We start from the raw sequence: 72,089 nt of genomic DNA, 5'->3' as shown, positions 1-72,089 counted from the left end.
GACTATCTGGTACAAATTTAGACGAGTGTGAGTGAAAATAAAATTTTCTGAATTAAGTATTTACAAAAATATTGTATCCAAATAGAGTGATTTAATCAATGTAGATGTCTGTGGAAGTGGGAGGGAGGATGTTTGGAGGGAGGAAGGTACCAGGAAGAGGGGAGAGGAGGCATGAGAGAAGGAATGGGGGGCAAAAATTACAATGATAAATATGTATGGAAATATCACAATGAAACTCATTATTTTGTAGATTGAAAGAATGGATGTCCACTTATCTTTCACAGTTTAGCCTCAAGGAAGGCAGGGTTCCAGAATCATCCAGGAATACACATTTCTTCACTTGGACGTTCTGCCAGTACAACAGCATTGCTCATGACTACTTGTCTGAAACTGACATTATATCTCCATTCCAGCCTGTGGGAATTGGGAGACAGAGTTCTTAAAAACAGAGAGCTGGAATGTGCACATTTCATTCTTGCTTGTGTTCTATTTAATGAGGACTTAGTTATATGTAGCTGCAAGGGAGGCTGAGAGATGACCCGGGCCAGGCTGTGAGAACTAACGAGCAAACAACTGCACTTCTCACTTCATGGCTCTTATCTCTAATGGAGGGGGATGGTCCAGCACTTGTGTAGGATTCTAGTTTTAAAGAGAGGAAACAGTTCCCTGGGGACCAGAAACAACTTCTGTCTAGTTTCCAAAGTAGTAGCACAAACAATAATTTATTTATTTATTTTTATGAGTTTGAAGTTTTTAAAGTTAGTTGACAATGGGCATGTATGATTCTTCCCCTTATTTGTTTTTTTTTTTTTTCTTTTCTTTTCTTTTTTTTTCGGAGCTGGGGACCGAACCCAGGGCCTTGAGCTTGCTAGGCAAGCGCTCTACCCGCTAAGCTAAATCCTCAACCCCCTTCCCCTTATTTGTAATAAAACTATTTTGTCTTGGTTCTAATAAAGACAGTAAGAACAGTACCCAATCTCAAAGTAAGGTTTATAGTCTGAATTATTTAAAAACTGGAAGAGATTGTAGGCCATTGTTTTACTGCAAAAAGAACGATATACACTGTTGAGAGAATCTTTGCTATATGATTAAAGGACATTTGTGGCCATCTACTGCATAGAGCATCTGACTACAGGCTTATGGACATGTTATTGACATCGCTATCTTTTCTCTATTTGATTTGTGACATAAGATTGATGCGTATATAGACAGAACGAAAGAGGATTTAATAACAGGATTTGGCCTCATACAAAGTTGGCATTCTGATTTAAAACAAACAGCACACAGGCACAGATAATCTCGTCTAGAAGCCTCTTGTCTTGATTAGCGCCCTTGGGTGAATTGAGAATCCTCAACCCCCCTGTGGGGGCCCATGTAGAACAGCACAGTCATCTGAGCAGCCAGTGGCTCAGGGACAATGATGTCATTAAGCCTAATATGTGCATTTAGGTTCAGTTTTCATTTCCAAAGAATAACTGCTCTAGAAATTTCTATGCACAGGATTTGGCGCAAATCACCATGATCCCACACACCGTGCGATGCCACATGATTTTTAACGGATGTAGCCAGTCTTCAGGTGACTGCTGTTTGTCATTATCCAGTGGGTCATGGCTCCTGGAGTCAGAGCTTGTTTGTTTTGGTGAATGCACATTCTCTTTTGCTTGCATAGTTTTGCAGTCCTGCTGGCCTGGAGCGATCGTTAGCTTTAGTTTATGGACCAGGAAGGAGCTTCTCCAGGGATGGGTACTCAAATCGCAGAACATGAAGCTGTAAATGTCTCACACAGTACAGTCCAATGACCTTGACAGATGAAGGAATTGAGGCCCGGGGACTCTGTGGGGCTTCACCAGGGCTTCCACAGACTCAGGGCAGTTGTAGCCGGAACTTACATCTCTGGGCTCCCAGTACAGCGCTCTTTCTCATTGCCTTTCAGCTTTATTTGACTAGAGATGCTAAGCAATTTGAGAATTTACTCAGAGGGAACTAGGCATTTCTTGGCACAGTAGGGTGAATCCCAAGGTCCAGGAAGGTCTCAGTGAGAGTGCTTATTCAGACTTAGACATATTCAGTGTATCTAGATCGAGTCATTTGAGTTAGGTACACAGGTATCCAGGGCATTAATTTCTTAACTATAATGGTTTAAGAGTCACAGTTTGGGTAACTTCTTTCGTATGATATATTTTGTTTTGGTGAGATAGGGACCTTCATAGATGAAAGGCATGAAAACCCCAAGGTCTGAGAGATACTGAGAATGACGTCAGGTGGAGGTGGTCGGTAAAGTTTGAACTGATTTGAGTCTTTATCACAGAATGAAGCTTCTGCTGTGTCTTTGCTATTGGTTCCAATGCCTGTGCAATGAACAAAGTCTAGCAGAAGGTGGGCGTGGTCAGTCACATCCATTCCCCAAAGCCTTAGTTTTCTCCTCGGTGGTATGGCGTAAGATCGCTTGGGTCACGGCAAGGTGGTGTCCAGAATGAAACAAGAAGCGGTTTGGGAGCATCTGTCCAAACAAGCAGTGCCATTCAGACAGGGGACACGTGCTTTTTGTTTGGTGTAGTAGGTTTGTTACTGTCTTCTCAGTCAGAGATGGCTTCCAATTCAGCATGGTCCATGCTCTAGTAAGTTAAGGTGTTGCAAATTCATTGTGTATGCTCTTCTTGTGTCTCATTAAAATTTTGTGTGTTCAAATCCTAAACTGAAAGGTTAGGAGTTGGTATCTTCAGGAAGAGATTAGACCATGAAGTGGAGCCATCTGGAACAGGGTTAATTCTCTTACAGAAGAGGCCATTAAAAAGTTGCCGTGCCCCTTTCACAGTGTTTGAACATGGTGAGAAGGTGCTCTCTGTGAACCGGAAGTTTCTCACTAGGCTCAGACATGGCCAGTGCCTTGATCTGGAACTTCTAATTTCTACTGTTTATCAGTTACCCACTGTAACGGATACACTAGGATACAGTGATCTGGATAGACTAAGACAGTGGCTTGGCCCATTCATCGTTTATGTCGTGATCTAAGACCCTGGTACCCAGTAACAAACTACTAAATTGAGTTGACAAACTACTTTTGTCACTGATGGATACCTTCTTTGGATACTCCCACGATGTTACAGCTCTTTCTCAGCAGCTCCGGATCCAGTTGATAAACAGGAAATAAACAGGGAAGAGCTACCTCTATCCATAAGCACAGGAAACTTTCTGCCGAGATCTGTCATCTTCCTAGGTGCGTAGAGCTGTAGTAAGGTGGTCAGCAGGGCAAAAATGAGTCCCAGCTGGCACAGGGACCACTCTTCTCCACAATCATGCATGGAACTGGTAGCCTGAAACCCCATCTGGCTTTTTTCCTCCTCTTCCTCCTCCTCTTCCTCCTCCTCCTCCCTCTCTTCCTCTTCCTCTTCATCCTTCTCCCCCTCCTCCCCTCCTCTTCCTCTTCATCTTCCTCCTCTTCCTCCTCCCTCTCTTCCTCCTCCTCTTCTCTTCCTCTTCCTCTTCCTCCTCCTCCTCCTCTTCCTCTTCCTCTTCCTCCTCCTCCTCCTCTTCCTCCTCCTCTTCCTCCTCCTCCTTGTCCCCACCCCCCTTAGCCACTTTTTCCTTTTCGGGAATGTATTAGCTGGTTTTGTGTGTCAACTTGACACAAGCTGGAGTTATCACAGAGAAAGGAGTCTCCCTTGAGGAAATGCCTCCATGAGATCCAGCTGTAAGGCATTTTCTCAATTAGTGATCAAGGGTGGGAGGGCCCACTGTGGGTGGTGCCATCCCTAGATTGGTAGTCCTGGGTTCTATAAGAAAGCAAGTTGAGCAAGCCAGTGGAAGCAGTCTAGTAAGCAGCACCCCTCCATGGCCTCTGCATCAGTTCCTGCCTCCAGGTACCTACCCTGTGTGAGTTCCTGTCCTGACTTCCTTTTGTGATGAACAGTGCTGTGGAAGTGTAAACTTAATGAACCCTTTCCTTCCCGACTTGGTTGGTTACGATGCTTTGTGCAGGAATACAGACCGTGACTAAGACAAAACTCAGGGACATTTGTCTTAGACTTAGCATGCTGTCTCTGACAGCCACACTGCTCACCCTTTTCAGGGTGCTTATGCTGATGTGAAAAATGGGGAAATATTCCTAATAGAAGCATGGTAAGGAGCTACACATCCAATACCTTGAATGCCTTAGCCATCCAAGGCACTAGATGCTCCAGCAATAGAGGGATTCGTTGCGCCTGGCACTGAAGCTTGAAGGGGCCAAGGGATCGGCAGAATCAGGATGGACTTCGAAGCCTATTCGAGGGGTGTGCAGATGTTGCTGCTGGGCCACAGAAGTGTTCAAGCAGGAATGAGAAGGCCGTGTTTCCACAGAACTATTCTGCTCGTTCATTGATGTTTTGCTTGGAGGCCCACAGTGTTCCTGAGCCTTTGCTGGTGAGATTCAGAGGGGTGAAGTTCTGAAACTGTATGTTCTAGAACAGCCCAAGTGGGACAGAAGGGTGAGTGATGGATTCACACAGAACTGATGGTCAGATTGCTTTTGGTTTTACAGCAGTAGAAGAGATGACTGGCTTTGAATTAAGAAAGAGCTTGTGTTACCAGGGTCTAGTATGAGGGCTGGCTTAGAGGCCTTGTGGGAGCCAGGCCACAGTCATGCACTATGCGCGGTTCCCCCTGCTGGGCCACATGCTTCGAGGACACGTTTAATGCTCATCGGCTCTGACTTGGTCTTTGTTTTTCCTTAGAAGAAAGCTTTCACTATACCATCTCAACCCTGAAATAAAAAGAAACTACAACCAGGTATGTGATTCTTACAGATGCAGTGTATGACACGAAGGGGGCCCACATTGTGAAGCAACATTCTTGGCTCCTCAAGACAAACGGCTGTTGGCACTGAAATGACCTTTCTGGTTTGCATGTAGGCATCCTTACGGTCCTGTAAGCAGCCTGGACACAGAAGGGACAGTCTGCATTAATTGCTTTTATGATCAGTGTGACTAGACATGTAGCATGAAGTAGTTTGGAGGAGGGGGGGTTATTTTGGCCCACAGTTCGTGGAATTCAGTCTCTCACAGCTGGGGAGGCAGAGCAGGTGGGGGGCGTGAGACAGTTGCTTACATCAATCACGTTGGCCATCCAGAGAGCCTCGACCGGAAGCAGGGAAGGCTATAAACTCGACCGGAAGTATGACACAAGGTCCAACCCCAGAGTCCAAATGATGAATATATGTGGTACGAGATGGAGATACGGTGAAGGAAGGGAGAAGCTGGCTCTCCTTCTAACCGTAAATACTGCAAGTAATATTTAGCAAGATCATCATTTGAACTGTGTCTGTCCCTACGGTGATTTCCCTTTGCTCTGGTATTTCCCCTCCATTTCCTGTAAGTTTTACCCCTCTTCCTCTTGCTTCTCAGTCCCCTAGGGGAGTGGGGGGAGCCCAAAAAACTGGTAAGATTTTTTTTTTTCTTACCAGTACAAAGTTGCTGGGGAAAAAAACATATCAGGAGTTCAATCTGTTTTTGTTTGTTTGTTTAGTGTACATTGGTGTTTTGCCTGCATGTATGTCGGCTGCCCTGTAGGTGCTGGGAGGTGTTGAACCCAGGTCCCCTGGAAGAGCAGTCAGTGCTCTTAACCGCTAAGCCACCTCCAGTCTCTCCAGAGTTCATTTTATCTGAGGTGTTTTACAGATCCGGATGCTAGTCGGAACGTGGGAGTGTGTGTAGTAGGGCTGATGGTAAAATATAATGTTTGGCAAATACCTGAGACCTGGAGGTTCAGAGGAGGGATTTGGCTACGTAATGACTGTTGTCATGAGGAAACCTAAGCCATGAGACAGCCTCCCCTCGCCCCCCAGCTTAAAACGGATCCTACTGCCCCGGTTTAAAAACGATTCCTTCACAAATTGCACTTAAAAATAATTGGGAAAAAAATTTTAAAAAGCAAATCTAATTTTTCAATAAAAAAATCAACTTTTAAAATTCCTCCCTGGTGGTCCACTATTATTAAATATTCTTCTGGATTTTTTTTTTAATCTTGCTTTATTGGAAGGAGAAAAACAATTATCTGTAAACGTAATTTTTAATGCATGGTAATAAAAATAAATGGCACAGTTCTGCTACAGTTCACCTAAATCTTCTTCCCTGGTGGTCTCCTGGTATTAAATAATCAGTACCACATGTATTCATCATTCGCTGACAGCAGAAGAACAACTTTGGCATTTTATTGTCTGAAGAAGCAGGCTCGATGTTGTTCTGGCTTCTGGGGGCTCCTTTGCTGATGGGCTGTGAAGAAGGCTTCCTTCTCCTAGATGGTGGGGCTGTGCCTTTTTTTTCTTTTTTTGTTAATTTACATAGCAATTAGTTTACAACCAGAGTCGGGCACTCCTTCCAAGGTTGATTTGAGTTCCTCTTTGCAGGTTGCCCTGAGAATGATTTAGCTTTCTGCTTTGTTTTTCTGTAGTAATTGGGGCAGAGAGAATGTGTTATATATTGTTAACTCTCTGCTGGGTGGGAGATGTGCAACTGGGCAATGTAAGTAAAAAAAATTACTGAATTAGGGTCTCTCTCCCTCTCTCCCTCCCTCTCCCTCCTCCTCCTCCTTCTTCCCCTCTCCCTTCCCCTTCTCTCTTTTTCTCTTAGCAGTGTAGAAAACATAGTAAGGGCAACCTCTTGCTTCCTCGGACCCATCCCCTGGATTGATTACTCCACGGGTAAATAGAAAGCGGTGAGCGTTGGTTCACACTTCCCCTTATGTGTAACAGAAATGACTGTTTTCTTTGTGAAAACCCAAACGCTCACATAAGCTTTTGAGAGGAGGCTGAAGTTAGTGCTCCATTGACTCACTTCACAAAGGCAATCAATGCTTACCAGGAGCAGGAGGCTGCATTGACTGTCTGCGGTACACCTGTATGACAGACACGGTCAACGTCATATTTAAAAAAAAACAGACAAGGGCTGGAGAGATGGCTCAGCGGTTAAGAGCACTGACTGCTCTTCCAGAGGTCCTGAGTTCAAATCCCAGCAACCACATGGTGGCTCACAACCATCTGTAAAGAGATCCGATGCCCTCTTCTGGTGTGTCTGAAGACAGCTACAGTGTACTTATATATAATAAATGAATAAATATTTAAAAAAAAAAAACAGACAAGACAAAACACAAACGAACATATTCCTTCCAGATGGCTCTTGATGGGCCTTTTGAGAAAGTCAACGTAACTTCCGTTTCTGAAGAATTAGACAGCTCTCCCCATTAGCTAAGCTTGCCCGGCCAGAGCAGAACAAGTTACCATCAATAAGGACAAACATGGTGCCTTCCGTAACTGAGACTACGATGGCGCAGAGGTACATATGTGGTCAATGCTTGCGAGTCTGACTGTCTGTGGTTTGTTGACTCAGCAGCAGAGGGTGGAGAGGCACTGCAGGAAGGCATCTCCTGTTGCTGCTTTCCAAGGTGGCCCTTCGCCATAGCAATAAACTCCCAGATTGCAAGTCCTTCAACTACCCCTTATTAGCTGGCTGACACCGGGCATCTGTATGAAACAAGCTGAAGCTATGTTTCCTCACATAGAAGACAGGCGATAGTACCTGAGTGAGATCTTAATGCTGTCGCTGGCACAGACTAAGTGTTCATATGTACTAGGTTTTCACTAAAGGGGACTTAGAAAATAAACGAAAAATAAACTTTTGAGGTAACTGGTATTCTTGAACCTTAGGAATTCATCTCTAGATTGGCCTAGTCTTGTGTCATCCTGTAATTGTTTTTTCCTTCATTTTTTAAGATATAGCCCAGGCTGGCCTTGAGTTCATGATCTTTCTGTCCCAGCCTCCTGAGTTCTGGGATTACAGGTTGGTGCTATAGCCCTAAGCCTGAGCTAGCCACTCGGTCTGTCTTCAAGTTAAGAGCAGCCGTTTTCCTTTAACACCCTTCAGTTGCCTTCACCAGGCCTCAGATGATTAGACTTTGCTGTTCCAAAGAGTCAGTAAATAAGGAGGTGCCTATCACACTCTTAGGGGATTCAACTTTCATTCCATTGCTTCAAGTGTTTGCAGAATTTAAGATACGAAACAAACAAACAAACAAACAAACAAATGAAAACAACAACAACAACAAAAACAAATAAAAAACTATCCCAAGGAAGCAACAGAGAATCTTGCTGTTGTGGGCTGTGGATCTCTCTTCTACAGAGCTCAGAGGACTTGAGCCATGGACACTTTCTTATGTGAAAAATTTCTCCTGCCCTGGAAGACTCAGACTGGAGTCCTGAAGCCCAACAGGAACCTTCAGCTTGCAGTTGGAAAAGTGTGCACTGGTGTGGAGCTGGGCCACGGCCAGGCTGTGTGTGGCAGGAGCCAGTCTCTGCTGAGCTCCAAAGCAGTCTGCAGTTTATGGCTGATGAGTGTCTCCACTGGAGTCCGTTTTAATGGCCTTTATTTAGGTGGTGATTTTTCTTTTAAAGGGCGGGCTTAGGGAGAAGAGCTTTTTCTGAGAGCTCTGCAAAGCAGCACCGAAGCCCTGGAGGGAGCAGGTTTTGCTTTTGTGGTGTTTTGCCTTCTACTGAGAGCTTACGCTCTTTGGTTTCTCCTTTAAACATCTCCTCCCCACATTGCTTTGAGCAGCGTCGCTGGACTTGGGGGAAACTCCCTCACAATGGAGCTATTACTGATTTACGTTCCAGTGAGAAGAATGTGTTTTACTGTGCTCATAATACTTGTTCAATTTAACTACTATGTACTGTAAAGTATCGTAAAAGCTTCTCCTCTGATCAAACGTTATGAGACAGAGGATCATGAACTGCCCCCAATCTATGCACTCCGACTCCTATGGGATCTGTGGGCATGCCACCATGAAGAGAGGGCAGACAATGAAGCCTGTGCCCTCCCACTCCAATATAGGTCGTCGGAACCTTCCCGATGCATGCTTGTCATCAGCTGAGCCCCCGGGTTAAGGTTTACAAACCGTCTTCATTTCTCCTGGCTTCACCTCAATGTAGCACCAATCTGCCTCCTTTGGAGATCAGGAGTTTCACTTAGATTTGCCGTCAACCTTCCAACCTGGCTTGGGTTCATGTACTGTGATTCTACTTTTCCTTCTTTAATTTTCTATTTTGATCAGTTATTATAGATACTTTTTAAAGGCAGCAACCCCCCCCCCCCATTTTTTTGATAGGATCTCATGTAGTTCTGACTGACTTGGGACTCACTATGGAAACTAGGCTGACATTGAACTCACAAAGATCTGCCTGCCTCTGTCTCCCCAGTGCTAGGATTAAAGGCATGTGCCACCACACCCGCTATCGAATGCATCTTGATTATTTCCACTCCTATTTCCTCCTTCCATTCTCTCCCAGAGCTCCCAGCATGCCCTCTTCCTACCTTTATGTCTTTTCCATTCATTTCATAACCTACTGAGTCTCATTAGGGTTACCGCTGTTTGCCTGAGTGGGGTCATTCACAGGAGCATGGGCAGCTTATCAATAGTCACACCTTAGTGTGGCTTATCAACTGCCAACAGCTCCTGTGGGGCAGGGCTTCATGAGCTCTTCTTCCACCTCCGCTGGGGTATTGAGTGGTTGCTCAGGTAACCAGAGCTGCTGTGAGTTGATGATAGTCGGCCTGCAGTCCAGGAGTCAGCATATTTCACAGGACTCTTCCATTCTCCGGCTTTTACCTTCTTTCTGTTTTCTCTTCCTTGTCGTTCTCTGAACCCTGGAGAGGTTGATATGATTGTGTGATTTAAGGGCGAGCACTTAGTCTCTGTATTGACTGATGTCCACTGCGTCTCTGTCCCAGGTTGAGAGAAACACTGATGTATGACTATACACAAATATCTAGAAATCAATTTGACAGCATCTCATTTTTAGCAAAACAAAGCTGGCAGGTTTCCTCTTAAGGTCTGTGACCTCCCAAACCGTGGGTTTTTGACCAGGTTTACAGGTACCAGGAATGAATTCTCTCCTGTGAGACAGGCTGGGAAGCCAAGCTGATGTGCTTGGTTACTCCTCTAATAGTCATGACACTACTACACCAGTGGGCATACCTTGTCTGGCAGGTTGGTGTTGTGCTATGCAGGGTCCAGTGATGGGCGAGTCCATCGATGGCTTTTCTCTGTCTGTAGAGCACTAGGAAAGTTAACTAGTGGGAGGAATTTTCCAAGTCAATTCCAGCTTGATTTTTTTCTATCCTGCAACCAAAGAGGCCACCTTTTCTAAGTAATTTTTTTTTTTTTTTGGTTCTTTTTTTCGGAGCTGGGGACCAAACCCAGGGCCTTGCGCTTCCTAGGTAAGCGCTCTACCACTGAGCTAAATCCCCAGCCCCTTCTAAGTAATTTTTCAGCTCCCGCTTGCAACTAGCACGGAGTCAAGAAGATAGGAAAGAGCTCGGATTCTCTGCTGCAAGGCTCAGAGGTGGAGGTCTCTGCATCCTCCATTGTGCGTCTTCAGGAAGAGCTCGTGACCGTTCTTGTTCTGCGGTTTCCACAGCTGGCAGAAAGAACTCTCTCCATCTGTAGCAACTCATCTCCACCTTGTTTATAAAGAGTTTGTAAATGCAACCCTTTTAGGTGTTAAAGGCAGTTTTATTAAGTCCTAATGATTCGCATCTCAACATTGAATCATTGAACCTCTAATGGCTTAGTGTAGTTATTAGGCTAAATAGTTATAGTGGTATCAGAGAAAGGTACAGGGAAACTGAGGCAGGGAGGCACCACAGTTAACAAGTGGACTCTGAAGACCTGCTGTGTGGCTTTGGGCAAGTTGCTTAGCTCCTCTGTGCCTAAGTTTTCTCACCTGTAAAATGGGGGAATAGTAAATGTATTTATCTCACAGAGTTAGTATGAGGGATCCATGTATAAATTCATGTAAAGTACTTGTATTGGTGCCCAACACTTCTGTTTACTGAGTACTTCTTATGACATTTTGGCCACCTAAATTAAAAAATTATTTCTTTTATTTTTGAGCTTGTAATATAATTACACTATTTCCTTTATCTTTTCCTTTCCTCCAAACCCTTCCATATACCATCCCCTACTCCCTTTCATATTCATGGCCTTCCCATCCCCCATTCATTGCTATGACATGCACATATGTGTATGTGAATATATACCTGTATTTTCCTAAATATAACCTACTCAATGTGATTACATAATGTTACTTGTATGCATATATTTTCAAGACCAACCATCGAATACTGATAAACAATTGGTGTGCTTTTCTCTGGGTGTCTTAGTAACTGTTCTGTTGCTATGAGGAGGCACCACTTTGAAGGCAAATTTGTAAAATAAAGCATTTAACGTGGGGGACTCCCAGTTTCAGGGTTAGTACATTATCATCTTGTCAGGGAGTATGGCAGCACACTGGTTGACATGGTGCCAGGTCAGTAGGTGATTTGTGAGTTGCAGAGAGAGAGAGTGAGAGCGAGAGCGAGAGCGAGAGCGAGAGCGAGAGCGAGAGAGAGAGAGAGAGAGAGAGAGAGAGAGAGAGAGAGAACTGGGTCTAGTATGGGTTTTTTGCAACCTTAAAGCTCACTCTTAGTGACATAACTTCTCCAACAAGGCCATACCCCCTAATCCTTCCAAAACAATTCCACTAACTGGGGACCAAGCCTTCAAACATATGAGCCTATGGAGACCATTCTTGGTCAAACCATCACACTGGGGAAGACTATTCTCTCTCCCACCTATTCTCAACATCCCTTGGTTGCCTGTACTTCTTTGTGTAGGGTTGAGCTTTCTGGGTTTTCCTTGTCCAGTTTGCTGTGTCTTTTGCTGTTTCCCTTGTTCAGCTCACATGCTGGTCATGTTGGTGAGATGTTATGGTTGAAGCTTTGATATTACTCAGAGACACAATCTTAAAGCAAAATTCCCGGTCCTTACCTCTTAAGACCTTTCCCCAACTCTTCCCACAATGATCCTCGAACCTCGGACACCGGAGTTGTGTTGTAGATGCATACACTGGGACTAGACGTACTCCATATTTCTATATTTTTGATTGGTTATGAATTTCTGTAATGGCCTCTGTATGCTGAAGTTTCCCTGATGAGGGGTGATTCTGTAACCAACAACTTGGACGTTAGTTCTGCTCAACAAGAGGGCAATCACTCCTGGTGATTAAATATTTTTGAAATAGCAACTGCCATTTTTTTTAGTGCTTCTAAAGATATATTGGCCACACCTTTTTCTTTGAACTAGAAATGGCCTTTCTTTGAACTAGATTTCGAGTCCCTTTGGTCATCTTTGTGTCTCCAAGCACTTATTTGGCAGGAAACATCCAAAATTATTTCTTGCAAGAACTGAAGAGCAAATCACAGTACACGGCCATTCTCCCACCTCGGGTGCCCCCAGCACGGGAGGATGGGAACAGAGCTGGGACTCGTCCATGGTGCAAGCACCCTCTGGGGAGCTTCTGACCACAGCAATTAAGAATTCACAAAGATGATTAATCTTACACAGCTATGCTAGTAAAATAACTTTGATAGGCTCATTGCACTGGGATTTCCCTAAAGGGCCCTAGAAGCCCTCTTCTGGCTTTTAGGCAGGTGGTTCTAATATACTGTAGATGTTAGTCGTATACTATTTATAATAAATCTCCAAAGGAAGAATTCCGGATCTTCCTTGCTGCTAATACAGAATAATTTAGTGGCCAATATCTCTTTAGTGAGAACTTCATTGGTAGTTTTCAAGGCATTAAAGATTTAGAGGAAGTGTAATGAAGGAGAATGTCAGGCTGGAGTTCTCACTGGGGTAGCTGTTGCCCCTCCTGTAGAGCTTCTTTGAAACCAAAGCTAAGTGAATACCAGCCGTGTGTACCTTCATTGGAATTGTATCTCAGGAGATGTCTGACCAACTGATGTTTCTACACTGAGTGCTTATTGGGGACCTTCTGTGTCCTGGCATCATGCTACAGTCTGGATGCATCACATGGTGCTGTCATTGTTCCTTCCTATTGGGTCTTGTAGTGACATAGTAAAGCTGAGTGTGGAGATAGTGTGTGTGTGTGTGTGTGTGTGTGTGTGTGTGTGTGTGTGTGTGTGTGTGTGTGTAGATTGAATTACAACCTTGGGTGTCCTTTCTTAGGTGGCGACCCCCTACTCCTTTAAGACAGGCTTTCTTACTGACTTGGAATGTCACATGTGGACTAGGTATTTTGGCCAGTAGCTCCTGAGATCTGCCTGTCTCTGTTTCCCCAGTACTGAGATGGCAGGGTGTGCCTCTATGTGCTGCTTTTATTTTTAAAGATTCATTTTCTTATTTATTTATGTATATGTGGGTAGATCTTTCAGAGGCCGGAAGGAGGCATCAGATCTCCCTAGCTGGAGTGACAGGTGGTTTTGAGTCACTGGTTATGAGTGCTGGGAGCTAAACTCATCATATCTTCAAGAAGAGCAGCAAGCAGTCTTAACCACCAAGCTTTTTTTTTTTTTTTTTTTTGTCCCATGACAAGGTTTTTTTTACAACATGAATCCTGGGGAGAGCACTGGGTTCTAGTTTTTGCACTTTACCAACTGACCTACGTATGTCCCAAGCCCCTCAGTATTTTAGAGGAAATCTTGGATTTCTGAGGGAGTTTCTGAGGGAGTGGCCAAAGACATGCTACAGGGTTGGGATAGGGAAATAACCTTTATACGTTGTTGATGGGAATGCAGATTAGCCGGGTCTTGATGAAAGTCAGTATGGGGATTCCTCAAAATATTAAAAAGAGAGCCTCCATCTGATCTGGTTATGTCACTTCTAGCTATAGAACTAACTATAGAGTCAAAGCCAGTGTACTAGAGAGATACATGTACATTAGGCTTATTATGACAATATTCATAAGAGCCAATTATAAATGAGCTTAGCTAATGTCAACAGAGGGGTAGGCAAAGAAAGCATGGCATCTGTACACAATGGAGATTTCTCAAGAAATAAAAAATAACATTGTATATGATATACGAAATCATACTGAAATAACACACATTAATAAGGTAATTTTAAAAAAAGAATGTAAACGGGGTGGGGTGGGGAGGGCGGTGATAAAGCAGGGAAAAAGGCAGGACCTGACCACACCGGAATTTCTTAGCCATGTGTGCTAGCTTTGAGCTCTGCTGGTTAGTTCCGGGTTACTGTATACCTCAGGAGACATTTTATGGAGAAGCTGGATGGCAGACGCGAGTGAGGAGCTGCTCTATGGACGTTCTGAGCGCTGGTGGAGGACTCCGGGTCCTGGGACAGCTAGCGATGTGCCTGGGACCTGCTTATTCACTTTGTAGCTGTTGAATGACCCCCAGGTCTGTGGACCCCCCCAGCTTCCACCAGATCTCAGTTCTTTCAGGACGAGCTAAGTACGTTCGAACGCTACGGTCGAACCTGAAGCTAGAAAGAGACAGACTCATCCCATTTGTCCTGGGAGGCCCCGATTCGTTCTCACAGACTCGCCTGCATTTAGCTTGCCTTCCGCTCATCAGCCGAACGGACTTAACAAAATTTTAGGAGGGCAGCAGTTACCGTTTGTGGCTCCATCACAGTTGTGTGAAAGTCTGTCCTCTTTCATAACTCCTCTATCCTTTGGTGTCGTGGTCTTCTTCTCACTTCCGGCCCTAGCTGGTACACCATGAAAAGGATCCAATCAGCAGCGATGGCCACTGAAGGGCTCTAGGCGGGAGAGGAGCTCGCTCAGCACTTTCCCCCAGCCTGTCTGCAAGCGTGGAGAAAGGCTTCTTCGCAGGGGCCAGTCAGGTCAAGAGCAGATGAGAGGAGATTTATAGGCAAGAAGGCTGATGCCAAGCATAGCCAGGCTTCCGTTTTATTTTTGGCCCAGGAGTTAGATTAATTCTCTAGCCTAATAACAATTGGGAGAGGCAGCACAGCGGAGACCTGGCCAACAGTATGAGTGCTGACGTGATGTTTACAACTTCTGCCCGGCAAGCCTCCATGTTTTCTCATCTGCTAGATTGAGGCAGTGCATGTAGCGGGGGACTCCAAAGCCTCCCTAAGAAATGGCACCAGATAGAACGGCCAAGGTCTCTGAGCAACTGTTTGCCGTAGGAGTCTAGTCACCCACTCTCCTTGAACTCTGCTGGTTGGAGAAATAAATTGTTACTCTGTCAAATCATGTAGACTTTGGGCTTTAAGCAGTAACATATTATCTAATGCGGATAACATAGAATGTGAACCACGGGTAGTGGGAACCAGGAGAGAGAGAGAGAGAGAGAGAGAGAGAGAGAGAGAGAGAGAGAGAGAGAGAGAGAGAGAGAGAGAGAGAGAGAGAGAGAGAGGTTTGAAAGAAGAATCCGGGAAGGATGAATTAATGAACTAAGAATGAGACGAATTTTTGGTTTGATAACGGTGAAGACTAGCACCATTTCCGAGGATAACGGATGTTGATAGGAAAGCAGAGTTTTGCAAGAGAAGGAAGAATTCAGTCTTGTAAGTATGGGGTCAGAAGGCTCGATGCCCCAGTGTAGGGGAATGCCAGGGCAGGGAGGAGGAGGGAGTGGGTGTGTAGGTGGGGGAGCACCCTCATAGAAGCAGGGGATGGGGGATGGGATAGGTGGTTGCCTGAGGGGGACACCAGGAAAGGGGATAACATGTGAAATGTAGATAAAGAAAATATCCAATAAAAGAAAAATATTAAAAATAACAACGCCAGCAAAAACAAAAGTATGGAGTCAGAAAACTCGAAGTGGAGATGTTTCTGATCCTCACGGTATGCTTCCTTCTGGGAAATAGGTTTTAGCTCGGCCCAGTTGCCTTGCTATGCATCCCAGTCAGTCTGACATAGTCAGTGTTGTTTCCCTTCTACTTCTCTTTTTTTTTTTTTTTTTCTTTTTCTTTTTTTCCCCGGAGCTGGGGACCGAACCCCGGGCCTTGAAGCTTGCTAGGCGAGCGCTCTACCACTGAGCTAAATCCCCAACCCCTCCCTTCTACTTCTTAAAGCCTCTCCAAGATGATGATATACGGTCTCGTTGCCCCAATTTCTAGTTTATAGATACAGGGGCTACCCCGCCAAGAAAGCTCTGTGAGGCCTTGGTTAGGCTGCTCACCTCACTTTTGTCCCTACACTACACCCTTTCTAATTCAACCGTTGGCTGTTTTATTAGTTCATGCAGTGCGGGCACGCCGTCCCAGGACCCCCGCTTGCCCTTCCCTTCCCCACAGACCTTCTCCTTCCCACCGGTTCTCTCCTACTTTAGTGTTTTATTTTCTTGTGTGCAGCTCTTGTGCAGATAGACACACGTGCCAAGTGTTCATGGTTACATTAGCCAGGCCGTGTGCACAAAACCGAGTTCCACAGAGCTCCTGTTCACCCTTTAGTTCTTAGCAATTTTCTGCTCCCCCTTTCTGTGACGGGGAGGGGCAGGACAGATGTCCCGTTTAGGACTGAGCACTCGAGAGTCATTTACTCTCATCCTTTGACCGGTTGGATCTTTAGACTAGCTGCTGCCCACTGCAAATTGAGGCTCTTCTGGCCCGGGAGGATGGCTGTGTTGGTGTAAGCTTACCTGGGTGGAAGATAAAAGACAGCGAGGTCAAGCGTCCTGAGGCATCTGTCTGTTTGGGTCTCATCGATTGTTATCGCCAAGAGGGTCTTAGGCTATCTCTAGAGGAAGGGTGATTGTTAACTTGTATGGCCTGACTAATTCCTCATGTCTTTGAGGTTATTGATAATTAAAGTGGACAATAATGATTTCCCATTTATTCTAGCTTTGGATGCTGGCTCGTGGAAGTACACTAGTGTCCCTGGCCAAATTGGTATTAATTGATTTCAGTTTTTATAAGTGGCCTATCAAGTCTGGATGTAAACCAGAAATCCAGATATGGGAGATCTAAGACTCCATGGCCAACTTCCGGAGCCCTAATCCTCATTTGCTCTGCGTGCCTCCCCTTCCCCTCTCTGTGTGGCCTGAGCACACACATTCCTTTATATCCCCAGTTTGTTCCTACTGTGCTAGGGAAGGGAAAGGTGTCGAGCCCAGCCAGCAGGGGCTCCTTCCTGTGTTATAGAAACCTATGTTGTATGGAAAATTTAGAGAGACATGATCAAGCAGTAAGTGTTGTGAAACTGCACACAAGGCACACCTAAACGTAAGCTGTTGTCAAGGATGGTGGAGTACAGACAGACAGACTGAACAAGAGAACAGCTCGGGAAGGAGAGGAGGGTGAGCAGGCTTGTTCCAGAAATGGTGGGAGTAAAGGGGACTTTTTTCCCCCCTTAGACTAGGTGATCTTTGTGTGGCCTTGTCTCTTGTCTAGCCCATAGGTAGTGCTCCTCAGAGATACTCCACACGGACCACAGAGGACTCAATTGCCAGAGAACGGGGTTGGGTTGGGGCTGGAAATGTTAAGCCTCTCCTGTATTTGAGGTTCATTTCTTCTGGTGTTTTCAGTCTGTAAACACCATTTGTGGGCTGAAATTGACCATTTGTGGACTGAAATTGTCCTACTGTATCTCTCAACAGGTACGATTACTTTGCATCAGTTAACGCTAAGAAAAAAAAAACTTGAGTAAAATTTGTTTTGAGGTGTGTGTGTGTGTGCACCCAGCTTCATATTTCTTTTAAAATTTCTGTGCCCTAGTCCTAATGAATCGGAGAGGGTACTATGCTGGTGTCATAACTGAGTGTGCGTTATTTTCTTCCTTTACAAACCATCAAACCTGGCACATGGAAGAAAAGATTACAAGCACAGGCAAGCACGCCTGTACTTCTAAGCATAAACACAAGGCCAAGCATGCCGGAAACTGGTAGTTCACTAAACATGGCTCTGGCAGTGCATGGCAGCTGGGACTGGCAAGGACATGATAGAGATGTTTGTGTCAGAGTAAGGAGGGCAGTGACCTGGAAAAGACCTTGTATGAAATATCTCTAAGATTTCCAGGGAAATCCCAGCCGAGTCAGGTTCACGAAGCACAGATTTAAGAAACTGTTCTTAAAAAAAAAAAAGAAATCCACCCCATGGATTATTTTCTATTCTTTTGGCTTTCCCAGGGAAGTCATTTCCATACACGCTATAGGGAGAATACGCTTGCGGAGCTCACTCGGGGTGGTGAGAGATAATGAAATCTGAAGTGTCAGCAGTTTTCCAGAGGAAGTCCCCTCCTCCCACTTCCCAAGCTCCATTATTACCTTACTCAATTTGCACTTTATTTTGAAGCAGATGTATAGAAATAAGCAAATTATTAATTCAAGCTTGTCTTCAATTTTGTGCTTGGCCTGCAAACCTCTACCGTCTCTCCGTTCCCCTGGCAGACTGCTGAGGGCCTGGTGATAAGCAGAGGCGGGCGTATTCATTATTCAGTGCGAGCTGCGAGCGATTTGATATTTCACAAAAAGTATGTGGCAGAGCTGGGCTTGGGGGAGGTGTCACTCAAGGGAATGTAGGCTCGACTGCTCCCGTTGTCACGCTGAGCACTGACATTAACCGTGGTCATGTGCTTCCGACATGAGGCTTGTTCTGCTGAGAGTCCTGGTTTCACAGCTGTTTTGTCTCTGGGACTTACTCTGTTCTTTGTGTAGGTGAGCACTTCTTGAGCCAGGCCATATGCTCCGCACCACAGGGCTTCATGTGTTCCGTCTGGAGCCCTGGGAATAATGAGATCCCAAACCACAAAGGTCAGAGTCTCCCTGGATAGCAGCCATGTTGGGTGGAGGTGGGGTGTGCATGGGCCCAGCTCTTGAGGGCTCTGAACATTTTGAGTGAAAGAGTCTTTGGGGTTCATTTGTCTTCATGTCTTCCCTTTTCCTGAGTAGGCTCACACTGCTAGTTCGATGAAGCCTGGAGACTATATTGCAAATATCTATGTCTTCCAAGCGAGTATGGGTGCCCTTCCTGCTAGGATGGCCAACGCCTACGACAGACCTGGGACCTAGGGACTGCTCAGTTCAGAAATTGAAATGACAGTGGTTTGTGAACTGGAATATTTTTTCAAGGGATCAGTCTAAGACATATTTGTTCTTAATATTTCTTCTCTCATATCAGAGAAAGTCTGAGAAACACTTTCCCAACATGAGAGAATATATCTCATGTCTGCAGTGTGTGAAGTCTTGGGGTCTAAACTGCTCCATATATATAATTGTCTTCAGACACACCAGAAAAGGGCATCGGACCCCATTACAGATGGTTGTGAGCCACCATGTGGTTGCTGGGAATTGAACTCAGGACCTCTGGAAGAGCAGCCAGTTCTCTTAACCACTGAGCCATCTCTCCAGTCCCTCTATACTGTCTTTTGAGAGAATAACTTACTACATAGCACTGGTTAACCTGGAAATTGCTGTGTAGAACAGGCTGTCCTCAGACTTGCAGTCATCCCCCTGCCTCTACCTTCCAAGTATTAGGATTACAGACCCATGGCTAGCTAGGAGTGAAGATGTTTCAAAAGGAACATCTTGTGCCTCCCCTTCAGCTATTAGGGCTAAAAAGACAATGGACTCCAAGAAATTGGAATTTCCGCAGGAGTCTCATGTTGGGAGAAGAGAGAGTTGGGATTCTGGTGCCAGCCCATGGAGGAACTTGTCTCCAAGGAGGAGCTTTTGTGCACTGCCTTGTAGGAGACACTAGAGCTGAGATGATGGTGGTCAGAGGAGGCAGGACCTCGACCAGGACTGCTTAGGTATGTGCCCCCTTGCCTTCTCCTTAAATCTAACCTCATATTAGACACAACAGGATGCTGGCATTGGCCTTTTTATTTGTGCCTTTCCCCAGTGTGCCCATATTGAACAAATACCTTTCCTCTGGGCTTTATTATCACTTGTCTTTTGAATTGATATATTAGGGACAGGAGGATAAGCCTCCCTTGTAAGGGTTGCCAGGGCCCATGCTTTAGCCCAAATAACTGGTATCAACCCCACCAGCCTGCGTTGCTCTTGTGTTCTGTAAGACTCTATTCTCGTGGCCTGTTCCTACCGGGTAAGAGCTGAGGCCACTTCTGGCTGAGAACAGTCCACGTGAACAATGAACAAATTTGGGTGGGTCTAGCAGACAAAACACAAAACTCTGGGATGCCCTCCCCACCAGAACTCTGGGATATGCCAGACACCACCATCCTACATAGTGTCCTTCAGCAGCTGGGGCTGTCTGGGCTGCTGTGGCCCATTTTCCTGCCACAGACAGAAGTACTTAATCAGCAGACAAAGATATAGACAATTCCCAGGAGGGAATGGTAGATTTACTGGGCTGCAGGGGGATGTCAGCATACTGCCCTGGTAGGGCAGAAAAGGAAAGAAAATTAAGGGTGTGAAAACTGTGGTCCTCAGCCTAGCAGGTAGCACATCAGTCTCTCTCTCTCTCTCTCTCTCTCTCTCTTTTTTTTTTATTAACTTGAGTATTTCTTATTTACATTTTGAATGTTATTCCCTTTCCTGGTTTCCGGGCCAACATCCCCCTAATCCCTCCCCCTCCCCTTCTTTATGGGTGTTCCCCTCCCCATCCTCCCCCCATTGCCGCCCTCCCCCCAACAATCTAGTTCACTGGGGGTTCAGTCTTAGCAGGACCAAGGGCTTCCCCTTCCACTGGTGATCTTACTAGGATATTCATTGCTACCTATGAGGTCGGAGTCCAGGGTCAGTCCATGTATAGTCTTTAGGTAGTGGCTTAGTCCCTGGAAGCTCTGGTTGCTTGGCATTGTTGTCCATATGGGGTCTCGAGCCCCTTCAAGCTCTTCCAGTTCTTTCTCTGATTCCTTCAATGGGGGTCCTATTCTCAGTTCAGTGGTTTGCTGCTGGCATTCGCCTCTGTATTTGCTATATTCTGGCTGTGTCTCTCAGGAGAGATCTACTAATCTCAAGGAATGTGGAGACAACCCACTTCTCTGGGGCACCCACAGTCTCTTGCTGTTTTTGCTTTGGCTCTCAGTTTTTACACACACACACACACACACACACACACACACACACACACACACACGTTCTGTGCTTACTGTGCACGCTTGACTGTGATTCCAAGCAGTGTTCTCCCCAGTGTGGTAGGAGAGACCTTAGAGACTTCCAAGTCCATAGGAAGTCTGTCAGTTTGAATTATATTCACGACTACACCAAGATGTTTCTCCCTTTCCTTCTGTCATGGTGCACAGTCCATTCACATGTCATGTGATACGCAGCAGATTGGATGTTGAAGCAGGTGTGAGATTCAGCTAGTTTTTATTAAGACTCCCCCCCCTCCCCAGAATTAAAGTTTGCAAAGATAATGATGCTATTACTCTTGCTAAATTTTGTTTTGTTTTGTTTGGAAAATGTAGTTATTTTACATAAAATGTTACTTATATTAATATGTAGTTTATTATCGTTATTTTTAAATGAACCAACAAACATTTTGTATGTTTTTGTTTTAATTTCTAACTGGGTAAATATCAGTGGATGCAACTTCCATATGCAAAATAATTCCCAGCAGGTCCTCAGTATTTCAAAAATGTACTGAGGACAAATATATGTAAATAGAGAGTGTGTGTGTGTGTGTGTGTGTGCGTGTTCATATGTATGTCAGTGTTTATACATGTATATGCAGAGAGCTCACAGACCAACCATGAGTGGTATTCCTCAAGAGCTGTCCCCTGTGTTTCTCTGAGACAGAGTCTCTCCCTGGGATCTGGAGTTCACAGGTTCCAGGGGTCTGTTCATCCCCACCTTCCTATGTTTGGATGTAGCCACCAAGCCTGGCCCTTCACATGGGTTCTGAGACTAGATGCTTATGTGTTAGAGCATGTTATTAGCTGGGCTTTCTCCCTATCTCAAAATCATTCTAAATTAGTGAGATTTCTTTCTGTCCATCTTTGTTTCTCTTTCAGACCAATGCGGGGCATACACCAATGGAAGGTTTGCCCTCTCGTGGGAATCACATTGAAAGTATGTATTTCTGTTCTAGTAAGGTCATTATTCAGCCCTTCAAACATCTGTTCTATCAGAGCTGTCTACAGACCTCCCCCGAATTCTGTTTGATGGCTTTTATCTTCAAGCCCTGGTTTTGATCCACCAAGCTGGATTTCTACTAATAACCTACACTGTGACTCAACCCAGACTTCAACAATTTGGGTCTTTCTTCCTTCCTTCCTTCCTTCCTTCCTTCCTTCCTTCCTTCCTTCCTTTCTTTCTTTTTTGTTTAGCTTTTGGGGCAGTGTTTTCATTCCCTATCGTAGGTGTACCTCAGATCTGTAGTAGTCTTCCCACTCTCGTTTCCTGGGCCCAGGGTGAGCGACTGTGCCCAGTGATCCATCACTCAGAGGAATGAAATTTGTAACCCACAGCTTTGCAGTAGAACATTCCCGTGTCCAGAATATAGCTCTTAAGAGGGACTTAAAAATGAATTTTTGTAGCTGGTGAGATGGCTCAGTGGTTAAGAACAATGGCTGCTCTTCCAAAGGACCTGGGTTCAAGTCGCAGCACCCACAGGGCAGCTCACAACTGCCTGTCACACTTGGGGATCCTCATGGAGACATAAATAAAAATAAATACATCACTAAAAAAGATCGGAGCCAGGCAGAGGTGGTGACGCCATTAATCCCAGCATTTGGGAGGCAAAGGCAGGTGCGTCTCTGTGAGTTCAAGGACAGTCTGGTCTACAGAGTGAGTTCCAGGACAGCCAGAGCCACACAGTAAAACCATCTCAAAAAACAAACAAACAAAAACCCAAACAAACAAACAAAAAACCCCCAAACACAAAACCAAGATAATAAATAAAATAAAATTGAATTAAAAAGCTCTTGATTAAAAGGCACACTATGGGGAATAATGTGGCTTTCAAGATCCTTGCTTTGAGGGAGACACCGTCTTTTGGAGGTGTGTAAGGCCTGGTTCATGAAAAACAGCTCATTTTCTGCCTTTTTTTCCCCCCATCAAAACCACAGACCTCACACAGGTTGTGTTTTTAGCAGCATGCTTGTTTGTAAACTCTAACCTTGAGAGTTGCCAAGTATCTTTCTACTGGGGTAGTAACTTTATGCTGGTTTCTGTGCCCTGGGATGATCCTTAGCATCAGATATGTATGTACTAGCACTTGGGAATTCTTTTCTCCGGATCCTCCCAGAAACGCTGGGCTTGCTTTGGTTACCTTTGAAAATATGCGTTACATTTTCTGTGTTTACAGGAGCCTGCATGGTGATTAGATTTTAGAAGAATTTGTATTTTTCTGGGGGTTGCGGGGGGGGAGGGGAGGCAGAAGGCTTTAAAAATCTCTTAAGAAAGAACACTTACCACTCCCTGTTAGAACTCCAGGCTGTGAAGCAGCCTCTGCAGGAGAATTCCTGCTGGAATCCACATCAGGACTAAAGGAAAAATGCAACCATTGGTCCGAACAATGGAAGATTCCCTTTTCTGTCTTCTAGAGAGATTCCAGGTATTGATTCAGTCCTGCTGGAAGGCTCTTTGCTTTGCTCACCAATGAATTTTAGGCAGAAAATATCATGGTGATTCGAAGGCTGTGAATTACAAGGAGCCAGGCTTTGCACAAACATCAGGTGTAGGAAGGTCTCCAAGTTTGCCACACTGGGGCCAGCTCTTTCTGACTCTGGGCAGCTCTACATCGCCGTGTTATTCAATCTCAGGGTTTTCTTTAAATTGAATATCTGTGGGTAGATGTAGATCTCTTCTCCCATCTGTCCACCTGTCCTTCGATGTTGCTTCTGCTGCACAGGACAGTTGCCGAGAGGTGACAGTTCTGTGTGCTCACGGACATGCCAAGAATAAAAGAGAGTGGCTTGTCAATTTTCCCGGCGTTTGCTCTCTTGTAAATATTACACACATTGCAATTCTTACTTTCCATCTGCATATGACCGTATATTTTATATTTTGTGTAGTTATTATTTTACTACTAAATCCAATCAAGGATGATGAAGTAAAAGTGACTGGTGTGAAACTGGGATGGGAGGTAAATTTAAAGCTTAGCCTGGGCTACATAGTGAGACCATGTCTCAAACAACAACAACAACAACAACAACAACAACAACAACAACAACAGAGGAAAGGGGGAGGAGAGGAAGGGGGAGGGGAGGGGAGGGGGAGGGGAGGACCATTAGCTTGCTGTCAGTAATAAGGGCGTCTGAACCTGCTTGGTAGGTTACGGTTCCAATTAACTGTTTAAAACACTTGGCAATAATAATTCAGGCTGATTGGTGTCATTATTTGAGCAGTAATGATGGTGTTGGTTTGTTTGATCCTGTATTTTTGGGATATGCCAAGGACTTGGAAATTATGTAATGAAGATAAGCAAAGGATCTGCTGTTTTACTTATGGCTGTGAAAAACATATTGCTTGGGTGGGGTCACAAAAATCCTCTCTTCAATTTTCCCAGGGAATATAACTTTATGTTCTCATAAAGTTTAAACTTCTCTTCATCGTTCAAGTGTATACTTCTCGGAAAAAAAAAACCCAAATGTAGGTAAATGAGCTTTTTAGTTTTAATTCCACATCAATGAATATTCTTTTGGTTTCAAAGCAGTGGCATCTCCATTCCCTTAGAGAAGCAGGATCACAGTAATTGAAAATGAAGTATGATTCGGTTTGCTAGATTATAAATTTTCAGAATGCCTCCTTCAGCAAAAAAGAGATAGATTGTTATTAATAACACTTATAATAATGAGTAGTATTTAGGATGAGACACTAAGGTTGGAAGAGTCCTGGAGGGTATACGTCATAGCCACTCAATACGTGAATCCCCTCTTCTATGTCCAACCCCTCAAGGGTCGTCCAAGCTTAACCACCTTTGGCTATCTAGAAACTCAGTGACATTATTTCTTCAACAAATAACAGTTGTCATGGTTCAGATGATCAGAGTCTTAATTTATCATCATAATGTGTCTAATTGCATTATAATTATCTATTATTGAGATAGGAATTTACTATGATATAAAAAATACCCCCTTAAATCAATCACACTCGAACCATAGCATCCTCATTTGCATCAGACATCTTTAATTGGAGAGGACCGGCTGAATGGAGCCCAAGGTGTCGAAAGAGACCTTGAGACATCCAGGGGCCTACTGTGTCCCTTCAAGCGGGGTAGATGCCATGACAGTACCTTTGTAGACATTAAAGAGGCTCCCTTGAAAGGGAGAGCTGTGGAGGTGGAGTTGAGGAGATGGCTCAGTCAGTAAACTTCTTGCCACACAAGCCTGAAGACCTGAGTTCAGATCCTCAGAACCCACGTAAAGAGAGGAGAAAAACGCTGAGCATGATAGCTCCTCTGTGACCTCAGTACAAGTGTGGCAGGAAAAAAGTGGGTCCTGGGAGCTTGCTGGTCAGCCACTCTAGCCAAGTAGGTGGTTTAGGAGCCAACTGGGTGTAGATGGCCTGCGTTCACTCTCATTTCTGGGGAAGGAAAGCATTATGCACACCTATAAATCCTGCCTTTTACAATAATGAAGAAATTAAAAAGAGCCAATGCCATTTTCTTTCTTGATACAATTAGCTGATCAAACTTCTCAATTTGGAGGGCTCAGCTGATTGAGTTGCAGAGCACACGCTGTTTAGTGAAATCTATGGCCATGGCTAGTTCCACTGATCGTTTTTCTCTGTCATGAAGGTGTTATTATGGTTTCTACCTTTCCTGGTAAATTAACCCCTCCAGTTCCCATTCCAGGCATCAAACTTCCCGGTGTTTGGGAAGGATCTTACATGGGGGACTGTGGTATGACCCCAGAGGCCTTGACCATCCCTGGTTGGTGGTGACAAATCACAGGGGCAGATCTTTCTGCTCTCCAGGGAACCCACGGACCCTAGAGTTGGTATATGTCACAGGCTCCTAGATAATTCTGAAATTCTTTTAGGTTCAGGGATTAATCACCAAAGACTGTGTCTCCAGGAGCTTGAGATTCCAACAATAATCTTCTTTTCGGTCTCTAAGAGTTCTGGATGGGAAAGCCATGGTCCATTGAGCGGGGTGGTGGTGAGCAGGGGTTAGGGACAGCGTGGGAGATGGTGACAGAGGGGCCTGATATGGAGGGTGGAAGAATCAAAGAGAAACTTGGTGCATTTGATGATGGAGCTTGGAGCCAGCTCTGCTTGAGTGGACCTGGCCCGGAAGCCTGCCATCTCACTTCTCGGAGATGAAGATGATGAGAGTGCGCGTGGTAGGGGATTGTTAGGTTTCAAGAATTTATACGGTATGATGGTTTTTCTCCTCTTCCCAATCCAAGAAACAAAACAAAATCCAATGTAAACTAACTGTCAAGTCTGAGGGCTGAGTCTTTACTGGAATTTATTAGATGTGGAAATAGCGTGGCTTCGCATGAGGGGAAGCTGCATTGGTAATCTGATGCTGGAAAGGTGGATGTTCCAGTTGGGGAGGCTTATGCGAATGGACGCACAGCAGTCCTAAAGGGAACAGGATTCCAGAGTTGTACACGATATTGTTTGCGCACTCTCTGTCAGACCCAGGCTTCTTGGGGCTAAAGCTTCAGGGATGAAGGACAGGGCTCTTCCCTGGCACACGACCCACAGTCAGGAAACCCAGTAAAAACCAATTCAGTTAACTGCAAACACTTTATGAGAATGACTATGGATACTCTTTCTCTAGAATTAGAAGAAAGAAAAAAAGAGACTCCATTTTTTTAAAAACAAATATTTCAACAGCTCTTCAGTTAGATTTCTCCCAAGCTTAAGGCGTTAGCTTCTCCTTGAATTGTGCCTTGCTCCTTTTTCTTAAGATTATGACATGTTAAATGGTGATTTACTCATTTCTGTAATTAGATGTAGAGATTAGAATCCCCTTTATCTTACTCTGCAGTTTTCCTTTATGGGAAATTATGAAAGAATAATAGGTAAAAAGTTCAGAATGGGAGAAAGAATAAACAGAATGCTGAATGGATAATAAAATATTTAGTGCTTTTCAATTAACTGTTCTCACGATTAGTACACTAGTATATTATATCATAAAAATCATGTCTATTAATTTTTTGCAGCCATTATCTTGACTGTGATTTACTCCCTTCAAATCATTAACAATGCCATTAAAAAGGTGGATGGGGATGGATGTCCTGGAGAGAGTTCAGGGATGTAATAGGATTATTGTTCAGGGTCACATGGAGATTGAAAACGGGAGAGCGGAGGGGAAGCGGCGGGAGAGAGAAGTGCTGAGAGCAGGAAGAAGATGGAGGACGATGCCTGCCCACGGCCCCACGATACAGAGTCAAGTCGGTCCCTCCATGAGAATGCGGGGGAAGGGACCTTAGCTGAGGCAACGTTGCTTGGAGTGGAAGAAGATGCCGCGTGTAAAAGGCTTAGTGACTTGAGTGTGTGGGCTTTGCTCATGGTAGAATTTCATTGCTTGGGGAGGGGAAGAGAAATCTATGTATGGAGGAGAGTCCTTAGGGTTCCCCCAGGGCCAACGAGGCATTTATATTCCAAGGATGCTCAAGGCTCAAGGGCGGCACTTCTACCCAGCCAAAGAAGGAACCCCGACTCTTCATAAATAGTTCTCTTAGGGAAAGTGAGGTAAGCCACATAAACCGGGGAGTGTTAGCCAAGAGACTGGGGCACTCCGGGGTTGCAGCTGTGCTGTGTGCTGACAACCTGCAGACTCCATTTCTTTACTTTGTCTTCCTTTGGCTAATCAGCTAGTCAGCCTTCAAGGCTGATGCACCATGAACATATGTGTCTTGCCTATGCATGGCAAGCAAGGTTCTAGAGAACAGTGCTTTGGTGAGGTGTTCTTGTTCTTTAGTTTCCTGTTTTTCTCAGTAGGGACAACTCTACCAGTTTGGATTCCAGGTCTGCAGTCTTGATTTGCTGTCTTAGGGGCTGTGAGTACATCTGGAGATAACCAAGGGGTGCCCTCCTGTTTAAATACTGTGCAACTTGATGGCAGAATTCAGACTGAATTTCTAGCAGACTAGTTTGCTTGCGAGAATCACTTTTGGCTTGGACATTTTAACCAGGAAACATAACATTGCTCTATCCTATTAATACCAGCTGTGGGCAGTCGGTCAGCACTGATGTGCACTGCCAGATGTTAGCTGAAACCTCAAAAGAAAAAGACCAACCAAACAAAAAACGATAAAACAAAACAAAACAACAAAAAAACTCTTTTCAAAGAAGTTGTAATGCCAACATTTTATAAATCAGAGTCCATGTGCTTTTTTTAATTATTACTTTTTCTAGACTTCTGCATTCCAGATAATAATTTCAATGATGAAACCTTATGATATGGAGACACATATTTGTTTAGGCAGCTGGTAAGTGTACGTGGAAACATTACAGATAGTATCTAATATCCATACATCCCTTTAATTACTCTGAACTTAGCCGTGTAAGTGGATGGGTGATGGATGTCCTGACCACACCCAGTGCTACTAATTTCCTGATCATTTTGGATCCTTCCAATGGAATCAGATCACAGCCATTGCTTGGCTTTAGAATGAACAATGAATGACTTTGTATTTTGTAGTGTCATGTTTTGATTATTGGCACAACTCAGCTTAAATGATGGCGGCCCAAAGGCCCCTCTACCTTTTCTTATATACCTATATTTGTTGTTTGTTTTGAGACAGAGTTTCTCTGAGTAGCTCTGGCAGTCCTAGAACTTGTTCTGCCGACCAGGCTGGCCTTGAACTCAGAGATTAGCTTGCGTCTGCCTCCTAAGTCCTGGGAATAAAGGCATGGGTCATCTTTGCCCGGCTCTGTGCCTTTTCTTTTAAAACCATTTTAAAAACTAAAATATAATCATTTCACTTCCCCCTTCTTTTTTCTCCCTCCAACTCCTCTCTGTCTATCTTATTCTTAAAATGGTAAGAGATCTTTCTAGAAATCGGAAGTCTTGTTAGTGGAAATGGAGCAGGCTGTCATTAGACAAATGGTAAGACATGTTCACAGGAACAAATGCTTCAGGAAATCAGAGTCCCACTATGTCCAGAGAGAGGTTGTGTACAACAGAATTTCTCAAAAAACCTTTACTGCTGGAACCACTGGGCATTTGTGAAGTAACACTCGGCCTCAGTGGCTGCCACCAGGGGCTCCCACCTCAGCTGGGCATTCGGACTTTCAGTGAAGAACTGCTGATCCCCAACACTGAAGATTCTGACCTAGTCCTTTTGGGTTGGCATTCGAGCAGTAGCTTCTCTTGTTTTTAGTTTTTTATGTGAGGCGTGGTCTGGCTCTGTAGCTGAAGCTGGCCTTGAACTTGTGTTCTTCATGCATCAGCTTCTTGTGGTATTCCAGCCCATGCTATCACACACTGCTGCCTTGGCAGTTTTAAATGATTTGCAAGTGATTATTTTGGGATTTCGAGAGACTTAAGAATAATTGTCTGGTGTAGTTTGAAGGCAAGCTTAATAATAGAACCTTATTTGCATCAGCATAGGAGACTACAATGAGGGGGGCAGTCTGCATTGCTCAGACAAGCATAGAAGGGGACCTTTCTTCCCAGTTTGGTGTCCTACTTAGCCTCCTAATAATCTACCAGTGTCCAGCTGCCTTAGTCCGGAGACGGTCAGAATGTTTTCTAGTGTATGGTAACTTGTCAGAGCCCAGTGACAGGATTCAGGTGGTTAGCCCCATCCCAGGAAGGACCATGTGGGCTGAGGAGCCCTCTTAAGCTCCTTGATCTTTCTTTTTCTGCAGCTAAGAAAGGCCAAGTTCAGGGATCACACTCAATCCCAGGGACAAGGATTACCTCAGCGTGCTGGTGAGTTCTGAATCAACCGAACACACACTGGAGTAATTAGGTTTAAAAGGCCTGGAATTTGCTATGTAGGTGAGGCTGGCCTTGACACACACTAGAGTAATTTGGGAAGAGGAAACTTCAATTGAGAAAATGCACCTACTGCTCCTGCATGTGGGCAAGCCTGTGACTGATGGCGGAGGGCCCAGCCCATCATGAGTGGTGTGCCATCTCTGGCTGGTGGTCCTGGGTGCTCTAAGAGAGCAGCCTGAGCAAGCCATGGGGAGCAAGCCAGTAAGCAGCATTCTTCAATGGCCTCTGCATGAGCGCCTGCCTCCAGGTTTCTGCCCCACTGGAGTTTCTGTCCTGATTTCCTTCAAAGATGAATAGTGATAGGAACGGAAGCCAAATAAACCCTCTCCTCCTCAAGCTGCTTTTGGTCATGGTGTTTCCTCAGAACAGTAGATCCAAACTAAGACATCCAGTAAGGTACCTACCTGCCTTTAGATGAAAGAAACTCCCATCTAGGGGTTGAGCTGTGATCTGGTCAGGGGCTAGTTCCTGAGAAGCAGAGGGGATGTGATATTCTGCTCAAAGCATGATCTATTAAAAAAAAATAGGTCTATTTAATTCACCTTACCAATCCAATGAAATATCCAAAAAAATATTTGAGAGGACTTGGGGTCCAGCTGTAAGTGGGATTGCACTGGAAACTTCTGTGGCAATGTTTGGTCAGAAGTTGTTATCTAAATGTCAAGATTAAGCTAGTGGGAAAAAAATAAAGTGCCTTTCTAGCTTTCTTTGTTGAAGGATCCATCCTTTGGCCTTACTGGCCTACCCCAGACCCAGAAGTGTCCTTAGCTAAAGAACTTTCTAAGTGGTGTTGAAAAAACATGATACCCACAGGAAGGCAGGCAGTCCTGAGCTGACAGTATTTAGGCAAAAATGTCACCGGTCACTAGTGTAGGAGGAGGGCCTAGAACAAGATGACTTTTATTCAGACTGCTGGGTGGGGCTTCACAGCTTCAGCAACTGTGACTGTGGTATCCTGCTTTGAAGCAGCTTATTACTAACAGTCAGTCACTCCTGTGGTGTGCATGTAGCTGCAGTCCCACCTTACCATGCTGGTTGAAATGAGGGGGTTCAGGTTTTGTGTGTGGCCTGCATCATTCACAGAAATTAGGAAGGGAAACTGTCTTATTGCAAGACATACACAGGTTCTTTCTCTTGTTTACTTCTCTCTCTCTCTCTCTCTCTCTCTCTCTCTCTCTCTCTCTCTCTCTGAGGGAGGAGGTAGGGTCATATTGTATGTAGGTTTAAATGGCCTGGGATTTGCTGTGTAGATCAGGCTGGCCTCGAACTCTCAGAGATCCATCCACCTCTGCCTCCCGAGTGCTGGGATTAGAGGTGAACATTACCACTGCCAGTCTGTGGCTTTTTCCTTATCAGAAGCCTCCGGTTCCTCCCTGAATGATGTGAAAACACTATGTGGACCCTGTTTTCAGCATAGCCCAGGAAACCGCAGCATTCAATCCTGACCACCTCTAGGGCAGAGTCCCAGACCAAAAGCCACAGCGCTTCCCTTGAGAGACCGGTTCCTTTCTCTATAGGACACAGCTTTCAGCGAGGTGAAGAGATGTGGAGGCACAGAGAGGCAATAAAGGGGCGGTGGTGCAGAAATCAGCAACCGAGAACCAGACAGACTGATTCCCCCTTTCCGTTTCTGCAGCTCCCCACAACCACAGCTCTGAGCAGCGTGGGAAGACAAAGACAGCTGTGCCCGCTGGCGGCCTCAGATGTTCCCACAGCAGCGCTACACTGCAGGGTCCCCAGGGTCATCAAATATTCAGGAGGATGTCGGAGTCCTTTGTATCACAGCCAGAAATGCCACGTGCTCCGGGTTGGATCGCACTGGGCTCTTGTCGCTGCCAGTAGTGGATTGTGAGAAAGGGGAAATGGCTCTTTTATCAAACTGAATGCTGATAGCAGATTATGGGTATCTTTGTGTGAGATAGAATGACAGATTTTCCGGCTTCTTGTTCAAGAAAAAAATGGCTAAATGAGAACTGTGCTGGACTAAGAGTCCATCCATTCCTGAAGAAAATCACTGTCTTTAGTTCTTATTGTAATCCGTTTTTAAAGGCGGCGGCCTGTCCTTGGGAGGAGCCGGAATCAGGGCACACTGCAAAGCCTGTTGGGTAGTTAGCTGTTTTTAGTTGATAAGCACAGGAAAGCTAAAGCAGCCTTAAAACTCCCTGGTGGCTGGGGATGCCAGAAAATGCCACTGAGTGGACGAGCACATGGCCACACAGCAGATGCCTCCTCCATTTCCCCTCAGACGTGCGACTTCTTTCAGAGGGAGATAAACAGCCTTTGCAACAGAGAATTAGAATATCCATCTTGGTGACATTTTCTTCTTCTATTCAAACTGTTTTTCTTAACACAGTTAAGAGTACTGTGTTTTTTAGAGTTTTGTCTTTTCTGAATGACTGGAAAGATTCACAGTAGCTTAATATCATTTCTCTGGTCAGTCAGCCAATGGGAAGATTAAGTGGGTTTCCATACCAGCCCTCCTTGGTCCGGTTTTAGCAGACATTTTCTGACAGTGATGAGAGAATAGGAATTTGCTCATTAAATTGACCAAGGAAAACAGCAGGGTGTGGCGGTCTGCTTCTTATTAGAACTGGTATTAAACTGCATAAGTAAAAGAGGAGGAGGAAAAGAAGAAGGAATGAATAATAATAACAACAAAACAATAATAACAATAATAATAATGATAGTAACAATAACAGGTAAATGGAAACTGTAAAAATTTAGAAAGCTGGTTATATGTAGTACTAGGGAGAGAGCATCAAAACACAAGCCGGGACCTGTTGGTTACAACACACCTTAAGACGTAACAAATTGTGACCAAGATCCACATCTTGGAACCAGAAGGTTATCAGCTGTCTTTTTGACACTAGGTCAATGAAACATGTCCTCTGCACAGGAGGTGGTGAAAATGGAGTCCTTTGTGGTTCTGAGGTAGGCCCTGCTTTCATTAACTCTAGACTGTAGACTTGATAGTTGCTGGCCGGGAAGGTAGGCTGAGCACATATGTGGATTTAGACTGAGGAAATCCTCAAGGCTTCAGTCCCACAGAGAGATTCAAACTCTAACGAGCTGAGTGACCTTGACCCAGCCAGCCCTTCTGCATCCCAAGCCTTCCTTTGCTCAGCCAGGAAACAGATCTCCTCAGGGAGTAATGGGAAACTCAACTGTTCTCAGTGTCTGGGAAGATGTAAAGAAACCATGATAGTTTCTAACATAACTATTAAAAACAATAAAAATCATGTAGTGGGCAAAGTCCTTTCTCATGATTTCATTTTTATTAAAACGTTAGGTCTCTGAGTTGTGTACATCGGTAGGTGTCACTGGGACGTTCCTCTGTGTGTGTGTGTGTGTGTGTGTGTGTGTGTGTGTGTGTGTGTGTGTGTGCATGCGTGTGCACGTATATGCACACTATGTATGTGTGGTTTGCTCAGTCTCACCCATTGTTCTCCAATCTCTTCTTACTCTCCTTACCCTGTTCCCACGATGGCCATCCCACAAATGTTTCCACATATAAGAGACAACAAGCAATACTTATTGTTCTGTGTTTGGCCAGTTTTGCTCCAGATAATCCCTGGTTCCCCGTTTTCCTGCAAACAGGGTGATTTCATCCTGCATGGCTAAATAAATTCTGCTGCTGTGTGTATGGGATATTCTTCACCTGTTGTTGACACCTAGGGTGGTTTCCTATTTTGGCTATCATGAACTGTGTATGCAGTAAACATACTTTCTCTACAACTTCATAAGCATTGTTATTTTTAGTGTGCAGTTCTCTCTCTCTCTCTCTCTCTCTCTCTCTCTCTCAGATTTATTTAATGATTACACTGTAGCTATCTTCAGACACACCAGAAGAAGGCATCAGATCCTATTACAGATGGTTGTGAGCCACCATGTGGTTGCTGGGAATTGAACTCAGGACCTCTGGAAGAGCAGTCAGTGCTCTAACCACTGAGCCATCTCTCCAGCCCCAGGTATCTCTTTTATATCACAAGTTCATTCCCTTTACCTCCAATAGTGGTGCACCTGGGTTGTATGGGTTCTGTTTTTAGGTTTCTGAGGAACCTTTACCACAGTTTCCACAGTGGCGGCGCTAATATTCTTACCAGCAGTGTTTAGGAGGTTGTTTTTTCTCTACAACTTCATAAGCATTGTTATTTTTAGTGTGCAGAATCTTATAAGAACATAACACATAAGAAGAAAATACTTTTTAGTCAAAAGATGGGAAATGCTTCAGACTCTAGATTAAGCCTCAACATGGCCCTGAGCTCCAAATAAAACGGAGAAACACCAAACGGCTGTTAGTTCTGAACAGGGAGTGGGGAACACCTGCCTTCAGACAGGCTTCAGCCTCAAGGAAGTGGGATTCTCACTATAGTTCTTCTCCAGCTGCTATAAACGCATTGACTTATCTACTCCTCAACACACTGTACAAGGTGGTGGGTAGGTGGTCAATATCCACCTTAGGGACGAGGAATCTGAAACACAAAGGTAACACTGATTAAACTCATTATGCGGTGGGGCATGACTAATGGTCTGGGTTATAATGATTTGGATTCCCAGCATTAGGTGCCCATTGATTCCACAGTAATGAGAAAGGTAGATAAGCAGAGAAACTCTAGGCTTCTTTGATTCTCCAAGGATGAGATCAAGGGCTCCGGACTAGGGAGCCTAGTTCCAGGAAGCCTTCTAGAAACGAGCACCTATGTGACCTTGCTTAAGTCATTCCATCTTGCTTTTAAATATGTATTTTACTTTTGACTGTGTGAACGTGTGTATCTGTGTGCGGGGCATATGTGCATGAGTGCAGGTGTCTGTGGATGCTGGAGGTGTCGGATCCTCTGGGAGCTCTAGTGACAGGTGGTTGTGAGAGGCTTGATGTGGATGCTTGGAATCAAGCTCTGGTCCTCTGCAAGATCAATGCGTGCTATTAACCCTTGAGTTGTCTCTCTAGCCTCTTCTTTTTTGAGTGATGACCCCCACATCTGTAAAATGAGGTCGTATTCCTTCTCCTTATAGAACAGCAAGGGTACTGGATAATGAGTGTATCTGCAAGTGCTAGAGTCACATTGAAGATTGAAGGAGGGGGTGTCACCTTGGTGAGGCTGCTCCTCAGTGACAACAGCTATCTGCTTAATGAGCATTCATTGTGTAGAGGTGAAGGGACATAAAAGTCCTGTGTTAACCCTTGTGATTTGTACTGAGATGAAAGAATGGCTATGGCTTGCTTACTCTGTTCTTTGCTCAGGTGTTCCTGACAAATAATAATATCTCTAAAAGATTAACTTATTGTCTGTGGTCTTACACATGTGTATGTGTGCCTGCGCACAAACATGGAGGCTAGAAAAACAGCATTGGATATTTTATGTTTTTCCTATCATTCTCTGCCTATTCCTTTGGAGAGAGAGAGAGAGAGAGAGAGAGAGAGAGAGAGAGAGAGAGAGAGAGAGAGATCTTCCCTGAAACTAGGGTTTGCATTTTCTCAGCTATGCTAGAAGCAAGCTCTAGAGATCCTTCAGTCTGTGCTTCACACCGAGAGCTGGAGTTACAGGCATGTGCTGGATGCCTGTCTTGTCACGTGGGTACTAGGATATGAACTCGGTCCTCATGACTGTATAACAGTGCTCTTAACTGCTGCGCAATCTCGATAACCCCACCACCACCACCACCACCACCATCATCATCACCACCACCACCACCATCACCATCACCACCACTACCTCCACCACCACCACCACCATCACCATCACCACCACCACCACCACCATCATCACCACCACCATCATCATCATCACCACCACCACCACTACCACCATCACCATCATCATGTCAACAATAATCTCTTATCTCTACCTTACTTCTCCCCATTTTTCAGGCCAAGTGTCTCCATCTTCTTGCCTCTAGTCCATTATCTCATGATGGCTATAGTTTCATTGTTGTTCAGTCCCTTGCACAGCGTGGTGATCTGTGATTGCTTTTGGTGACCAGTATGAACCCTGGCCAAAGGTCTTCACCGCCTAGTGGGCAGAGCCAGGAGCCTCTTGTGCAGGAGCTTTCTCGATTGTGCAAAACTCTGGGGCAGGCTGTGAAAGGCCCATGCTTGTTGTAATCGTTGGGTGTATTCTGATCGTGTGAGGTGAGGCCAGCAGAATGGGAAGGTGGACAGTTTCTTATTCTTACATACAGAGAACATGGTCCTGTTTCAAGAGCCATGCCCTCAGCTTTCTGTGTGATGAATTATATCTACACGAAACCTGGCATCTGAGGTCATAGGTGAAAAACCAATTAATGCCAACCCAGTATTAGAAAATTTACATTGAATGTGAAAGACAGAGTCCCTTGCTTGATGTATAAAATATCCTTAGTGCTTCGTTTCTAGACTAGGTCAGTAACAAATGATACATCACACCAGGCTGGTACATCAAAGCACAGCTGAGGAAGAGCCAGGAGGTGCTGGGATGTAGAGGGGTAGAGTACATGTCTCTATGTGGATGAAAGATGCTTAAGGAGGGGTGATCAAAATCCAACAACTCAGAACATGGATCTCTTTCAAATGAACACACATAGGAAAAGAAAAATTCAGAAATTTATCTATTTAAAGACACAACATTAAGTAGTTTTAAAAGGGTATGCTGTGTGGATGCAATAGGAGAGCATTTACCCAGGTTGCCCAAAGCCCTGGGTCTCATTTCTAGCACCATACTGACCCACCCACCCACCCACCCACCCAGTAAGGTACACTATAACAGGTGGCCTGGAGGGAGCCTGTGACTCATAATACAACATTTCTTTCATAGTAAGTGTAATTTAGTGATGGTATTTTGTGTCTCTATTTAGATACATATTTTGTTGCAGATCTTAAGAAATTCTTGACTTGTTTGCTATTGTCTGTCAGTGTCTGTGAATCTAGAAAACACTGTCACATTCTCCATCTTTGCATGTCTTTAATATTGTGTGTCTATACAGTTTGAATCATTCATAACAATTTCTACACTTGTCATGTTATTAGGAGAAAACTTATCTTTATACTCAGTTCAAGCATTTCAGATCTACAGAAAAATTCAGTTTTAAATGGTTCTGGCATTTGCAGGATGTGGAATTTTGGAGTCCAGCTTTGTCCAGTCTGGTTCTTGGGAAAATGAAGTTTGTGTACAGAGGGCACTAGCCTCTGATGGAGAGAAGATTCTAAAGAAATATCCAGATGGGTCCTGGTGATAGTAGAAAAAGCTCCAAAGCTGGAAGAGAAGACCCAGGCAAAACTCAACCCAACCCAACCCAACCCAACCCAGACCAACCCAGACCAACCCAATCCAACCCAGACCAACCCAACCCAACCCAGACCAATCCAGACCAACCCAGACCAACCCAGACCAACCCAACCCAACCCAGACCAATCCAGACCAACCCAACCCAACCCAGACCAATCCAGACCAACCCAACCCAGACCAGACCAGACCAAACCAACAAAATCACTGGATGCTTCTGATACCACATTGATCAGTTCTCCTTGATTAGAAAGTGAATTAATCTTCATGCTGAGGATAGCTTGTAGCACCTTTATTCCACACACCTTGGCTCCATGAAGACTTCTTTTTCCACATCCCTTTCAGAGGATGATGACATCCACAGTCTGGGAAGCTGCTATCCTGGAGTTGTGTATGGGTTCCCTTCTTCAAGGACAGGTGGCACCCCTCCTTACCTCCACCACCTCCTCCAAGCTCAACCATCTCTTTCCTTGAGAACCTGCACTTCTTAAATGTTTGAGGCTGTCTCTCCAGCCGCTCAGCGAGAGGGGTGATAGCAGACAGCGTCTGGTGTACTTTCTTCCTCTTCTTTCTTCCCCTTGTTTGCTCTCTTGATTGACAACCTCTGTCACATCCAAAGATGGTTTTGTTTTCTATTGTTTTTCTAACTGCCCAAAGGGCTCCTGTCTTCAGCAATCCCTCTCTTTTTACTGCTTTCTTTGGGGGGAGGCGGATGAAAGCAATTAAAATTGTGTGTGTATTGAGGGGGAGATGAGAATCACATCAATAACGAGGAGACCACCAAGCTGAAAAAAAAGTGAGATATTTGGAAAGTTACTTTCTTCCCCCGCAAGCCTGTTTCTTCTGAGGTGAGCTGAGTAAATATTTGTATACAAACAGGTGGAAAAATAGATTAATGCAGTGTGCATAAAAGTACCCGGCACTACAGCACCTCTCAACTGTTTCTTTTTATGTCTGTTTTTCTTAGCGTTGCGAGGTCTAGAGCCAAGCATTGTGTTTCCTGTAACTCATAATGGAATATTTATTGAGCACTCAAAAAATACTACTGAATGAGAGAATCTATTCTATGTTAATACCACAGACATAAAAATAGCACTTTCTTTCTTTTGACTTTACCTTTATTCTGGGGGCACTAGATTATTTTATTCACCCTTGATAATTCTATTTTACAGCTTCCATTTCTCTTATATCGCATAAAAGTAATATCTGGTAGGAATTGCTGTAATTGAAGGTTAGTTGCTCATCCAGTTATGGACCTCATTTAAATATACACTGACTTGTTACTCTGGCTCAAACCAGTTTCATATCAGTGTAGTAAAAGCAATGCTGCATGTGTGTCTTTAAAGAGGGCCAAAATATGTTCCTCACACTGATTGCCCTCTCACTAGAAAGACAGAGGCAAAAGCATCTGGGGAGTTAGTACCAGAGAGGTACCAGCCAGTTAGGGAGGATGTTGTGATAGCCTGATTCTGTCTGAACCTTTGTAATTTTGCCCACACTACAGCCATCCAAGCCAGTTGGGAAAACCCAACAGTGGTGAGCATGATATTAGTTATGCCCAAGGATGTCTACAGCCAATCTCTGGAAACTGAGAACATGCTGCTTACCTGAAAAAGGAGACTTTGTAGATGTGATCAAGTCCTTACAATGATAATGTTTATCCTGGAACTTGCAGGCGGTCCAGCCTAGTCTCACGAGTCCTTGATAGTGGAACCAGCCTCTGTCGCAGAGAAGCAGACACACAGCAGCGTGAGGAAGACTTGGTGCTACAGTCTTGGTAGTTGGAGGGACGGGGCCATGACTGTGAGGGGCCTCTTGAAGCTGGGAAACCTAGAAGCTCCATATCTGGCTGTGCAGAAAGAAGTACGGCTTTGTAAATATTTTGATCTTAGGTCATGGAGTTTATGCTCTGTTTATGAAACACACAACAGGAGAACCACTATACAAGGCAACTAGGAGGCGAAATTAAAGACAGCTCTGGGTTAGTTTAAATTTATATTTGCACATAAAGAAGTTTATTATTTTCACCAATACTCTCCTTCTCTGTCCCTTTTCCTTCTGCTTTTTTAACCAAAAGGATTTTTTTCTTTTTTTTTTTTTTCTGGAGCTGGGGACCGAACCCAGGGCCTTGTGCTTGCTAGGCAAGCGCTCTACCACTGAGCTAAATCCCCAGCCAAAAGGATTTTTTTAAATTCGCATTTGTGCTTGTGTGCCTTCATGTTTGTGTGCTACACTTGTAAGTCTCCATAGAAGCCAGGAGAGGGTGTCAGAGCCCCTGGACCTGAAGCATGGGCAGTTCGGAACCACCTCTCTTGGGTACTGGGAACGGAACAGAACTCAGGTCTTCTGGAAGAGCAGCAAATGTTCTTAACCTGGAGCTCTTTCCACTCCCACCCCCATTTTCTTTGCTCTTTTTCTTTTCTACAGAGTCTCACTATATAGCCCAAGATAATCTCAAACTTGAGACACTCCGCCAGCCTCCCGAGTGCTGGGATTACAGGCATGCATCTGTTTGCTTGATCCCACCGAACAAATAAAAACCAGTATTTAAAGAGCGCCTGCTTGAGAGATGCCAAATGCAAGCTTACATGGGTCTTAGCCTGGACACACGGAAAAGTTTACCTAAGGTCGAGCCAAACGAATGTAGCCAATATTGAATGAGTTCTTTCTCCTAGGGGTGCTTCTGAAATTGACGATGGTTCCTGGTAGCTAATTCATAAGATGTCTGTGGGCGTGAAGCGGGTGTACAAGCTCAGAGTTCCTCGGAGATTCCAGGCGGAGGGGTGGTGCCATGGCCGGTGGATGTCAGGTGTGTGGTTCACAAGGATGAGTGGGTGGAGCTGGAGAAGAGCGGAGCAGAGGAAGTGCAGACTGGTGTGGGCCTGAGGAAGCCTGGGCAGAATTTCAGAGTTCCAGCAGTGGCTTCTGTCACCTGGGGTGCTCTCCTCACTTTGTGCTGTCATAGTTGTGTAGAGTTAGGGAGTGGGGAAAAGTTGTCTTTGAAGAGAGCTTTCTTTGGTTCTTTGAGTTTTCTATCTAACCCCATATGCTGGTCTCTTCCAAACACCCAGAGAAACATATAGATACAAAGAAAATAATTTTGCATTGTTCTGTCCAGTTCCTGGGTTTCTCTAGGACAAATGTGTATTTAAGCAGGAAGGGGATCAGTGTGCTCAACGGGATGTGAAATAATTCCCGAGACAAATCTTTGAATGTCGTTAGGATGTTATCACTGTGGCCTGGAAATATGCGTGGGCTAGAATATCTGGTGTGTATTAAGGCAGGTATTCAATGAGAATTACCAGACACTTAAAACAGCCGGAGGCAAAATCGTGCATAAGCTTCATACAGCCAGTAACTAAGTCTCAGAGAAGCAGGAGAGCCGCAGGATGGTTGTCCTGAGTTTCTGCTGCAAAGCACTTGTCTGCAATATTTTAAAGACTTAATAGAATTTTATTTTAAAGCCATGACATTAGCACAGTTAAGCCAATCAATGTTTTTTAATAGCCTTTTAAAGGTGCCGTTTTAATTGTGCTCGGTGGGAGGGAGAGGCACAGAAAAGACTGGAAAACATCTAAAAATGGCTTAGTCAGATCTTTGAAAAATATTTGCAAGTGCAGATTTCTGCCTGGGTTTGATTGCTGTAGAACTGGGGTTAAAGGGTAAGATCAGAAGGGCTTATTCCCCAGTGTAGAAAACAAAGACTTAACTCCTATGTAGATCCACTCAGCTCACGGCCTGGCAAAATGTTTTCCTTGAGGAGGGCATGAGATGTGTAACCCCTTTTTAACAGATAAATACCTTTATGCAGAACTTTCTCTGCCCTATCTGGCACTCAGGAGACTCAGAGAATGCACATCACAACTCCTGCTAACATTCTTTGCCTGAAGGTTTGCCAGGGGCTATTTTGGTTTTAATACTGAGAATCTGCCCAGACATCTGGATGAATAGCTAAAAGTACCATTAACTTTTCAACTGGTTGTTGGCACAAAGTCCTCGCCACAGTGCTGTTACCATGGCCCAGTTCCCTTTCTTCATAACTTACTTTTGCATGGTGCTTTATTGCTTAAAGGATGATTTCATATATATTACGCTGTTGGGAGCCCCACGATAGCCATGTGGGATGAGGAAGTTATTATTAGTTTCTGTTTTATAGATATAGAAAGTGAAGCTTGGAAATACAGAAGGGTTTACCCAGGGTCAGCTCAACAAATTCAACTAACATTTCCCAAGTACTGGAGAATGTTTTACACATCCCGGGGGGCTTTCAAAACTCATTCCCTTACAACGTTGCTAAGAACCCAGTAAGCCTTACATCTACCAAAGCCTCCCACTTCTTCAGCACTATTTCCTTAAAACCGTGCTGTCTTTCGCACGGCATATGGAATTACCTGAGGAATTTACTTCTTGAAAACCTTATTTGTGCTAGTTTGTATGGAGTTACAACTTAGAGATGTTGTAATGGACAGATAATTTCGGAGGACGGCATTAACCACATGGACATTTGGTCTCGCTTTAGGCTTTATTTCTTTAAAGGGAAGTAATTCAGGTGCTTTCGTTTTGTTTTTAAATCAAGTATTTCACTGTAGTGTTTGATCACACTACTGTGTAGTTGGGGTATTGATCGGATGTCTTCCATTCTGGCCAGAGGTTATCGGTGTACACACACCATGACACAGACTGAACAAGACGAAGAGAGAGGCTGGACACGAGGGCAAGTGACTGAGTTGCTGTGGGTGCTGGTGGCTATACTGGGACCACAATTGGAGGTTTTGATGTTTTGTTTTTTTTTATTTAACTAGTTAGTGAGTGACATGTTTGCCAGTTTATTGTTTTAGTTTGTAATTTTCTAGAGAAAAAAATTTTTTTTGGAAACGATAAACTTCCCAAACTAAAGTAAGAGGTACAGTTCTCCTCTTTATACTTCAGTGTTGATTTCTTGTCCTTAAGAAAGAAGACTGAAGGGGGCTCAGCAGTTAGGAGTCTTGCTACTTACAGAGGACATGGATCCTATCCCCTGAAACCACACGACAGCTCATAACCACCCAGAGCTCCAGCTCCAGGGCCCTGGTTCTCTCTTCTGGCCTCCATGGGCACCAGGCAGGCAGGTGGTGCACACACACAAACACGCATGCACATAAAACAAAATGAATACTTGGAAACAATACAGAATGACCAGGAAGCCATATTGACTGCCAAGGACAGGATGGTACAGAAACCAAGGGAACAAGCTACGTTCAGCAGTAGAGTGGGGTGTAGCCGCATAGAACCAACCTGGGAGAGTAGGTGCAGCCTCACGGAAATGACCTTGCTCCTTATCTCTGCTGCGTGCTTCTTGGGTGTTTAGCTTCTTGGGGACTCAGTTTCTACATGGTAAAACTGAGCTGATGATGTCTATTTTAATTAATTGCTAAAAAAATTCAATGTGTGCACATGTGCGTGCATGTGTGGAAGCCAGGAAACAACTAATAGATGTTGGCTCTATCTTTCTATCACGTAGGTCCTGGGCTGGAACTCAGGAAGTCAGGATTGTCAGCAAGTGCCTTCATCTGCTGAGCCACCACACTGCTCTCACAACTCTGAGTCAGATGTCTTTTACAATTACACAAAAAGATGTTATGTGAAGGGATGAGTAGAGAAAAAGAAAGGTGTGCAGAAGTCGCTCAGCATTGGTGACAGCTGCTGTTACTGTTACTGAAGTTCTTAGCGTCCCAGCAATTAGGGGTGGCAGGAAAGGAGACGTTATCTCTGGATCGCCACCATCTTCATCCTAGGGCGTCCTGTTGTGAACAACCTTGGTCAACAAACCCCACGAGGACCTCGAGTTTCAGTTACTTTAGCTTGAAAGCATGGCGGGGCTCCATTATTGACATCCTTAGATTGGTTTCTCCTGGAGCTTGGGTTCCAGATAAGGTTTTCGGTCACTGTGGGGAAATCTTTTAGTTTCTTAAACTTCATTTTGCCTGTGCTAATGGAGAGTTGAACTAAGTGGCAATGAAGTCTAACCATTTGAATCTCTGAATGACCCCCTCTGGTGGCTCCTCTCTTTCCTTGCATCCACCCCTGATGAACAGGCACCGCCTTCTCTGTGCTCTTTGTGTAATTAATAGCTCGATGAGGGGACGACACAAGTAGGAAGTCATTGCTTTTCTTTCTTCCCGTATCCAGAGGACTTATCTTGAGTGCCCCTTGCATATTAGGAGGAGACCAAGTGCTAGGGCTCCCCAAAGCTTTGCAGGGGATAGCAATGAATCATGGGTCCATGCAGGATCTGGCAGTATATGAACTTTGTAAGTGGAAACAGCAGGTTGGGGGCAAAGAGGCAACGTCTGTCCTCATGTGATGAGAGGTCCCGAGCCTGGAAGGTTGCGCCTCGGTCTGCAAACATCATTATTAGCAGGTTGAAGACATACTGGAGAATGTTCAGAGAAAAGCAACAAGGATGATAAACGGGCGGAAAGACTGATTTATGAAGACTCACACAACAAAATATGTATTCTTGGATCAACAAAGACTTCACAAGAAATGTGATCACTATCATGGAGTCTCTGAAGGCTTCGAATACCCTGGAGGATGGCAGGGTTCCGTCTGATATTTGAAATGGTGACAGAGAATCAGCAGCTGGCAGGTTCTACCTGCAGATCAGAGAGTATGGAGCCAGCAAATCCATCTCTGTCTCGCTGACAGAAAGCGGCTTCAAAGGACAGCATCCTTCAGCTGTTCTCCCTCCTATCTCTTCTTCTGCGCTTGTAATTACATAGGACCACTTGTTTTCTGCTTATGCTCAGTGATTTTAATGTGTGTTTCCTATTTATATAGACTTTCCCTCAAGATGTCAAGAGTGAAATATTTCATTTCTTTTTTAAACCATCCACTTCAAAGGCTGGCAGATGAAAGCACTTGCGTTCTGAACAAACTTAAAAAAAAAAGAATCAGTTTGCCTGCTTAACCCTTGCCGAAGGTCACTGTCATCATGAAGGGTGCTATTCCTAGGAAAAGCCAAATGGGTGAGATAAATCTATAAAACTATCCTTCCGTGCCATATTTAATGAGAGTTTTATAAACACACACTACTCGCAGATGATATAATACAAAGCTTTCAAAGGGTAAAAGCTGAAGCTCAGGTCAAATGCAAGCCCCGGCTGTTTAGTGTGGTCTGTCTTCTCTGTGGGGTCAGCGCAGAACGAATAACTCCTATGGGTCTGGATATGGAATTTGGTTCCTATGGGTCTATGGGACCAGCAAGACTTTGCTCACTTCCAGCTCTAGCCCTTGTAAGTGCTGAGAGAAGCCACAGGGCCTGATGGTGGCCTGTGAGATGCATATTCCCTATATTCCTTTCTTTAAGTGGTACTTGGGCAAGGATATCAGTTCTGGATTATAAATGCCATCGAGGAGGGATCAAAGGTGCAAAGGCTGTGGGACTTGGCCCATCTTCCGGCCTCAGTGGGACTTGGGGCTTGTTTATTGTGATAACTAGGGCCTGGGTCTTCTGCTATTAGGTGTGGCTACCGATAAAGAAGGTGAGAGTGCTGGGGACTTTTACTGCCATGATGAGAACCAGCCTGAAGGTGGGGCCTATACATGACAAGGAGAACCACAGGAGCCCTAATGACATTGAAATAGGCAGACTTAGCTTATATGGAAGAGACTTTGCCTGTGTTAGTTATTGGAAAAACCATATCTATTATACATACATACATACATACATACATACATACATATGAATATACACACACACATATATAGATATATGTATAATTTATATATATAACAATGTATAACATACATATGTATGTACATATACATGTATATATCACACATAAATGGTAACATATATATGATATATATACATACAACACACACATATATATCTCAATATCTATGTCTGTCTATCTATATGTATGTCTGTCTGTCTGTCCGCCCATCCATCTATCCATCCATCCATCCATCCATCCATCCATCCATCCATCCGTGTGTGTGTGTGTGTGTGTGTGTGTGTGTGTGTGTGTATTTTAGCTGGGCCCTGGTCCTTACATGACATAAAGAATCTTAGGTAATATTCGAATAAGAACCAAGTTGAAGGGGGGCAATTAGGGGGAAGAAAGAGAACATTTGACTGGAGAAAGTAGTAGGGGAAGAATATAATCAAGTTATAATTATATCTGTCTGTTTGTCTGTATATATGTCTATATGTATGTATGTGTGTGTAAACTATCATAACAAAACTCACTATGGACAAAACAAAATAGAAGAGCCAAATTGGGTACTAGGTATTACATGTTCCAAGTGTGGAACAGAGAAGACTATGGGGGCTAGAGAGTAGTGAGGGTGGTGGGGGTGGCATGGAGGGTGGGAGGGGAGAGAAGGTGGGTGGTGACAACACTGGTGCCCATTAGGTGCTGGGAACTGGGATGGGCTCCATGTATCCTCTCTGTCGAGTGCTGCACAAATGAGGAAGCTAAGACTCAGACTAGTTAAGCACCTTGTCGTAGCCGTGCCAGGGGTGGAGGAAGCCCTCAGAATCAGAGCCCATGCTCTTGCCGTAACTCCAACCATCTTCAGCAGCTTTAGGGTTAGAGCTCCTGGGCGCCAGTGGCGGGTGTTCCATTTTGCACAAGTCACTTATGTCCTAGTGGCCAAGTGATGACAATGGCCATCCTCCAGAGCCACCTTTAAGACTAATGACCAGGAGGCATCTTGTAGATTGGGGTGGGCAAGGTGAATCCTAGGTATTGCTCTGATGGGAGGGAGACTTCAGAGAGGTAGTGACACTTGTGTTTTTCTGGGGATTTAGCTGGCTTAGGGGGACTGCTGAGATCAACTGTTGTTGGGCTGTCACGATGGTTTATCTGGGAGAGGTGCTTGCTATGCACCTCATGGCTTGAGGTTGACCCTTGGGTGCCAGCACAGAATGAGAGAACTGGTTCTGGAAGTTGTTTTTTGAACCTGGACTTGTGCATACATCTAACAAGCACACATATCCAATAACAAATTAAGTAAAAATTTACAAAGAGACCCATTGTTGCATCATGTTTGATTTTTCAGTGTATTAAATTTTCTAACTTTCTCATGTATTTCTTTTCCTTCTTAACACACACACACACACACAGACAGACACACACACACACAGACATACATACACACACGCACATGCACATGCACATTCTTTTTTTTTAATTTTTGGAAACAGGGTCTCGTTATAGAGCCTTGGCTGACCTGGAGCTAGCTAATGTAGACCAGGATGGCCCTGAACTCACAGAAACCCTCCTACCCCTGCCTAAGTGCTGAGATGAAAGGCACCACTTGGCTTTTCTGTGTTCTGAGATATGGTCCTGCTACTGTGCCAGCGCTGAGCTCAAATCTGTGATCCCGTAGTTCCGGCATCTAGAGTGTTGGCTCTATCATGATCTATGTATTTTTACATTTTACTTTTACAGTTCATCTTTTTATCTCTACTGTAATAGAAGCTCCAGGGAATGTTTGCAGTTGTATCTTAACACTTGGAATGGTGTCTACTCCAAACATGGCATATGCTGAGCAAATGATTATGTAACTAAAAAGCAAATCCCCTATGTGCTTATAACATATGGGCCCTGCCATGCATGGCTGCTGTCAGAGGGAACTCTATGTCTTGGTTATGACTGCACACAAAGAGCTCAGACATTGTCCCTTCTCTCCTTACACATCAGCCCAACCAGCCTCATCTAAGAAGAGGACCTGGGCATGGATGCTCTCTTTGGACTCTTAAATTCTCCATCTTTCTGCTGTCTTCCTGGGTTGATAATTTCATCTCAGAAGGACTCTGACAGTTAGTCCTGTCTGCTACTTAGAGAAATCTGCTGCCTTTTCTGTTTTGAGGATGAAAATCTGTAAGATGAACATCTCTTACCAACGTCTATTTTCTCATGAAGTCTACCCATCACGGTTCCCAAGACTGACTCTCTCCCCACCTTCCAAAGACAGCTCAAATTCCAGAAGAAGCAGGGAAATCAGAGGAAAGAAGGAAAGAACTTTATCCTGCTGAACATGGATTCACAACTACTCGAATAAAAGAAAGGGTATGTATATATTGAACTCTTGGTTTTTGAAAAAGCTCATTGTCAACATTTGGCTGATATTGAGTCATTAATTTTCTTTTTACTTTAACTTTTTGTGGGAGCATGATTTAGTGACTTAAATAAGACTTAAAGACACGTTGAAAAAAATTTAAGTGTTTAATCCTAGAATATTATACAAAACAAACACCACATAGCTATTTATATCTTCCTCTGGTAACTTAATATCACCTCATCAGTAAGGGATTCTGATGGTCAAATTACATCCCTCCTGCTTTTTGACACAGGTTCGTGCTGTGTAGCCCAGGGTAGCGTCATTTCACAATCTCACGATCGTCCTGCCTTAGCCTTCCAAGTTGCATGATTACAGGCCTGTACCATAGCCCAGCCTGACTCACTTCCACATTAAAGTATTTATTGTGATCAGAGGGAACCATAAAACTAAGAAGGTGATGTTAGCTGAAAGATACCTGGAAATGATCAAATTATAAAGTCACAGACTCAATGGACTTTCCATTGCAATTTCAAAAACCACAGAGTAAGTGATAGCGGGCAGCGCCATTAGATCCCAGTGTGTGTCTTTTCCTTTCATAGCTTAAGCCTGGTAGTAGCCTTTTCAGTTCGGCCTATACACTCGGTAGGTAACAGCGTCAATGGTTTCTTACTTAGCTCTTTCTGGTTGTGGAAAGCACCCGCTCCTGTAACATCCTCTGTGTGGGTGGCACTGTGACTTGGTCTTCCTGTGAAGCCAGGGCTCAGAGCTTCCTGGTGTCAGGCATGATCAGGAGTGAGGAGTGAAGAACCCATGGCAAGCAAGGACCGTCGGTTCAGTTGCTCGGCACTAACCGAGGCTGCTGCAAGTGAGGAAATCGCACCCATGTGGGTTTGCCTGGAAGCTTTCCGTGCTTCCTGCTCCGGGCTGGAAAGAAACCTGGAAGATCTAGACATGACAGAGAAGGTGCCGAAAGTTGTCTGTTAATGTGTGTTGGCAGTGTTTAGTGGAGGAAATTTCATTTGGTAGTTGATTTGAGTTTTAAACTGACCATTAATCTTGCTTTATGACTTTTGGGAGGGGGGAGAAATTCTTTTCAATCACATTTTATTCAATGTGTGCCCAGGCCACAGTACTAATTTCCAGGTGGAAGATTGACTTTCAAGGACATCCCTTTTCCCCCCTCACTCGACAGATTGAGTTAGTTTTAATTCCAAAATCCTAGGACAAACCAGTGCCACAAGAGAAACCTGGATTCAGATGAGAATCAGGGCCTTTGAAGATTAACTGGAACACAGAAGTTCAAATGCATATTTGCTCTTATTTTTTATTTCAGGAGAATCAAATACTGAGCAGCCTGTAGGTCAAGAAGGTCAATATCATATATGGGAGCTCATCAGAGGCTACACTGACGGTGGGATTACCAAGTTTTACAGACAGAAGCACTAGCCAGCCATATTTTCCTCACTAATGCCTGAAAATATCCTCCACCTGTACCTCTCTGTACCCTTTAACTTGTGTCTTTGTGATATTGCACATAACACCCTCCACCTCTAGAAACAAGTGATTCCATTGAATATTAAGACATTTCTAGCTAGGTGGTAACTTAGAAGATGAGAGACTTGCTTTATTGTTTATTGTTATATTTATTATAGCAATGAAACTAATGTTAGATAAAAGTACCTGGGGGGTGGTGGTTGCAGAAGAATCAATGATTTGTATAAGTCTAAAAGGCATAAGTAGGAAAGACAAGTCATATATATATATATACACACACATATATACATATATATATGAACATACAGACACACACACAGACACACAGACACAGACACACACACACACACACACACACACACACACACACACACACACGTCCTCTGCTTGCATGTATGCCTGCACTCCAGAAGATGACATCGGATCCCATTATAGACAGTTGTGAGATGCCATGGGGTTACTGGGAATTGAACTCAGATCCTCTGCAAGAGCAGCCAGTGCTCGTCTCTGCTGAGCCATTTATTCAGCTGGACAAGACTGTCTACACATCACGCAGAGAGATTCCTAGCTGGACAAGACTTTCTACACACCACGCAGAGAGATTCCTAGCAGCTGGGGAACAAGAAACACTTAGATCTCAGAGTTTGGCCAGTCGGACCTGGAGGGTTGGTTGTCAGTCAGGGCTATCCATTGAAATAAGGTTGATGACATTAAGGAAATGGGTGAATGAATTTATCAAAGGGGAGAAGTGTGTGTGTGTGTGTGTGTGTGTGTGTGTGTGTGTGTGTGTGTGTGTCTTGGGCCTGTAAGTGTCTTATAAACGGAACTAGGAAAAAGGTGGCTGGTATATGACAGGGACTGTATGTGCCACCTCCTACTTTGTCAGTGGGGAAGGGGCGTGTATGCTCCTCCCACATTTTTGCTTTCTTTGGGGGGAGGGGCTAGAGAAGAATGGATTCTTCCTTAAGAATCTATGAAAGTCCACATTTTCCTGATGAGTTTGCAAACCCACAAACTCGCAAGACCTCTGTTCCTCATTTCTGAGATTGTCCTCTGGATGCTACCTGCAGGTAAAGGTATTTGTAGCTCCATTGACCTTGTCTCAGTCTTGGAAATTTTCCGATGTCTTTAAATATAGACACCAGAGCTGACAACAGCGGACGCTAAAGCTGCAACAGTGTGATTTATCATGGGGCCTAGTTATCAGAAGAGACAAAGCCAGCATCGATGGAGAGCGGTCACAGAAGACCCACCGTTGCCTCAGAGGCAGCAGGAGGCTGACGTCACATAAACGGCCACAGAAAAGCAGTTAAATGATTTTCTGTGTGTTCTTCAGGGAGGCTGTATCTAATCTGATGCAGTTGCTCCACGGGAGCCCTGCTAATGACATCTCCACCAAATATCAGCTCAATAAATTGCTTCCCTTCATTAATCTGAGTGTCAGTGTCTGCATTAATGGTGTTTACCCAGCAGAAGGGCTAAGGGAGATAATATAGACCGATTTTTAGTGACATATGAGGGCAGAGTGGACAGAGTGGCTACAGTGGTCCTCTTGGTTCTGGTGGATCAAAGACTCTTTCTTTACTTCCTTTCACTCTACAATTGTTCTCTGAGTGGCCACTACCTGCCTGGTTTTGTGTTACAGCTCATATTCCAACCAACACAAGGCTTCTAGGCAACCGAAGTGGGACACAAGTTATCATCCACATGCATAACTGATCGTGATAAAATGTCTGAAGGAAATGATGCAGCTCTCTGGAAGAATATAATGAGGGATCAAATTTGGGTGAAGATGAACCATTTTTTTTTCCCAGAAAATTGAGACTTTTGGCGTCAAAGTCTTCACCTAAAATAGGATGACTTAGAAGTCACAGGAGGCAAGGCAGAGAGGAGGGGGAGCAGGATGCAGAGCGCACGGGGTGGGGGTGCATTTTAAAGCAAGCAAACCTACAGGGCCTTTGCACCAGCTGCTGGGCCACTTTCTCTACTGCTCCTTGCTTCAACTTTGCAAGTTGAGTGGAGCTCAAACTCACAGTGGAGTGCAAGTGAAGCACACAGTGGTGAGTATTAAGAGAGAGCCAACAGTTTAACTCCAGTGTGGCAGATGTGCCCAGAAGGGAAGGGGAACAGTGTTGCAAGGAAAGCCTACCCAAAGGATGCAGAGCAGTGGGTACCAGAGCTTGAGGGCCAGGAAAGAGCATCCTGGAGCCCCAGTGCTTGCTGCTTAAGAAGAGTGGTATAATTTGTTTACTTGTCACCGTAACTCCCTGTATAGCCCAGACTGGCCCCAAGCTTGCTAGATTCCTGACTCCATTCCACCGCACCTGGTCCGTTAATCTGTTCTTGATGCTTCAGGTATTAAAGCCATTTCATATGGAGACTTGCGTCACTGACTTTTTACATGTAAACATGCTCTGGACGGCAAAAGCCACGTCGACAGTGCAATCCATTTTGTTCAGTGCACTATGTAGAAGCCTAGCAACACCCCTCACACAAGACCTACAGTGAGGTTTAGCTAAGATTTGAGCATCTCTTGGTCCAGTCGAGTTGACAGAACACCTCTCATCCCATTTGTCTCCCTTCCCCAGATAGCCACAATGTGGGCCCACTTTCACATGAGGATATTGGGTCCTATGTCCCATAATAAGCTTTCCTTGTCACTTTTTCAGTGAAGATTGGAAGACTTAGACCAACCATAAAGTGTTTCCTGATTCCCCCGGTTAGATGTGTATGGGTAATGTGTGGATAGTCACGGCTTTCTTTTAGTGCTGAGGTAACTGAACACTACCTCTGCTGACTGTGAAATGTGCATGTGACCATCTCACAAGAACAGAAGTCTCCTCTCCCAGCTGTTGAGCCAGCATTCTGACTAGGTGCTCGTCAGTGACAGCAGAGACCACTTGTGTAATCGTCATGGGGGCATGTTAGGTATTTCACCTCCATTCCCAATCACACAGCCCTGTGAGGAGTTATATGTGTCTCTTCGGGCATAACCGGGAGCCCTCACTAGGTGGGTATTTTTCTCTTGTTCTGTACTTAAATCTTCTGGCTCATCTAATCCGGAGGCCTGGAACCTCTTTGGCCCTCTTGTCCACAACATGAAACCCCCCCAAACTGACTGGTTATAGGGTCCAAAAGACAGAAACATCTGGTACCCAGCATCTCGCTTGGTTCCAGCAGCAGCAATGTTAATCCGGGGCAGAAATGGAACGTTCAAGAACAAACAGCTCACTGGAGGGAACACTGCCTTTGCTGTTTCTGCCTCCAATTCATTGAGTGTGGGGGTAGATGTAATGGGCAACCGAATATATCATCATTAACATTCTTCTCCTCAGAAGTCACAGTTATTCTAATTTTTTGTGTGTCAGGCACTAGGTCTGTCCAAAACCTCATTTAATTTTCACAACTGGCCCCCTGAATGGAACAGCTCAAAATATGGATTTGGCCGATTCATCTTCACGGTAGATGGGAAAATATGATATATTCAAATTTTCAAACAGAAAGTGGTAATGCTTTTTTCTTTTAAATACTGACTTAAGTCATCCATCTTGTTTTTCCTCCCCCTCCTTTAAGATTTTATTTATTTATTTATTTATTTGATGTGAGTACATCGTTGTCCTCAGACACACCAGAGGAGAGCATTAGATCTCATTACAGATGGTTGTGAGCCACCATGTGGTTGCTGGGAATTGAACTCAGGACCTCTGGAAGAGCAGTCAGTGCTCTTAACCACTGAGCCACCTCTCCAGCCCAGTGATAATGAATGCTTATAAGGAGAAGTTAAAGCTCTCTTCTACTTTCCACCTGTCTCATCTGATACCCCTATTTACACTGTGGCTGCTGTGGCTGCCAGCACAGTCTGGGGTTGTGACAGGCACGTTACACAGTCTTAGGTTTACAGTGGTCTGAAAATGCGTTCATGCAGCCTTTTTGCTCTTATGATACATCTGGTAAAGTGCATGGTATGTACAAGAATTTATTGTAAAACCGGCTTCCCAGCGCCAGGGAGATGACCCATGGGATAGAGCACTTACCTTGCAACTTCAAGGACTGGAATTTAGATCCCCAAAACTCAGGAGGCAGAGTCGGGGTCCCTGGAGCAAGCTGGCCAGCGAGACTGGCTGTCATCTCTGTGCTCTGAGACTTTATTTCAGTAAATAAACTAGGGAGTGGTCTTCCAGAAAGGCACCCAGCATCAACTTCAGCTCCTACACACTTATGTACATACTCCTGCACACACATGAACGTGCATACACAAACATGTACCACTCGTGCAAAGATAAGTGAACAACAACAACAACAACAACAACAACAGCACCCCCCTAAGCGTTTGTTAAATGGGTTTCCCTCACTGTGTAGTAGAATTGTGAGCATGTTTAAGGGAGGCTAGGCTAAGCTGTGATCTTTAGTGTAAATTTGTATATATTAAATGCGTTTTTGGTTTGGGATGAGTTTATTGTGGTTTAATCCCATTATAAGTTGAAAAGAATCTATACATCTCCCAAACATTTTCTGGGGTCAACAAGGGCTCTTAGCTGTGAAAGGATAAACATGTCTTCCATGTTTTAAGTTCATCAGAAACACATACACACACACACACACTCACACACACTCACACACACATTCACAGACACACACACTCACACACACTCACACACACACACTCACAGACACACACACACAAACTCACACACACACACGCTCACACACACTCACACACACTCACACACATTCACACATTCACAGACACACACACGCTCACACACATTCACAGACACACACACACATTCACAGACACACACACACATATTCACAGACACACACACTCTCATACACACTCACACACAGTCACACACACAAGTGTGTATACACACATGTATCTTAGTATTTGCTGACTAAAGAAAAGTATTTGATCGAATAGGAGATAGAGAACTTGAAATTTTCTGACACTGCTTTTAAGTCTCTGTATCTATTAGCCAGTAATCTACTGTTTCTACTTTACTGTGCTTGGTTTGCTTATACAAGAAACAGTGATCAAATACTTCATAAAGCGGAGAGAGTAAATGGTGTCCCTCGGGTCTAAGTATTTGTATTTCTCACCGGTTCATCGAAGGTGAATAAAGCAAAAGTCACTAAGTGACCTCACCATCCTGCCGTGTGTTCAACTGTGCTCTACCACAATGGATGCCCCCTGCAAGTCTGCGCACACTAAATCTGCCTGCACTGTGCACTCACATTGGTGATGACGAAGCCGGTAAATGTCACCGAGGGACTCTGAACATACTTGGTGTCTCTCAGCCCAGGAGAAGTGGCTTAGAGTCCTCAGTGCCAGCAAACTGTCACCCGCCCCTAATGTTTTATGGGCCTTTTAAAAGGGTGAGTATCCAGGAATGATACTGGAGCGGCTGTCAGTACCTCCAGGAGCTACTTCTTGGACTGAAATCAAATTGCGATGGCTGGACGCAGCCCGTGGAGGCTTTAATATCAGCCCAGCCCATCGCCCACCAAGAGCACTATTAATAACCAGGTAAAAGCCTTTGTGTATAAGCCGATTCCATTTACAGTTATATCATGTCAGACAGATGTCAGGGCTCTATCTTGTCTTAGTCATAATGATGGTTACTATGATCCACACAGGATAATAGATGGGGAGGGAAGAATTACGGAGTTAAAAATCAATCAATGCTTTCTCATACATATCTGTGCTTTTGTGGCTGGTTAAATCATCAAAGACTCAAGATTGATTTTTTTTTTTTAGCTTTTCACAGTGTGCTACCCTTCCCCTCCTCTTCCCTTTCTAGACTAACACCCCACCCCCGCCCCTTAAACATGTAGACAAGAATCGAATTGTTCCTCTGGATAAATACAGAGTGCATCACTCTGCCCCAGAGGGAAGATTTATCACGTGATGGCAGGGCTGAAAAGTTGTGCGTGCTACTGTACGGGACAGGCAAGATAGAGCGGATGATAAGCTGGAAGTGGTTTGTATTTTTTTCAGAAATAAAGTCATTTTTACTTGATACTTTGTATTTTACTTTCATCAGCTGACACGGAGTTATCTCTCCAGAGAAGACCTGCCTGTTCTGTACATGCAGAGGTGTCCCTCAGCAGGTGTCAACGTACACATTAGCAGGTCCTGTCTGTGGCACTGAGATGGATACGCCGAAGATGTGACTGCATATTCTCCAAGGCTCTAAGACATTGCAGTAATCTAACACAGATCTGTCTGTTCACTGTTCCTGAGACTTTAGATCGCTCCAGAAAAATACCATTGAAAAGCAGGTAATTAGCTTTGAGCAGGTTGACATCAGTAAGGGGGTATTCAAGAGGGTCAAAGAGAAGGGACTTAGAACCGAACAAACGGTGTCAGGCGTATGGTGGTGCATGCCTGTGCCCTTTGGCCAATGGAGGGGCCTCATGGGTGGTTGAAGAAATGGGAGAGGTGTGCCTGAGTCTGGCAAATGCTGAGCACAGCGGGGCTGTCTGAAGCTCCTGCAGAGGGACAGCACTTCTTCTGGAGCAGCCTCAGCTATTTGCCCTGTGTGGCTCCCCATTCCCTCGGGGGTGCAGAAACAACAGTGAGAGCTGCTGCGCAGTCCTTGGAGGATACTTTACAGTCAACCATCACATTTACAAATTGCCTTTTTAAAAACTCAGATTATATTGATTTTACCATACGGTCTGTCTCCCGTTGTGACCCAATTTGATAAATATTCCAGTTCACCACCGTCTCTTCGTCCTCAGGGCCAACACCCTACTCCAGGGTGCTGTTGCCTCCTGAGTCACTAACCTTTTCCTCTCTGGAGATTTTACAGCCTATTCATCAATGTAAACCAGCCAAAACAACCTTAAAAATTGTAAATCAGATCATGATAGTCTCCTACCTAAATGGCTGCCCAGAACTTTTTTTTCAATCCAAAGTTCTCACACTGATTTAGGAAGCCCATCATAAAATAACTCTTTCTAACCATTCTGATCATATTGACCACTCTCCTCCCAGGACTGTGTCCCAACTGCCCTGTTAGTCTCTAGTCACACAGACACTCGGATTTTCTCCTTCTTGATTGTTGAATGGTCAACTCTTCTATGGTCAAAATATCAGTTTAACCGTGACCTCCAGTCACTTTCCATGACAACTGATTCCAGTGTTCTATGTAACTTTCCACCTCCTTCACCTGCCTATTCTATCTGCCTACCTATCATTTATCTATCTGCTTATTATATATCTAGCCATCTCATCCTAGATCAATCCTATATCACCCCCCCCACACACACATAAGAAGAAAAGCTCTATTTGAACACAAGCTTGTGTCTTTTGTTCTGTATTGCATCTCCCATTAGATCACATGGTACTTGACACTTACAGCATGGATAAAGCAATGAAGAGATGAGAGGACTCATGAGGGGACAGAGAGTGACCCATGCTTCCAGAGAGACTGAAGCAAGAAAAATAGAATGGCTAGGGTGCCAGAACTTGATATTTGGTGGGACCAGATGAAATCCATTTTGGGGATGGATTCCAGAATTGTGCTGAAGTTAGAATTCTACATCTAATATTCTCCCCCACTCTCTTTCTTCCCTCCAATCCCCACTGTGTTTGTGCATGTGTGCCTGCCTTATGTGACTTATTTGAAAGTCTGATGATGCTAATAAACACTTGCTTAGAAAAAATGTTTTTAATGCACAAAATAAAATATCTAAAATACAAAGTAACGGATTATATTAAGGATGCTTACGGAGGATATGCTAAAGTTACATATTAGTACATACGTATTAATAGTCTAGCAATAAAAATGTGAAGTAGTGATGAGTAAAAAAAATACCTGCAAAAAATGATGCTGTGAAAATATGGAGTCCCAGCGGACTAACTGGATTCTCCTTTGTTAATTTTGATCACAGTTTAGGCAATGATACATTTACTTAGAATTGACTGGAAATAGTCCTTTCTCGCTCAGGTTCTGAGATGTTCTGATTTTGTCCATTGATTCTGTGTGGTTTTATTTAAAATCCTGATGCACCTGGGGCAGAAGCAGAGCTAGAAGCTCAGTTGTCCCTCGAAGGCCAGAGAAGTTGGCAGAATTTACACAGAGGCAGCAAAGTGATGGTCTGCGTGCATCTGCTGAAGCACAGCTGTATGTGAACATTTGCATGACCTCAAACAGAGATTGGTGATTCTCAAAGGAGGAGCTAAGGTTGCTCCCTTGATCCAGATCCAAGCTTCTGTCTCCTTTAAGAGTGAGTTTCTCTTCGGGAAATAGTGAGGTACAGTCTTTATCTGCTGAGATATTTGGGACTTCCTGTCTCTCAATCACGAGAAGCTCAGGAGGGGCTGGGGATGTAGCTCAGTTGGTAGAGTACTGGGCCAGCATGTACGAGAAGCTCAGGAGGTGGCTTGATAGAGTATCTCTCTACTTCTCCTGAACCATGTTTATTCCAGAACATATTAACATGATGGGAAGGAATGCTCTGCAAAACATTATATGTGTATCTGACATAAAAGGGAATGTATCTGACATAAGAGATTTAGGGCCGTACACTGGAGCACTACCTTTATGTATAGAATGTATAAGCACTTACAGATGGGACCCATTCATCACATTTATGATCTATAGACTTGGCCCAAAGTGGTTTCTTTTCTCCTTCGTTGGTATGAGACCTGTGAAATACATGTGCAATTGATCAGGGTTGGTTGTATGAATGTGTTGCCAGTTCCCACTATAGAAAACATCAGGACAAGACACACAGATTACAGATGTGTAGCTTATTGTTTGCACGGACGTCCTGAGCTCCACATATCAGAGAGCTTTAACATATTTCTAGTATGTGAAATGCTGAAATTAATGGTGGCCCTTCCCCAAGTATTTTGCTGAGTTTAGCATTGAAGTTTACAGTTCGACAAGCTGAAATGGTCATAAGTTTAGCTCATGGTAAGTTTTGTTTTGTTTTTGGTATTTGGTAATCAAGACAAAACCAAACCAGAGTGCCTTGAATTTAGTTACTGGATGACTCAAAGAGTGGTTGAGCTTAGTGTGTTTTAAATCAAGGAGGCGCAAAGCTTAGAAATCCTTCATCGTGTTTCGCCTGTGTGGTGCCTGCCCATCCGTTGGTTGGGGACCAGAAAGGGTTTCTAGGGGTGACTAAATCTAATGCAATTGTGATAGATCTGGGCTTTGGAGCAACTTTTCAAGTGGGGTTGAATGGCTTTGGATTGTTGAAATAATTCCTACAACATCACTTGTCAGATGACATCTTATTTTATTAAGCAGACAAATTGGAGTAGAAATCAAGAGCATAGAACTCTTTGCTAAAGTAAATCAACAATGGTTCCCCACGGGTTTGGAGTAGAAATGGGGGTAAGTCTTACAAGTCCACCCTATGACATCTGACAATCAAATTAAAACCAGGTGTAACCTCTATCCCCGTAGCCTTTCCCTTCCATCACTTCCAGACAGCTGCTATATGTGATCTGATAAGTAGCACATGGTCTCCTGGCAGGGACTCACCCAACTATGCAATGAAATCACAAAAGTATATGTGTGGGGTGGGTCCTCTTTGCTTTCAGTTTGGATAGACAGTGTGGTATGCTGGGAGGTTGTCACTTTTGGGAAAAATTGTCAACCTGCTCTACTCCAGCCCAGCTGGTTGGTATACATTCTCAAATGGCCTTCCAGGCCTCAGTAATAAGGAATGGTCACCCTGGGTTGTGTTAGGATAATGAGGGTTTGACTCCCTTGACCGGAAGTCATGGCTAAGCCTATGGCTGAGGCTGTGGCTCAGGTTTGCAAACATCTCTTCCTCTGTTTCCACTCCTGGGTCAAATGCTTATTACCCTTTAAGGCTAAACTTTTATAAGTAATTAGCAGTTGAATCTTCCCTGGGCTCAATTCTCTTATCCATTTTCTAACCAAATTCCTATTGAAATCAACCACTAGGCTTATTGATTTAATTTAAACTAATTTAATTTTAATCGATGGCTTGCAGTTGCCTTCACTGGAAGTTTAAATTAAGAAAGCCCCAAATGAAGTAAACAAATGGATTTGCTATTTCACAAATATTTACCTTTAAAATGGTTGGTCTACTTGTGCCCATAAAGAAAATGAACCTCTAAATTTTACTCAGCACAAGAATCAAGCTGGTAATCACTCAGAAAGAATCAACTCGATGTGTGCTCCCTGCTGTCTAGAATCCTGTTCTCCCTGTTGAGAGTGATTGGTTTAAGAATGATTTCCCACAAGATGCCATATTAAACCTTCATTCACCTTGGAATAAAGTCAGGGTGAGAGCGTCTTTGTCAAGGGAGCAGAATTCTGACAGCACAAACATTTCTTTTCGAGTTTCTCAATGTGACAATTGTGAAGTCCTCATTGGCTCTGAAAGACTTAGGAATAGTCCTAAGACTAGACTTGCCTGAGGGAGCCTTTGGGGTACACCGATCAGAACTGACCAAGACAAGCCCGCTTTAAAAATTCTGTGTGGCTGCCCTCCCTTTTGTTTTGATTTTAAGTGTCTTTCATCCTGGCCAGAGCTGCGGCCATTTTTCTCCATGCTTGACCCAGCCATTTATCCCACTTTCGTTTGGCAGAAGAATAGAAAACAACATTTGCAGCATCCCTAAATTAATTATACTTTTCTCAAGCTAAAGAACTGTGACAGAGCCCAAAACAGCAACTGAAAACTAATTCCTTAAAAGAATATGAAAAAAGGAAGTTGTATAAGATGGGGTAATTAATCTTGCAATAAAAATAATTGTTTACAGTTAAAATTAATGTAACATGCATTCCTCAGCAGATAATAAATTATGGACTTTCTCATTAGCATTTGAATTGATTTCCTCTAATTTCTGAGGAGCACATGAGCATGTGACTAGATTAAGTTTAATTGGACTACAGCTGGTGCTGATTGTAGATGCAGAGGGTGGGGGCTTGGCTGACTGATTGGCTGTCTTTCTTTGAATTTTGTTTCCATGGTATTTCTCCCCTTACAGGTAATACACATGGCCTTAATAGGTAATTAAACAGGTAGGACTGTGCTTTGGATAGTGGCTGCCCATGCCTTCCAACCAAGAACAACCCAGTTTGACATTTGTTTATCACATTTGATATCTGTTATTATTTTTATTATTAATAATAATAATAGTTATTATTATTACCAACAATTAGCTAATTAGTTTTTTAGGCATTCACTATGCACCACTATTGTATTAAGCACTTCCTGTGCCAATTTTTGACCTTCAGGGCAGTTTCTCTGTACATTTTTCTTGGAGTATAAACTAAGGTTCAGAGGAGCAAGCTACCTTATTATCAAAGGAAACACAAATGGTTGGTCTAGTTGAGATCCAAACGCCCATCCTCCAATTCTATGAAATCATACTCTTGGCTACTTATTACTCCAATTACTTAAAAAACCAAGAGGTTTAATTGTTTTGCTGGTAGAGAAAAGAAAAATGACTTACTCTGTAGCCGTGGCTAAGCATCTGGGCAGGTCGAATAGCATCTTTAGGAGACGACAAGCAGCTAATCAGGGGTTAATTTACAGCTGATGAAGAGCTATATGGTTACCATGGAGATAGGCAGGGCTTCTAATAGGCTCATAATTAGAAAAAAAAAAGCATGAGCCCAATGAATATTGGTCTATTATTGTGTTTGTGTGAAGAAACCGATATTTCAGAAAAGGCCAGAAGAATTGATAAGGCTTCAGTTCTGTTCTTCTGGTGTGTATCTGATTACAGCTGAGAAAATTAAAACAAAAGAACAATTGTAGATTTTTTAGCTTTATAATGCAGACGTTTTCTCATAGGATGAATTTCTCACTTAAATGAAGTAGAACTATTTAAAACAATTTGAATAGTAAACTCCTCCAGAGAACCAATGGGACTTAGTGGTGTGAGGCTTTGCGTCTTCCACATGTGAGGCCTTAGCACCTACAGGAATGGTTCGAGCCTTTTGTAATATCCAGACAGGAAGAGCAGCAGCTTTGAGGGAGGCCTTCTCTTGACAGTTGAGAGAAGAGTATTTAGTGGATTTAATGGCCTCTTCTGGGTTACTGTGGGTCTCTGTTCTGAGTCTGCTCCGCTTGTCACATTGTTGGGTATTTGTCATAGACTCCCTCCTGAACACAGGGCCCACTTTAAGTGTAATAACTACATCAAAGTATAGCGATTATTTATTTTTATAACCGGAATTTTATTTTTATTTCAGCTGGAAGGATATGTACTTCAAAAGATGTTGCTTCCCTTTTCTTTACATAGTTTGAAAAGCTGGAACTGCCATGTGGCTGGCACGGGAGCTCTCTCGTTTTGCTTAGGTCTGGCCTGCTGGGTTTGCTTAGAGCTGCTTGCATGAGCATGGGTAGACGGTTATTTGCTGGAGTAGAGGTAACTCAACAGTTGGCTACACCACTGAAGAAAATGACTTCCCTCATCCCTTCAGAAGTCATTGACTGGCAATAGCTTCTCATGGGGAGGAGGCTTCATGAACCCTGCCCTATCCATGATGCAGGGCTGACAGACCCAGTCTTCTGCCAGTAACCATAGTTACCGTGACGTCATAGGCACAATTGTCACGTGACATCCAGAAGATGGTGTTTCCTAGAACTGCTTCCAATCTGGCTCTCGAATTCTTTCTTTCCCCCTTGTCGACAATTACCCCTGAGCCTGGTGGGATATTCTTGACACAGTTGTCCCATTCAAAGCTGAGCACTTGGTAATTACTTATATCCAGAGCTTTGACCTGTCATGAGTGTCTGCACTGCCACAGCAAAGAGAGCTTTTCTGACCAAGGCTGAGGGCAGCACTCATCTGTGGATATACAATACAGCTTTTTCTATTTTTTTTAAATGGGTATTGAACTTCTGCCTCATCTTCTTTGCCATATGTATTTCTGTTGTACTTTGTGGGTTATTCATGAATTCGAATGTTGCTATAGGCAGTTACATGGATACACAAGAAGAGACCGAGGAGGCTCGCTCTGTTAGGTTACATTTCTGTTACTTTGGATGGAAACATTTGGTCAAGAGAAGAACTCCCAGAATATTGAAAATAGGTTCTTGTGTTTTTTTGTAAAGAAGTAGACACATTTGCACACACTCATTTTGAGTTGTTTCCTCTGTCTCCTTAAGTAGTAACCACAACAAGGAGACAAGCTGGTTAATATTTTAGTTGAATACATGTGATACATACAAAAGCCAGGGAACTGTCCTGCTTACAGCCCATTCTGACCCTTTGGCTTTTTATACTTTCATATATATATGAACTGGGTCCTAGGTGTGTGTGTGTGTGTGTGTGTGTGTGTGTGTGTGAGTGTGTATATATATATATATAATTTTATATATGTATAATTTTATATATGTATAATTTTTGCTAAATTCTTAAATAGCTTTCCTCCCCCACCTCGTTTGTGCGTCTTTTGCTTTGGCTGTTTAGAATCCATAGTCCGTGTCCCTGGTCTCAGTTTTATCATAAGCTGAAATATAACCCCCCCTACCCCAAAACAAAGTGCCACGTTGTTGCAGGCTTGCCTTCTCACCTCATTATGGCTCAGCAGAGCATGATGTCACACTTGACCCGATACCAGCCTGCCCATAAATGACACAGCCTGTTCCCCTCTTACTTCCTGGCTCAAGCACTGGGGAAGGGGTTTAGTATGAAATTCATGCCGTGATGACAGATTTAAAAGTTGCTACAAACTCTAACAGACAGCAAGTGTGGTTTGGAGACATACACGCCACAAGCACAGCTCTCTTGTATTCCGAAGTGATGACATTCTTCGTTTAAGGAGTTACGTTTATATAGCTCATTATTGTAGCCTGTCTATGAAGCGGGGTGGGAGGGCGAAGGGGAAAGAAGCCTAAATTGGATATGAAGACATTTACCAGAAGAATTTCCCAAATGTTAATGAGCAGCTTAAGTGTTGCACACATGTGTAGTAATGTAATTGGGGTTGATGCCTTCTGGGGACTCTGAAGCATTTCCTGCCTTTTTTTTTTGCCCATTGTATTTTTGGGGGTCGAGTGAGCACCTCAGATTTCTAACACTTTGGCTCTGAAGATCCACATGGTGCTACATTGTAAATCTGTAGACAGCCAACAAATAGAGGTCCGAGCTCCGGTACTCTGGTTTGGGTTTTTCAAGCAATTAAATGAATGGCACTTTCTAAATGTGTCTGGGGAAGTGTAATGTGCTACAGAGAGAATTTACTAGAATGGGGCAAGGAGGTATTGCCTCTCCGTTTGAGGGAATTTTCCTGAAAAACAAAAAGAGAGAGAGAACGGTTGCATCTAAATGTCTTGAGAATCTCACTCAGCAAGCAGCACCTGTCTCCTAGAACCTGGGACCTCCATAGTCTATTGAGTCCTTACTGTGAATCCCGGCCACCGCAGTTCCCACGCAGAGTGAGCATGTCTGGGGACGAAGAGATTGTGCATTTGAGAATGTTCTCTTTGGTTGCTTTCCAACCTCTTGGGACATAGTGATGCCCATTCATCAGGTGAGGAGCAAGAGACGTATCCAAGAAGGCAGATTGTCTTCTTGTGAACAGTCTCCAGGGTTCTGCAACCTGGGAAAGACCATTCTAGGTGGCATGGGTGTCAGGTGGGGTACCTGAGCACTCAGCTGCTGCCCTACGTAACAGTGGGTGGGGCTTCTGGTAGCTTCTGCTCGTATGCTTCTAAGTCTAGGTAAAGTTGGTTAAGACTGGTTAGAATGGAAGAAAAACTTTTATCAAGCAGAGCGAGGTCCTTGATTTTGCAGAGCAAATTTAGCAGAGGCAAGGGGCTGTTGGCCAGCAGAGTGATTCTGGAGGGGCATCCGAAGCTTCCTGGAGGGCTTCCTCTAGCTGCTTTTGCGTGAGAAGAAGAGCAGGTTTTAGAGTGGAAATGGCCTAGGAAAAACAGTCCTTCGTCCTTGCTTATTTCTTGGAAGGTGCAGGCTTGCAGTTTTCATTCTTCCAAGGTGGTGGAGTCATTGTTTGCACATGGAGCTGACTCTTCATTAACCCTTTAACTCTATGTTTCATTTTGTATGAAAATGACCTTGGGAAGGTTGCATCGCAAACATCCTTCCTCCTGGTTTGGCTTCAGCAACTGCTTCCTAGCCAGGAGCACGAGAATGTGAGGTTAAGGGAACACCATTTAAACGTCGTGTTTTGGGGGCTCCGCATTTGCTCCAAAGGGACTGCAGTGCAGAGAGAAGACACGATCGTTCTGCAGCATCCTCGAGTTCACACACTCATCGAAGTTCAGAGGTGCAGTCCGAGTGCCTGAAGAACCGGCAGACTCAGCAGGATATTTAAACTCTACCAGTAATGCCACTTAGGTGGTGTGGAGGCCAGCCACCACATTCCCCGTTCTGACCAACTATGTGTCAAACATTGTCCCAGGTATGAGCATGAGGAGGTGGCAAAGAAGCCTGCCTGGACCTCTGGTGTGAAGTAGGGTGTGCAGAGGTCGTCAGGCTCTGAGGATTTGGAAGGAGGGTTCTAGTCTTGGGATTGCTGCAGAAAGCCACCTCCAGGCTTCTACTGGGGGGACATTCATAGATACTCATTCATTTAACTCTTCGGGCATCCTTGGTCTGTACGCGTTCTTATTGTCATTTACTCAGGGAAGACACTGAAGCCCCGGAAGCTAGAAAGACGCAGTCAGAATCCAAACCCCCATCAGAGTGTATCATGTTGGTGAGCAGCACTGTGTATGAGTGGCATGATTAGAAGGGGAAGGCCCATTCCCTGCAGGCCTGTGAGTTTGAACACATGCTCCCAGCAGGAGGGACTTTTTAAGGAGGTGTTGGAAATGTGGGGACTTGAGGCATGGCTGATGGAATTCTGTCATTAGAGGAAGGCTTTTGAAGGGTCTAGCCCGTCCTGATGTCCAGTTGTATTTGTGCTTCCCGATCTTCTAAGATGGGAGGAACTGGCTTGCTGGTCACCAACCACAGACTAAATTCTGGATCTGAGAACCAAAATAAATCCTTTCTCCCCTAAGTCGTATCCACCACGGAAAGTAACTAATACAGGCCTTAAAAGTTAAAGGCTAGCAGAGGCAGAAACGGCAGGAATCCCCTTAATTTGTAGCACTGTGGCTCTGGCTTGAAGGTTTGAGAGGTATGGGGTGAGATGATTGGACGATAATCCAGACAAGGGTGGGCTCCTGCTTAGGAAGGCTGGTAAAACAGACGGGGCTGGTCAAAAGCACCCTTCAGTTGGCCGGCGAAAGGAAAGACTGTGTCTTATTGGTTCACTTCAGGGCGGTGACTACCTAGCGCCATCTTTGAAGCACCATAGGCACTCCAGAAGGAAGGGAAGAAGGGACCATGAGCCACGTCTTCCCTGAGGATCGAATTGCTGCCTTGTGTTGTGGTGTTCAGTCAGGGTTTGTAGTGCTGTGATAAAATACATGGCCATACTATATGGCCATGAAGAGTTTGGGGAGGAAAAGGTCTATTTCAGTAATAGTTCATTACTGAAAGGAGGAACTGTGAGACAGGAACTAGAGCAGAAGCCACGGAGGCACAGTGCTTACCGGCTGGCTCTTCACAGCCTGCTCTGATTGTCTCTTAGAACACAAGATCCCCAGCCCAGGGGTGTCACTGCCCACGAGGGACTGCTCCCCCTCATGACTAGCAATGAAGAAAATGCACCGAAGGCTTCGCCCACAGGGCAATCTAGTGGGAACGTTTTCTCAGTTGAGGGCTTTCCTCCTCTCAAATGACTCTAGCTTGTATTTAAGTTGACATAAAACTAGCCAGTACATGAGAGAAGGCTAATCTTGACATAGATTTTTAGGGTGACAGGTGATTGGTAGAGCCTGGAGGCCGCAGTTAAAACATCATAAAATTTAAATAGTCTGCTCACATTTAAATTCAGAGGGGTTTTGACTCAGGATATAGGCATCCACATACTCAAACTGCTGTCTGTCTGTCTGCTTTGCTTGCCTGTCAGTCTGTATAGATTTTCATTACCTTGACTGTATTCAGGTTTCTTAAAACAACACTGCCTGTGGTGATAACGGGCGCCCCTGGACAAGCCGTGTGGAATGACTGGAGATGAAGAACTTAATTGCTTGTTTAATGTTTCCAGCAGATACACAGGTGGACCATTTTGATGCTACTCAGCCTTAAAATCCACTTTCTCCTACTAAATGCCAGGCTATTTTGGTAATCAAGGATGATAATTATGACAGTAGCTAGTTGCCCGAGCTAGGCTGTCAGAGTTCAGAGCTTTATGCGACCAGTCAGAAATTTGGGGGAAATAAATGCGAAATTTAACTTTGGTCCCTGGGGCCAGAAAGGCAGCTGGCGAGCAACGGTTGTTTTCCAAGTGAATGGATGACTGTAAGAGTTTAGTCAGACCACTTAAACTTGACCTGGTTCTTAGGAAATACTACGCTAAAATCACATAATGACCTGCTTTAAGTTTTTCAAAGTTCTTCTTTGTATTCCTCCCTTCGAAATATAGGTCCTTATCATTTTATAGTTCATTATTTTTGGCTTTAATTCTGTACTGGGTTTTCATGTGCACACCATTTCTCTCCCTTTCTCTGGACCTTGTAGTAGGTCATGTTCATGTGAGTATGTATATACTCCTAAATATAATTTTCCTCACGATCCATCGTCCATTAGTTTATTCAATAATTTGTTCATTTTCTGTTTTTCAATTAAATCTAAATTAAATTACTTTAAAAATTAGTTTTCAAAGCAATAGGTTTTCATACAGCGTTTTTTAGTCTGTACTTCAGTTTAGTCCTCTTTCTCTGCCCCCTTCTCTCCTAATTCTCTGAATTCTCTACTGAACCCTTTTCCTTACTCCTTCTTTCTAAAATCACACTCTGTTGCTGACCCTGAACAGGACAATGGTCTGGGAGTAATATAAGTATTGGTAAGGGTGGGGCTGACAAAATGGAATCCCATGGGCTTTAACCTTTTTCTGTAGCTCTATAAGCAACTTCCATATTGAAAAACCTACCTTCCCACCTTTGACGGGGAGATTGAGACGTGAGGTGGGAAGGGCTTACTCATCCCTCAAGCAGCTTCTCAGCCTGGCCTGGAGCTTCTTTTTGCGTCTGTCTTCCGTTCCTTTTGTGGTTTATCCTTGTCTTTGTCTTTCCGGGTCAACCGCTCTTTCCGGGTCAACCGCTCTCTCCCACACGTGGGGGCGGGGGTTTGAGGTGGGGGTATCTCGGCTCTAGGCTCTGTTCTTGGTGAAGCTGTTTCTTTAAAGCCCCACCCAATCCCTTTGGCCTGATTGAGCTGTCTCTTGGCGTGGTTACGCTCCTTCCTAATATGATTTTACTTCTTCACTGTGTTTTCCGTTGTAAACATTGAATTATCCCCCGCCCCTCCCGTAAATCCCTTTACCCTCCATGGCAAGGTCTTTGTAACTTTGACCGTGTTTATTTTCCATGGCTCCCTCTTATTCCTGGGCCCAGGTCCGACCAGAACAGAAGTGGCTCAAAGCTATACTTGTGAATGTTGTGACTGTAACACAGTCTGGTATTATCTGAATCTGACCTTTTATTATTATTATTATTATTATTATTATTATTATTATTATTACTACAACAACAACAACAACAGTATTTAATATTAGGACACAAATAACAAGTAACACTGAAGCTAAAGGATTTCCTCACAAAGCTAAGAGCCACTTCCTCTTTTGTTAGAGAGAACAGATCTGTTGACTCACACTGCTTAAATTATTATTTCTGCTCTTAGTTTTACTGACTGAAAAGAAAACTTGAAAGTTGCAATGGGCTTTCATTAGTGCATGATTTTATGATCTCTAGAGAAGGCTTTGAGGCTTTGCATCAAGGGAGCTGGAGTCCTGGTGAAGTCAGAGGGAATTTGCATAGTGTAGAATCTACCTTTCTGATCGTGGGTCTAGATGAGTAAAATGTGGAATGAAAAGCTCCAGGGGCTCATGGAACAGGTCCACACCCACAAGTGGTGTGGGTGCGTGGGTGTGGATGAGTAAGTGTGGGCATGTGTGGGTGCACGGGTGCGGATGCACGTGTGTGGGTACAGGTGCATGGGTGCGTGTGCGGGTGCCTTGCGTGTGTGTGTGTGTGTGTGTGTGTGTGTGTGTGTGTGGTTGTGGGTGCATGGGTGCATGGGTGCGTGGGCATGTGTGCGAGTGTGTGGAGGTCATCTCACAGGCTGTGTTATTTCTGTCATGTTTCCACAAAAGTAGCATCTCCAGCAAAGCAAGGGAAAACTTCTAGAATGTCTTCCCTGCTAACAGAAGTGAACAATTTTCAGTTGTGTTCTCCTACATGTGGTCATTATCGGAACACAGCCAGCCAGCTCCAGCCGGATCTCTTCTCACAGCCTGAAGCTGTGATGTGTGCAGCTCCTTCTCCAGTAGCATGTGAAACCATTTTCTCGACAAATTGGGTTTAACTGTTGAGATTATGCTGTTGCAGGTTGTAAATACGGAATAGCAGAAATGTCACCGCCTTATTGCTATAGATAGGATTTTTTTTTTAAAAAAGCATTGATTATTTTCTTTTCAGAAATATCGATAAAGTTAATTTAAACAATCATTCTTTTATTTCTAGTTGTGAAAAGGTCTATGATTGTGTAACAGTTTAAAAATATATTTTCAAAAGTTCTAATTCCCAGTGACAATTTATAAACTGGAATTTATAAATTTTATAAACTACCCAAAGTACCAAAAGCAAATGCTAACAAAGGCAGAATCATAAAGGAAAAGACTGGTAGCTTGACTTTTTAGAAACAAAACTGTAGAGAAAACATACTCCAAAAACAAAGGAACGGACAGAATCACTGGGCAGAAGTATTTACCACTCACTGGGAGAGGATTACATCTCAAACATAAAAGAACTCCCATGAATTAAAAAATGCTAACATGGCAACAGAAAAATGAGAATGACCAAATTACATAAGGGGTTATTAAAAACTATGAATATGCAAAGAACCACAAATCGAAGATATACATTTTCTCTATTCTATGAACATATGTTGAAAATCATATTGTAAGAAAATGAGGAAACATGTATTCTTATAAATTTGTGATTGTGATAGAAACTGGTCTAATGCAGTCTATTGACAATTTGGTGGTGGTGTGACTTAAAGATGCCTTAGAAATTCCACTTCTGGAAATTTAATTGATGGGGGACCACGTGAATAAAAATGAGAAATGTGTGCACAGGTGTAGTCAGTATTGTTTATAAGAGAAATTGCAATCAGCTCAAATCACATCTGGTAGGGCTCAACTCTGGACCACAGGTATGCATCTCCTATTATTAGGACTTCAACATGAGCATGGATCTCTGGTTTCCTCAGACACACGCACCCACATGCACATGCATGAGCAGAAACACATATAACACAGACACACACACACAGACACACACACACACACACACACACACACACATTTAGATTTGTCTTAAGGGCAGTTGAATAAAATACAAGTGCCAGAGGCCATCTCGACAAGCCTATTAAAAGGAGTCTTAGAATATTTGCTGAAGCTCTTAGGTTTTTATGGTTACACCTGGGCACATAAATGTTTTGTGCAAAGAGATGGAGCATGAGGAAACCCAAGACATAGATATGCTCTAGGACAGGCTATAAATCTGGACCGCAGTACCCCCGGAAGGAGCATTCCTGAACAAGGGTATGTAAATTGAAACTTACAAAGCAACCCATAAAGGCACATCATGGAGGCTGGTGCTATGAACTGCGTCAGCAGAGTAAACGTGGGGAGGTTACAGCAGCTTCACATTACGTGGTCTTCACAGATAATTCCGAAGGTGCTGTACATACCACGCGATCACACACGATTGCAAGGCTCCGCCCACGTGCACGAGTTAGCAGAAGTGACAAGAAGCAGCTGGAATTGCATGATGTGACCTCACCAGAGGGGAATAAGAGGGGCGTTTGGATTATAAACTGAGTGATTTTTAGATTTAAGTTTGAAGTTAATTAAGCTATGATGGTGAGGTAGATGCCTGTTTCTTCATACGTAAAATGGAAATAACATACACCTTGTGCATTTGTGGTAAAGGGTGACTGAGGCAATCAAGAAATCTGTTACGGTGCCTGGTGGAAGTCGGCGCTCAGTGAAACGTAACTGTTCTGATTCTGTGTAGGCTTAGGTTTTTTAAAACCTACTTTACTAAGGGGTCTTAAACACTTCAGCCTCCCTTCTGGCCCAATGACCAAAGGTAGAGAAGAAAGGCTAATAGGAAATGGGATGTGGACCTGCTTAGAAGAAGTTCTTTGGGGGCGATTGCAAACGCAAAGCAGCAGCCGCAGTCCAGGCCGATTGAAAAACCCCAGACGTGAGTCAGTAGCAGGGGCTTGATCCCGAGGCCCCTCTGTCTGGCACAAGTCAGCAGAGGTGGCAAGTGGCAGCAGGAGCCCCACCAGGAAGTTCTTTGGTGCAATTCTCTCTACAAAGTCATGATGAGCAGAGATTATCAAAGAAAGCAAGGTGAACCAGTGCCAGAGCATCGTCCACTGTCTGTTGGGTTATACGTATACTCTTTCTAAACATCCTGTGTCCTCTTAAGCGTCTGCTCCAGCCAAACGTCACATGCCCTTTCACCAGGCAGCTTCTAGAAAAACACACACGCGTCTGTTTTCAGAAAAACATCCTCTCGTGTGTCTGTGTACCACTTGATTCAATGACCAAAGAGGCCAGAAGAGGACGTTGGATCTCCTGGGATCGGAGCTACAGATGATTGTGAGCCACCATGTGGGTGCTTGGATTAGAACTCAGGTCCTCTGGAAGAGCAACCAGTGTTCTTAACTACTGAGCTATCTTGCCAGTCCCCTTAAAAAGAGTTTTAAGTGCCTTAACAGTGCTTCTTTGAGTTGAAATTTCTCCAGTGTTTCTACCTATCCTTCTATCTATCTATCTATCTATCTATCTATCTATCTATCTATCTATCTATCTATCTATCCATCTACCTATCCATCATCTATCTTCTATTTATTGTTTTTCCAGCACTGGTGCTTGAACTGACATTCTTATACATGCTTGACAAACACAAACATTTTACTTTTTGTTTTGGTATGGACTCTAACATTGTAACTCAGGTTGGACGTGGATTCACTGTGCTGGTCTCAAATTCTCAGGCTACTGAATATTGGGATTACAGGTGAGAATCGCGGGCCTGGAATTACTGTTGTTGTTGTTGTTGTTGTTTTAATGGGATCTTGGTAAGTTACCTAGATTGCTCTTGAAGTTGATATGCAGTTCAGGCTGGCCTTTCTTTTTCCTCAGCCTCCTGAGTAGCGGCTGTTACAAGCTTGAGCCACCATAACCAACTGCCTCTAAGGCTCCCACACTCATTCTCTTTCTCCTGCTTCCCTCCGCCCTCCCACTCCCCTTCCACTTGTAGCATATGTGGGCATATGCGCATGTGTATGCAAGTGTGAATGCATATGCACACGTGATTGTGTGCTTATGCAGTTGTGTGGAGGCCAGAGGTTAATTCTACTTCTTCCCACCTCGTCTTCCAATCAAGGTTGCTCGCCAAACCTGGAGCTTCCTGACTCACTTAGCAGGGTCGCCAGTGAGCCGCTTGGGATCTGCAGGTGCCGCGCTCATCTTGTGGTCCCTACCTCCAACCCTGCTGGAGTCACATGTTTCTGTGCCAAGCGTGGGTGCTGGGACCTGAAGGGAGAACTTCATGTTTGTGCAGGAAGGTACTCCACCTACTGAGTCACCTCCCTGGCCCCGTCCAATCCTAAGACAGTTTCAAGGTATATTTTATGGCCAATCCGTTGGTTGCTACTACGTGCTCATCTCTGAATTAGTAACATTGGTGTGTCTAAGTAGAGTCAGAGAGACAACATATACCAGCATTACTCAACTAAGAGAAAAATAAGTGGTTTGGGTAGATAAGTTTTAAAAGTCATTAAACTGGGTTCACTATTCTAGGCGGCTGATAAAGCAGATGTGTTTCTTAGCCCCGCCACCCCCTTGATAGGTCCCTGGGAAGCGCAGAGTACCCATGCCCCGTGCAGAGATGTCACTTAGGAGCAGTTTTGAACCTTGGTTGTAGGGGTGTTTGGCGGCACCTGCTTTGAAAATTTTCCAAGGCTAAATGTGTTCTGCTGTCTGGTGATCACAGAGCTTGGGGATCCAGCAAAACTGACGCTAAGCTGAGGGAGGAGAACAGTTCTGTCTGGTCTTGCTGCAAAAGTTCTTGTAACATGACCCTGTGTGGCTGAGTGGCTAGAGGCACTTCTAGATTGCCTCGTACATGCCACATCTGCCACCTGCCCGTGCCATTTCCATCCCTAATCTCCCCAATCAAGAACTGGCTCTGGGGACCCCTTAGACGGGCTGTTTTCAAATTCTCTGCAATCCAGGCTAATACCCGCCAACGGCTTTCCACTGCAAGTTACAGTGAAGTCTTGGCTTTTCTATTTGGTGAGCAGATGCCCTAGTTTGCCTAGGATTATTCCATTTTGTGCCCATACCTTTAACAGTTAGGAAACCTCCCCTCGAGCTCTCGGGCATAGTCTTTGGGTTTATACACATCCACTGTAGTCATTCAGACCATTAACCTGCTGTGAAGGTCTCTGACCTGATCTCAGCCTTGGAGGACTTTGTGACATCTTGATTACTCGACAACACAGCTGTCTCTTCTTGGAAGACATTGGTCCTATTAATGTCCCAAGACACTAGTCATGTTGAGTTGGTC

At 44.1% G+C, this 72,089-nt stretch overlaps 3 long non-coding RNA genes across 9 annotated transcripts; 2 read left to right on the top strand and 1 right to left on the bottom strand.

Moving 5' to 3' along the window:
- The first annotated feature begins 14,455 nt into the window (after positions 1-14,455).
- On the top strand, positions 14,456-49,848 carry LOC120101577 (uncharacterized). Of its 3 annotated transcripts, XR_010064838.1 has the most exons (4): positions 14,456-15,363; positions 21,716-21,773; positions 46,832-46,930; positions 49,555-49,848. It is a non-coding gene; the product is annotated as an uncharacterized LOC120101577 (long non-coding RNA). The 3 variants fall into 3 exon arrangements; XR_010064837.1 differs by lacking the exon at positions 21,716-21,773 and having other exon boundaries at positions 14,458-15,363; positions 46,731-46,930; XR_005502247.2 differs by lacking the exon at positions 21,716-21,773 and having other exon boundaries at positions 14,476-15,363.
- On the top strand, positions 23,983-32,862 carry LOC134486117 (uncharacterized). Its single transcript, XR_010064839.1, has 2 exons — positions 23,983-29,541; positions 31,247-32,862. It is a non-coding gene; the product is annotated as an uncharacterized LOC134486117 (long non-coding RNA).
- LOC102554395 (uncharacterized) lies at positions 36,532-66,506 on the bottom strand. Of its 5 annotated transcripts, XR_010064834.1 has the most exons (5): positions 59,869-66,503; positions 56,994-57,072; positions 38,477-38,718; positions 37,175-37,654; positions 36,532-36,839 (listed from the first exon to the last, which is right to left on the bottom strand). It is a non-coding gene; the product is annotated as an uncharacterized LOC102554395 (long non-coding RNA). The 5 variants fall into 5 exon arrangements; XR_001837153.3 differs by lacking the exon at positions 56,994-57,072 and having other exon boundaries at positions 66,374-66,506; XR_010064833.1 differs by lacking the exon at positions 56,994-57,072 and having other exon boundaries at positions 59,869-66,502.
- Positions 66,507-72,089: the final 5,583 nt, after the last annotated feature.

Source organism: Rattus norvegicus, chromosome 3 (assembly GCF_036323735.1).
Source record: "Rattus norvegicus strain BN/NHsdMcwi chromosome 3, GRCr8, whole genome shotgun sequence".
Classification (NCBI taxonomy): domain Eukaryota; kingdom Metazoa; phylum Chordata; class Mammalia; order Rodentia; family Muridae; genus Rattus; species Rattus norvegicus.
The sequence above is the reverse complement of the archived record's forward strand: the minus strand, read 5'-3'. Positions and strand labels throughout refer to the sequence as shown.